This window comes from Myotis myotis, unplaced genomic scaffold (assembly GCF_014108235.1).
Source record: "Myotis myotis isolate mMyoMyo1 unplaced genomic scaffold, mMyoMyo1.p scaffold_m19_p_1, whole genome shotgun sequence".
In the NCBI taxonomy this organism is placed as follows: Eukaryota; Metazoa; Chordata; class Mammalia; order Chiroptera; family Vespertilionidae; genus Myotis; species Myotis myotis.
Genome location: NW_023416313.1, coordinates 7,664,333 through 7,724,279, shown reverse-complemented (window position 1 = coordinate 7,724,279; position 59,947 = coordinate 7,664,333). Strand labels below are relative to the sequence as shown.

The 59,947-nt window shown below is 42.7% G+C and overlaps 2 protein-coding genes and 1 pseudogene across 3 annotated transcripts; all 3 read right to left on the bottom strand.

Annotated features, from left to right (window-relative positions):
• Window positions 1-19,594: 19,594 nt before the first annotated feature.
• Window positions 19,595-20,121, bottom strand: LOC118650300 (39S ribosomal protein L33, mitochondrial-like; the record flags this gene model as incomplete). The annotated part of the gene is made up of 1 exon (XM_036298667.1): window positions 19,595-20,121. A coding segment is annotated over one exon (258 nt), but the record flags the coding sequence as incomplete, so codon positions are not given.
• An 8,834-nt stretch (window positions 20,122-28,955) lies between these two features.
• BST1 (bone marrow stromal cell antigen 1) lies at window positions 28,956-49,464 on the bottom strand. 2 transcript variants are annotated; one of them, XR_004971104.1, is made up of 10 exons: window positions 49,231-49,464; window positions 48,771-48,897; window positions 43,924-44,059; window positions 39,110-39,192; window positions 37,577-37,653; window positions 37,156-37,248; window positions 33,704-33,790; window positions 30,919-30,978; window positions 30,245-30,307; window positions 28,956-29,525 (listed from the first exon to the last, which is right to left on the bottom strand). XR_004971104.1 is itself a non-coding variant. In XM_036329257.1 (9 exons), exons 1-9 carry the CDS (start codon window positions 49,428-49,430, stop codon window positions 29,510-29,512), a joined length of 879 nt encoding a protein of 292 aa, XP_036185150.1. In that variant the 5' UTR covers window positions 49,431-49,463; the 3' UTR covers window positions 28,956-29,509. The 2 variants fall into 2 exon arrangements, 1 of the variants encoding a protein (XP_036185150.1); XM_036329257.1 differs by lacking the exon at window positions 30,245-30,307 and having other exon boundaries at window positions 49,231-49,463.
• LOC118651078 lies at window positions 47,010-47,904 on the bottom strand (annotated as a pseudogene).
• Window positions 49,465-59,947: the final 10,483 nt, after the last annotated feature.

The following is a 59,947-nucleotide window of genomic DNA, read 5'->3' as shown; positions in this document are numbered from 1 at the left end:
GAAACACCACACATGCAGGCACATTTTATCCAGCCACCCACCTCTACTTAGAAGAAAAGGCAAAAGTAGGCAGACAGTTGGGGGCTGTCATAACAAAGCCACAGAGTCTGTTGTGGCTTAAAGAACAGAAATGTATTGTCCCACAGCCCTGGAGGCCAGAAATCTGAGTTCAAGATGTCAGCAGGGTTGATTTCCTCTGAGGCCTCTCCCCTTGGCTTAGAGATGGCTGCCTTCTTGCTGTGTCTTTACAGGTCTTTTTCCTGTGTGTCCACACATCTGTGTTTCAATTTCCTCTTCTTAGAGGGACGCCAGTTACATTGGTTAGGACCCACCCTATATGGACCTCATTTGAACTCAGTTACCTCTTTAGAGGTCCTGTCTCCAAATCCTGTCACATTCTGAGGCCCTGGGGGTTAGAACTCCAACATATGAATTTGGGCTGGGGATACCATTCAGCCCACCACACCAGGTAAGAACAATGCAGTAAGAGAAAGGCAAGCAGGCTGAAAGTTTCAGCAAAGGTGGAACTTTAATAATGGGACATAGCACCTAAGTCCCACAGAAACCTAAGTGAGGACAGAAGGAAGGTAAGAGACAGTGAAGATGAGCAACCCCATGGCTGGGAGGGCCTTATGGGGCCAAAGAATTGATAGAAGAGGGAACACATCCCCTTGCAAATCACTCCATCCAAAACTGAACTATTGATCTTTCTCCTTCAAACCAGATCTTTCCTGGTCTTTCAAATTTCATTAAAAGGACCCCCATCTCCCAGTTGCTCAGGCTGGAAACTTCTAAGTCTTTGAACCCTTTCTTCTCCCTCCTTCCACACATCTATCCAGAAGTTGGTTCCTTCTGCCTGATATTAATGATAGTTGATATTTAATATAACTTATAATTAATGATATTTAATATTCATTTAAATATCTACTCTACTCACCTCCACTGCCACCAACTAGTCCAAGAAGAAGTTGGCCTCTTTCTCACCTAGGCAGGGCTCACCTGGGTCTGAACTTTCTTCCATATTGAATAATGTGCAGGGTCCCAAACCAGTTCCTGTGTAACAGAGCTTTTCACCTGCTCCTAACTGTACTGAGCCATCTGACAGCAATAGTGTTCTGGCTTGTAGAATGAAGCATTTAAGACCTGCCACAAAAACAACTCCTTTAAAAAGGATATTTGGTTTTGATAATAAAAGAGTAAATGTCAAATACAACTAAATGAATATGTAGAGCATCATTCTTTCTCCTGCCCCTGACTCCCCTCTTACCATATTAATGAACAGGCAGCCTTCATACATGTACATATATACAGAGAGCTAAGCCTTCATTATTTTATAAAAACCATGGCATATTGCACACCCCATTGTTCACCTGTCTTTATTCACATAGTATATATTTGGAAGACATGACCCGTCAGCATATATTGCTCTAATTCCTCTAATGACCCCTGGTACTCCAATATACCATGGTTTATTTAACTAGACCATATAAATCAGCACCCACGTTTTCCACTCCTTGGTTACTACATTAAATTTTGGAATAAATATTGTTGTGTCCACATATTTTTCTACACGTCCAAGAACATACACTCCTCAAAGTAGACTTCCTGGGTCAAAGGAACAAACATTTAAAATTTAGCAAGATAAGAACAACCAAAGAGGTTGCACCAATCGACACTCAAGCTCACATGGTTACACTTTGGTATTTGTTTTGCTTTCATTTCTGGTTATGAATCAGCACTTCAGCTTTTAGTCTCTCCTTTTGTTCAGCGTAATGGACACTTGAGAAAATAAAATCTTGAGGACCCGGTAATCCTTTGCTTGCCCAAGTCACTTGGTCAGTGAACCCTCCCTCTCACTGCGTTCTATCCTCCTGCATGTAAGGCGCTCAGCTATCATGTCAAGCATCCTGGTATGCTCTTGGCAAAGAAGATTGCATATGTGCAAAGAAATACCCACCTCCCTGCACTCCCTCTGGTTGTGGCATGATTTGGGGAAAGTTACATTTTTAAATATTTTCTCATTTATCTAATGGATACAGTACAATGCTTCCTCAACAGGGGATTGATTGGGATACTATACACACTAGGAAAGGTTAGGCACTGGGCAACATGGTAATTTTGTCAATGTGAACTTATTTGCACATAGTTACAATACACTGAGATGCTAAAAAAATGGTAAATTCTGGTACGCATTCACTCAACACAACTTAAAGCCCCACCACATGCCAGGCACTGTGGTAGCTTGCTGAGGACACACAAGTAAACTGGCCTTGAGGGAGACTGTGTAGAGAAGTTAAGTACACGGGCTTTCTGGTCAGGTGGACCTGAGTGGGCTCTGTCACTCGGGCAAGGAACAAATCTTCTCTGAAGGTCAAGTGTCTCTTCTGTAGAGTGGGCTTAACCATTTTTGTGGGCATCACTGAATTACTTTGAGGATTGAGTTAGGTAATATAGAGAGAATTCAGCTGGGTGTCTGACCACTGGCAAGAATCCAACAACTACGCACCAGTATTGGGACAGCTGTATTTGGGCAGGAGCGATGGAATACGTCATAGTGGGTTTCAGGAAGTCTGGGAAAGATGGAGACATTAGGTCAGGCTGACGGGCAAGCAAGAATTGCAAAAAGTGGGAAAGGCATTGACACTGAACAGTAGGGAGAATTTCAGGGTGGATGTTGGGACATCTGGGGCACCAGAGATGTGACTTCCTCCCAGACACACAGCTGGTGAGTAGAAGCTCTGGTTCTAGAATGACCTTTCTTTGGTCAACTTCATTAGTCATTTCAAATCATTCAAGTAAGATAATCACATTTTAAAATCTGAAAGTAGAGAAAAGAAGAAAAATGTCCCCTCTGTTCCAAAACCCAAACCCAACTGCCACTAACATTTTGGTATCTATCCCTACAGTTTTTGCTAATCTTTGACAGCTTTAAAAGCAGTTACAACATATACTATTTGGTAACATGTACATATTTCACATATATATGTATATGTAAATATGCAAATTATGCTGTTTCCACTTCACTGTGCATACATGATCCCTGGCTGGCCATGTCTCCTCTCTCAGACCCTGAGCCCAGGCCCAGATCCCAACCCAGCTCTTTTGAGCCTGAGCATCTTATCCTGTGATCTCCCAGGGTCTCAGGTTTTCTGTGAGTACCTGTGAGTGAATGTATGAAACAAAGAGCCACCAACTTCACTGATAAAGCCCTGGAGGTGGGGGCTCCTCCTGTCCTCACATCTCCCACTAGAAAGTGAGCTTCATGAGAATAAGGCTGCTGCCTGTCTTTGTCCACCATTGAGCCCTTGGTATGCAGTTAGTGCTCAAGCAACACCCGCAGAGTGAACAACTCCCTCTCCCACAGTTCAACCCCAGCGACTATAGACTGGTCATCTACCAGGGATGGAGAAACTAATAGGTCCAGGATCTTCATCAGTTTCAGCAGCCATCAGCAAGCATCTGCTGATCATCTGCTGAGTAGTGAATCACAGTGTTGAAGGGAGAAGAGGAGAGAGGGTACAATTAATTACATGATTCTTCTTTTTCCTCCTTCTGCAATAGTTGCTAGCATCATTGAGTGTCAAATACTTTGTAGGCTACAATATCCTACAACATTGCCATCATGTAACACTTTCTTATTTCCGTATTACAGATGAGGAACCAGAGGCTTAGGTTGGCTAGAGTTAGTTCATCAAGCGGGGTTTAAACCCAGACAATCTTATTTCAAACCTGCGCAACTAAATCTACCTCTATCCATTAGGCAACAGATAGTTAATGGGCACCCTCTAGCTGCTGGCCCAGAAGTGAGCAACTTAACCTGTTTTTGCAGAGGATTTATAGTCCAAAGTGGAAATGTATTCTTTGGCATGAGCCCATTGCAGCCTTGAGGTTCCAAGCATCACCGAGAAGCTTGGGGTGGACCTTTTTTCCTAGAGATGTGTTTGTCTCCTCAGCATGCTTTGTACCTGCTCACATCAGAGCACCATCGCCAGAAGAAGGGTGAATAGATGTCCAGTATAAAAACCACAGACAGTGTACTCACTGATGTCAAACATACAGCCTGTGATCTGGTTTTCTCCTAGCAGTCTTATGGAAATGAAAGTGGCATGATTTCTCCTCCCACATCCTGAAACTGTGCAAGGCTGTACCTTGTGTTCATTCACTCTTTAGTCTGTATTTTCAATGAAATAAGGATTGATTGGACTTGCCTTGAAGTGTTTTAATTCATTTGGGCTTCCTGCTCTTCCTTGGAGTGCACTGTTTGCTTGTTCATTCAGTCTGAGGAGAGATGTGAGAACTCAACTCCTCAACCACATCCTCAGTGATGGCTAACCTCAACCGAACACATTTGTGACTACTTAGGTCTTCCTAGTCTTCACCCCCTTCATCTAGTTCAGTGATGGCGAACCTTCTGAGCTTGGCGTGTCAGCATTTTGAAAACCCCTAACTTAACTCTGGTGCTGTGTCACATATAGAAATTTTTTGATATTTGCAACCATAGTAAAACAAAGACTTATATTTTTGATATTTATTTTATATATTTAAGTGCCATTTAACAAAGAAAAAATCAACCAAAAAAATGAGTTCGTGTGTCACCTCTAACATGCATGTCATAGGTTCGCCATCACTGATCTAGTTACTTGCTTTTCCTCAACTTTCAGGTGAGATCTGAGACACCCTAAATTTGGGACCTCTTTTATAAGCATTTATGTGTGAATGATCCCACGTCCCGCTTGGTTCAGGGTTCAGGATCTGGAAGAGGGGCTGCATGCAAATGAAAGAGAAGAGATAAGAAATAATAATTTGGAAATATTGGGGGCCAGGCGGACAAGCCCAATGAAAGAGAAAGGACTTCCACTGGTGCCCACGCCTCACCAACCTTTTATTCAATTTTGGATACACATCTAGCTCTTAGGCAGGTAATTGTGGTAACAGACAGACTATCTTAAAGGTCAGTAAATATTAGAAGGATTTACTCTGAGACTATTTGATCAAGAAATATCTTGAGCCCCCATTGTCTGGACTAAACTCTGGCCCTTGCCATGGGTTCAAGGTTCACCAGCGTTCCGGGATCCTTGTTTACACTTCTCTGATAGTGAAGACAGTGGGTGGCTTCCTGCATTCATGTCTCAGTTACAAGCACCTACATTGAACCCCATGTGTACCTTCTACTTTTTGATTTGGGGAAGGGCAGTTTCTTTATTCCCCTGTGCCCCACACTAGACTGTAAATGGACACCGGAAACTGTTTGTTGATGACTATCATACTTTAATGCAAATCTTTTCCTTTCATTCGTTTATCCATCCATTCATGCATTAAATATTTACTGAGCACTTACTCTGTTCTATGCACTGTTTTAGGTACTGGATACACAGTTGTTAAAAAAAATCAGTTTTTATGGAGCTTATATTCTAATGGGGATAGACATACACTAGACAAGACAAGTACACCATAACATGTGTGAGGCAATGGAGACATCTAAGAAACAAAATAAGCAGAAAATGGGATAAAGGCTGGGGAAAGGGTTACAATGTTGGAATGAGATCAAGGAAGGCCTCACTGAGAAGGTGGCATTTCAGTAAGAATCTGAGGAAGGTAAGGTAGCCACATCTGGGAAGACAGGTTTCAGGAGAGGGAAGAAAAGAGGATGTGTTGAACATTTGGTGTGTTGAAAGAGGAGCAGAGGCCAAATCAAAGGTGCCTGATGCAAAAGGAGCAAGGAGGAAGGAAACTGAAGAGACTAACTCACAGATGTGTTCAGCTGAGTTTAGCCATCACTGAAGTCCTATTGCAGAAGAGTGAACTTTTCTGGCTTTGTTTCATCAGGCTTACGCTGGCTGCTTGTTGAGAATCAACTGAAGTGATTTGAGGACAGGGGCAAGGAAACCACTTAGGAGGCTATGAGCCGTATTCCAGGCAAGAGAGGATGGTACTTGAACCAGGTTGGCATCAGCAGATGTTGGTTGAATTCTGGACATATTTTGAAGGTAGAACTGACAGAATTTGTGTATAAGGTAAAGAGGCAAAGAGAAACATCCAAGACAAACCTAAGGATTTGGGCTTGAGCAACTGAAAAGATGGAGATGTCATTGATTGAGCTGACAAAGACTATGAAAGGAGACTTCATTTGAAGTACAGTAAATTTGAGATACTCATTACATACCATAATGAAAACACCAAGGAGACAAACACCATACCCGTCTTCTCAAATATGAACTCCTTCAATGCCCACAACAACCCCAGGAGGTAGGGAATATTCTTGCCCCATTTTACAGGGAGAGATTGAGATCCAGGGAGGATGAGTGACTTGTCCAAGGTCCAATTAACTAGCACATGGTGGAACTGGGGAACTGAGATTCAAACCCAAGCATTGGGCTCCAGAATACATGGTTTTCTAAACCTCGCTGGCCCCTTACTTAGCGCGCGCGCACGCGAGCGCACACACACACACACACCACTGAATATAGTCACTTAAGAAAATCTTTCCCATTAGCTCTGAGGTTGGGTCTGATTAGATTAGGCCTCAGTCTCCTGCTTCCTGAAGTGGGCGGTGGAGACCCACATGGGCTTAGAGTGATACAGGGGAAGTTTTCTGGAGAAAAAAATCAGGATATTGTCACCCAAAGAAGGGTAAATAGATATTGACTTTCAAAAACAACAGAAAAGCTCTCTCTTGATGTCAAATTTAGCCCACTCCTAGCAACTTGGGCAAAGTTTATATATTAGTCATTTTATATATACATTTCAAACCACCCAGAACACCCCAAAATTCATGCCAAGATGTTCTCAACAGCTCTTCCTATGAGGTGTTTATTTGATTCCCTTGGACCCTTGTGCTTTCCATTCTTATATTCCAACATGAAGAGGCTGAAGGTCAAATATTTCAGCTGCGGGGAGGAACACATACTTGAGTATCTATGAGGCAGCTGTTCAATGTGTTCCCAACTTAGCATTCTTCAGAGCAGGCTAGCAACAAAACAAACACAAGACTCAAAAAAGAAAGCCCCAAAGAATTCATTGAAAGTAAGGATACTGAATATCATTCACTGATTTTATTTTGATTTTTTGTTTTAAATAAACTTAAGTTTTCAGGGCAGTTTGAAGCTCACAGCAAAACTGAGCACAAAGTAGAGAGTTTCCTTGTCCCAGTCCCCTGCGCCACATGCACTGCCTCCCTCACTATTGCCATCCCAAACACAGCAGTACATTTAATGCGATCAATGAACCTATATTGACACATCATAGTCAACCAAAGTCCAGAGTTTCCATTAAGACTCACCCTTGGTATTGTACATTGTATAGGCTATGACAAATGTATAATGACATGTATCCACCATTGTAGTATTATACAGAATAGTTTCACTGCTCTAAATATCCTCTTGCTTTACCTATTCATCACTCCTTTCCCCTGAACACCTGGCAACCACTGATCTATTTACTACCTACCTGGGTTTGCTTTTCCAGAATGTCATATAGAATCATATAGTATGTAGCCTTCTCAGATTGGCTTCTTTCACTTAGTCATACGCATTTGTTTCCTCCATATCTTTTCATGGCTTGATAGCTCATTTTAGCACTGAAAATATTCCCGTGTCTGAATGTACCACCTTTTATTTTTCCACTCACTTACTGAAGGACATTTTGACTATTCTGTTTCTGAGATTAAATTTCTTTCAACCTAATAAACGCCAAAATTCTACTTATTTTGCTAATTAATTAGTAATCAAAGCAAAGTTCAAACTTATATTGAAAAAAGATATCCCTTTTTCAAAGTAACAGCTCTACAAATAATTTTTCAAGTTATAATAGCAATTTTGTGCTCACATGTAATTTTGAAAATTAAGAAGAGTGCAAAGAAGAAAATAAAATTACTCATAATTCCATCACTCAGAAATAAATGTCATAGATATTAATAATCATATATATACATATATAACATATAGTTATACATATAATTTTCCCAGAATTTATATCCTAGTATTCCCACTTCACATTACATGATAGATATTTTACCTGCCTTGAAAATATTCTTCATATATAGTATTTCTAATAATGCATAATCTTTTAGTGTATCATTATACCACAATTTATTTTCCATCTTTTCCTATAACATCCTAAAAAAATCTGCTGGGCACATTTCTTATGATATTCTTACAATGAATTTCTGCAATTTGAATGAAAATGTTATTATTGATGTTAAAAGAAAAAGAACAAAAGAAACTGGAAATTAAAACATATTCTAAAGCTATAATCATAAAACTCAATCAGAACAAAAGTAGCTCAGTCCTCCAAGTTACATAAATTACTGACAACATTATCAAGAATATAGAAATAAGTTATTACTTTTTCTTTTTAGAAAAATATTTATTGCATTATTTTTTCTGATCAAAAGTGTAATATGTTAAGCCAAACCAATAGACATGGACAACAGGGGGATGAGAGCATGAGTGTGTGTGTGTGTCGGGGGGCGAGGGGGGAGGGAAAGGATGGGGGTTAATAGGGGGGATGATGACACATTTGTATTTCTTAACTAATAAAGAATTTAAAGATAAAAAAGTGTAATATGTGCCTTTTGCAAAATAACTTGAAAATATACACAATTTATAAATTTGTATTTATATTTATCCTTTTGATCACAAGTTATATATACACATAGCTATATACATACAATATACAGTTACATATATTAATACACAGTTTAGATTTAAGTTCTTAAAAAATGATCCACATAAAAGAAAATGGCCTATAAGCATCAAAATAATGTCACAAAAGTTCACTCATTCATTCATATACACATTTCAAAACTGTGCATTGAACCTGTGCTATGTGACTGGATATGGGCTAGATTAACATAAAAGACCTTTAAGACAAGGTGTCTGCCCTGTGCAGGCCTAGAGTCTATTCTGGAGAAGGAATTCTTATTAACTAAGGATAATTGATTGTTATGCATGCCATGATACAGCTCAAAATGTTTCTCCATTTTTCTTAACCTATTCAACACATTCTCACCATGTCTCCACTCAGCTCAAGAAAATGGTTGAGTGTCACTTCCTGGGTATGGCTTGTACTAAAAATATAAAATAGATACCTTTTGTTGAATGTATCCCAACCCAAGCCCTGCTTTGTGATGCAAACTGTTAGCCACAGACCAAAATGGCTAAAACCAAAAAATTGGATATTAATAAAGAAAAGCCCTCAGCGAGTTGTTTCTGAGAGTGAGGCCATTCTTCTGAGGGTCTTTAATAGCTAAGTTTCACTGCACAGCCTGCTTTCACAGCCCTGTACAAGGCCACGTCCTCTAGTGTTGTCATCAGTGTTGTTTATGAGCAACCCACCCTGCTGTGTATTAGCAAAAACACTGGAAAGTGGTTTTTTCATGTTTGTTTGACTGTTGTTGTTGTTATTAGTGTGTTTGGTTTGGTGCATTTGGTTTTTCCCAAGTCCATGGTTATTTTTAAAAACAAAGATATATTTTAGCCCTAGCTGGTTTGGTTCAGTGGATAGAGCGTTGGCCTGTGGACTGAAGGGTCCTAGGTTCAATTCCAGTCAAGGGCACATGCTTGGGTTGTGGGCTGGATCCCCAGTAGGGGGCATGCAGGAGGCAGCCAATCAATGATTCTCATCATTGATGTTTCTACCTATCTCTCCCTCTCCCTCCCTCTCTGAAATCAATAAAAATATTTTTAAACATATATTTTATTGTATAATTTTGAAGCTTATGCTTCTTTTGCAAGGAATGAAAGGACTTTTTAGACACTGCCTTTGGAACCCTGGAGTCATCTATCATTTGGCACAGTACTTGCCCTGGTGGAAGAATTCAAAGCTGGAATCCTTGAAATAATTAAGAAACTTGTTTATTTGGAAGTGGGGTGGGGTATATATCTGTAGGTAACCAGATGGCTATATTTTTTCAAATTGCTTCTCAGAGTGTAGCTCAAGGCATACACAAACGCTCAGAGATTCATCATTAGTGTGAACTGTCACTCTAAGTTACTGAAGGTTCTATCTGGACTCCACATTTATTTTCCTCTTTGGAGCTTTTTACTTGGAATTAATATATACTGTTCAATTCATAACTAGACTATAGCGATCCAGCAAAGAATTAATCTATCAGTCTTATAAATGCATTGGCTATTTGACCCACTGGTTCCATTGTTAGGAATTTATCCTATAAATCCCCGCCCATGTAAAAATGATGGCTATACAGTGGGGCCTTGACTTACGAGTTTAATTCGTTCCAAGACCGAGCTCGTTAAGGAGCTCTTTAAGGCGCTCGTTAACTCAAATTACTCTGTCAACTCAAAGCAAAAAATCCGCCGAGAGACAGCTGGTATCTCAAAAAACTCACTAGTCTGGACACTCGTAAGTCAAGGCCCCACTGTATCAGATTACTCATTGCAACATTATTTATAAGAGAAAAAATGATTTCAAACCAACCAAATGATGTTCCCAACAGGGGATGGGTTAAATAAATGGTGAAACATCTTTTCTGTGGAATATTATGACGTTGTAAAAAAGAAAAAGTAAAGAATCTCTGTAGGATATATTAGTATGAAGGAAAAGGCAACATAAACAGTATTGTGTATTATGTTCCCATTTGTGTAAGGAAAGGTAGGGAATAATAATATTTATTCATGAATGCTTGTATTACCACAAAGAAAAGAGTGAAGGGTAGGAGACAGGAAGGTTGACAGGGCTGGAGTGACTTTTCATATTGTTTTTATTTTTGACCCATGTGTATGTATTGCCTTTTCAGAAATAACATAAAAAATCATCAAATATAGTCTAAACCAAAAATAAGTACTCATATGTGTTGGGGACAACACATGTTTTGCATTGCATCAGGCACACTTATCAAATCACCCTCCAGTTGAGAAATAACAAAATTAAGTGCGTGTTCAGCTGCATCCTTTGTTGTCTCTTCACATGGTTTAAAACCACCCAGAATGAAGATAACATCCTTCCTCTGGGGATTGGCCTTTCTGCCGCCACTCCGGTCCTGAGAACAGAGCCAGCAGGCAGGAAGTGCAAATATTTATCATATGACCCTTCGTAGGAGCACCCGTAGATATGTGCATGCCTGAGAGAAGATCATTGGAAACTCAGAAATATTTACAAGATGAACATACTTGAATCCCTAGGTCCTTTTAGGCCAGAGTTCACAATTGGGGTCATAGTAACCCCAGCAACCTCGATGTAGTGGCTTTTGAAGCCTTCCCATTTTGCTGTGGGTCCTCACAGGGAGTATGTCATCTCTGGCCACAAAGCCCCGTGGCTTCTATCGGGATTTTTCTTTCTTGCTCACTCCCCATGGGTGACGTAACTGATGAGGCTGCAGGCTGCACATGAGCCTCCAGATGAGCCTCCAGATTTTCCACTCTTTGACATTTGGTTCTCTGCCCAGATCCTGCCCCAGCAGGCTCTCCCAGAGGGAGGGAGGAGAGTTCAGTTTGGTTATTTATTTCCTGTCTTAACCATTGGGGCTGCTATTACAAAATACCACAGACTGGGGAGCTTACAAATAACAGAAATTTAATTCTCACAGCTCTGGAGGCTGGAAGTCCTTGATCAGGGCACCAGCATGGTCATGTTTTGGTGAGGGCCCTCTTCCCAGTTTATAGCCGGCACCTTCTTGCTGTGTGTTCATGGTACAGGGATGAGGGAGCTCTGTGAGACCTCTTTTATAAGGACACTAATCCCATCCATGAGGGCTCCATCCTCATGACCTAATCACCCCCAAAGGCCCCAACTCCAAATACCACTATCTTTGGGAGTGAGGATTTCAACTTATGAACTCAGGGAGGTGCACAAACATTCAGACAATAGCTTTTCCCCAGCTGTCCCCCTCCTGTCAGGGTTGCCTCATGCTCATTGATTCATCGACAGATGGTCACTGCTTCTCTCAAAGTGGCCTTCCCATTAGATTCTTTCCTTCCAGAGTCCTGTAACCACTCATCTGTTTGACTTTTCAGGTCTTGGTACATTCCAGCACATTATCACTTTGTTAAACCCTCCTCTAATGATCCTAATTTGAGTGTGTCAACTAGACCTGCCTACAAGGCTGTTTGATTTTGTTCTCTTCTCTGAAAATAAAGGTGAATCTCATTTAAATGGAGTCAGGATGCCCTGAAGGGGGAGCGCTTACATACCACCTCTCCTCACAACTTACTTTACAAAGGCTGGCCAGAAGATTACTTTACATATCCTAGCAGGAGGAAGATTTTCTCCTTGCCCAGCAACAAACCAGCCAATGAGAAACTGCTACATCTCAGCCAGTGAGAAGTCACCACAACTCTGAACTCTACTCACTTCTAATGGACTTTCACTTAAGACAGCCTCTCCCAAAATAATATTGGGTGTCAACTGTAATTGAAAAATAAAAAACCCAACTTCCTCCTCTCCTCTGTAAAAGAATGTTCCATTTCTTTGTTCTCCAGACTTCTTATGGTTCACCATTTGCATGACCTGATTTTCAATTCTTCTGCTATTCCAGAATAAATTCACTTTGCTGGCAAAATAACTGGCTATTTCATTTTTAAGGTTGCCATCTCATCCTTGCCTTCAGTGATCACCTTTGCTGGGACTCTTTGGCTGTGCTGTGGCTGGGTCACTCTTTGATTGCTGGGCACCCCCACAATGCTATTTATGGCTCTGTTTCTCACCGTGCTCCTTCTCCCTAAAGCTTCCCTTAGCAGACAAAGATGCTGCTAATAATTACACTGGGACAAAGGACACCAACTGGCACTGTCATGTGCCAACCAAGATGTTAGGTCTTTACACATGAACATGTGTGTATGTCCATGACCAGTCTCCACTACATAAATGACAATGACCATCAAATTTGTCTCCACTTTCTGGAACCCTTTTGCTATCTACCAATTTCTTCTACAAATGGAATTCTGCAAGCCCCAGACTTATCTGAACCCTAAAGACAGATACAGCTTTGATGAAAGCTGGACATATGTAACCTGACATTTTAGAGGAGTACAGTGTGATTTATTTTGGATATGACATCATATTAAAGACATAGAGGTGGAAGTTAACACATTGATGGAAGGAAACTCTAGCAGGTTAGCACATTACCTTCTTAGTGATTTATATTTGGTTTATATCCTGAACCAGAGTTTGGGGGCATCTATATGCTGTGGCCAGAAAGCTCTTTCCAATGGGCCTCTAATGGATTTTCATCTCATTCAGAGAAAAGTCTGTGAAATGGCTTGCAAGACCCAACCTGATCTGGCCTCTTCCCTTCCCTTATAGTGAAGCCATTCCAGGTGTCCCTATTTAAACCATAGCCCCCAGCCCAGTATTCTATATCCCTTCCCTGCTATATTTTTCTTATAACTTGTATCACTTGGCTCAGTGGTGGACAAGGAGGTTGAGAGTTCTTTCTCAAGTGCCTTTAAGGCTCTGAGCTCATTGACATTTCAGCCATAGGACCCAGAAGAAACCATGGTTCTGGCAGAAAGGCCACCTACCTAATTTGTGCAAATGCAAAATGTACAAATAGCAGGGGCAAAAGTGCACCTAAAGTTACTAAGTTATAAAGATTTTTCCTTTGAAAATATTCTATTACTAAGAATTGTGACAATAAGTAACAACACAAAACTTACAAATTGCAAGAATATAATAGTTTGATATATTTCTATATATTTTCTTTAATACTATCCTATATAATAAAAGGCCAATATGCAAATTGACCGAATGGTGGAACGATGGGTCGCTATGATGCACAGTGACCACCACGGGGCAGACACTCAAGGCAGGAGCTGCACCCCTGGTGTCAGTGTGCTTCCACAGGGAGAGCACTGCTCAGGCAGAAGCTGGGCTCATGGCTAGCGAGAGCAGCAGTGGCAGCACTAAGGATGTCTGACTCTGGGGAGCAGACCTAAGCCATCATTCAGACATCCCCCAAGGGCTCCTGGATTGGGAGAGGGTGCAGGCTAGGCTGAGGCCCTCCTCCCGAGTGCATGAATTTCGTGCATTGGACCTCTAGTATATAATACTTTTTTTAAAAAAATCCTCACCCGAGGATATTTTTTCCATTGATTTTTAGAGAGAGTGAAGAGAGAGGGAGAGACAGAGAGAAACACCAATGTGAGAGAGACACATCAATTTGTTGCCTCCCACGTGCTCCTGACCAGAGACAAGAGGCTGCAACTAACGGACATGCTCTTGACTGGAATCAAACCTGGGACCCTTCAGTTCACAGGCTGATGCTCTATCCACTGAGCCAAACCAGTTAAGGCTAAAATACATAATTTATATGATACAATAAATAATATTTTATCAATATGCTATCTAGACTGATCATAAGAGTTTGCTGTTCACTTTCCTGGAAATTCATTTTCTAGGTCATCAAAATACACACTTGTGGCAACTTCATTTTCACAAGTGCAAGTTTGCCAATCACTCTTGGCAAGCTCAAGATTGCAAATAATGTTTGATAATTTATGTTTTGAGAAGGATTTTCTACTGGTGTAACTGTTACTAGAGTTATGAAATACATTTTGTAGACATTGACAGCAATGAAATAAATATGATAAATGATTTCCTAATATAAATTATAATATATATAGAACTGATGACTACCAGAACAATTTTTCTAAAAAGACAACTATTCATGCAGGTCAAGTCTGAATTTGGTTTTAAATGTAAAGTTGTCCGTGGCATTTTGATGTTGCCTCTGACATTATCTGTAACGTGTGTATGTCATGCAACAAACCAGAAGTGGCTTCATTTTTTCTTTATAATTCAAAATGTTTCTTTAAACATTCTTTCAAGGTGCCAACTATTTCAAGGGAACTTAATGTTAAAGTTGTCTTCCTTGTTAATAATTGGATCATCCAAAACTTCATATAAAAATATTTGTTTTCTGTCCATTGTACCAATCTTTAAATTTAGTTTTAGTTCTAATCCTGGGGATATTTTCTTTTCAATGTGGCAGCATTTTTCAAAAACCAGAGTCTCTGGCTGCCTGGTATGGTACCATGGTTGAGCTTCAACCCATGAACCAATAAGTCACTAGTTCAATTCCAAGTCAGGGCACATGCCCGGGTTGCACCTTGATTCCCAGTAGGGAGCATGCAGGAGACAGCCAATTCATGATGTTTCTCATCAATGTTTTTCTTTCTCCCTCTCCCTTCCTCTCTCTCTAAATATCAATAAGAACATATTTTAAACACACACAGAGAGATTTTGAACTCTGAAAATTTTCAGTAACCTCTCCCCCCTACCCCCAACATACTTTGTTGCAATGTCTATGTGTATGTTTTGGTTCTGTAATAATTTACTGACAAAATTCACTGCCTGAGTGCTGGCAATTTCTGGCACAGATCTCAGGCCAGAGTTCATATTTATTCAGATGTCATTGGCACAGGCTTGGGGATAATAGGATACGTGATGTCATATTGCTGCCATCATCATCCCATCTCTACTGCTGCTGTCAGTAGCCACTACAGTGTAGACCAGATGTCCTTAGGGGAGCAGTCCTCAATCCATGACTAATGGGTAGTAAATGCATCACCCTCCTCCCACCTCAGGTGCAACAACTCTGAAGGATGTTCTCTACTGTCTGCAGGATTAAGTAGTGGTTGTCTTCACGTAATACCCCTAGATTGGCTTGCTACTCTATGGGTCTCATTTCCCACTTCCTCACAAGTGTTTCCTGGGATTACCTCCTAAATCCACTGCCTAGATTTATTCTCTATGTTGGGGCACAGTCAGAACAACTTCTAACTTGTTAAGTCAATCAGCAATGTAATCTGACCATTGTGTACAACAGTTTGTTGTACAAAAGAAATGCAGTTCCTTGACTCTCAACTTCCCAAGGGAAAAGAGCTCAATAAAAACCTGAGGGAAATACTGCCTCCTCCTTCTCCCTGAGAAACTGCTTCTCACAGGCTTTTCAAGGCTGGGACCGCAGAGCTGAGGATGTTGGGAGAAAATGTGATATGATTTCCTTGTACTGCATCATGAGGCACCCAGCAGATTGTCCATTATTCTCCCAGTGTAGCCACTGACGGTGGACTTTGAGTCAGAGCTCAGAAGACACTTTCTGTACAGGGCCAGGTCATAAACACTTGCAGCTTTGCCCGACATACAGTCTCTGCCACAGCTGATCACCTGTGCCCTAGTAGATCAAAAGCAGCCTCAGATAAATCAATGAGCCTGGCTAAGTTTCCATAAAGCTCTAATTATAGACACTGAGCTTTGAATTCCCAGGCTCTCTGCCTAGATGTTTCTCTTTCCATCTCCCAGTGCCCCATCACCCCCTGTCTGGAAGGCAGGGCTCCTGATACGGTTGCTGTACTTACGCATCTGGATGTGATGGCCTCGGGGACCCATCCACCTCGACTTGGACAGGTAGGCCTTGAGTGGGAAGCCTGGCAACCTAAAAGTTAAATAATGATGGTGATTTCCAATCTGTGCCATGCTTATCTAGAGCAGCTTGTTCGGCAACTACCTTAGAGAAGGGCACAGCTGCAGGGCCAAGTTCAGTCTTGTGTCCTTAGGTGTAATTCATTGAACAGTCACCACCTCTCCTAGAACTCCTGAGCAAGATAATCAATGACTATATAAATGTGTCAAATAAGCAAAGTGCAAGCATTTAAGACAACCTTGGTAGCTGAGAACATAAATGTTGTACATACTGGCTGGTCTCCTTGCCTGGAAATACTTTCAACCCACCCCCTCCTGTTCCTGCCTCTCCTCTGGCTAAATAGCCCTTATCTGTTTGGTCTCCACTTTTTGGTACCCTGAGGCTACCAAACTGCATTAGACTCCCCACTCTGTAATCCCAAAGCACCCTGTGTCTCCATCACACACAAACAGAGGACCATTACTGGTTTAAGTACCAGTCAATGAGGGTCAGAAGTGACTCTCTCCCTCCCTCCTTTACATTCTCTTAACAACAGCCAGTGGAAACAAAACCTTCATTCTGATTATAATTCTGTGCACATCTCTGTGTCACACAGAATCCAGATACATTTAATGTGTTCTTCTGAGAGCTTTTAACCATGTGCTTGCTATTCCCAAATGGTAAAATCTTACAAGAACCGTCTTAGAGTTATGTCACAGTTCTATATCAAAATCCTGCAGGTGCAGCTGGTTCAAGCCAAACTAACCCCTGCTGCTTCTGCACAGCATGGAAACACACACACTTACACTGGCTTGTCAACATGCCTTTTCTTCAAATTGAAATTTCAGGGAACAGTTTGGGTAATTTCCACAGCACTGCAATCCTTAATAGCTACATAACAACAGGACTTCCAAAGGACCCAAACAGCACAACAACAAATAAATATGCTTTGGGGAACCTAGTGCAAGCCACACCTTTTTGAGGGTGGGGAGAGAAACACAACTAATTCCTAAAATGCTAAGTAAAGTCATTTAATACATAGACATGTCTTATTTTCGGTACACATCTTAAATAGTCTCTACCAAGACGACACAAAAACAAACTAGGTAAGGCTGTAAGTACTGAACAACGGCATTGGTATTAGCATAGTTCAGATTCTACAGCTTGCATCGCTGGTTGCTAATGTGGACATTCAGAACCCTCTCCAGGTCTTAAAATAGCAGCTTCCACTTCTCAGCGATACTCGTGCCCTGCTGGCCGGGACTGTGTTCCAGCTTGCTCTCTTCCTTGGTGACAAAGGTCTCCAGTGAAGTACAAAGCTGAGCACTGTGTCTCAAAAGCCTGTTAAGTTCCAGCAACTGCAAAGTCTTCCATGAGGAATCATTTTCATGAGTTCCACTCTCCTGCACTGAGGAATTTCTGAAAGACTCAGTAATTGGAGGAATAGGAACCAGGAGCGGAATCAGCACTGCTTGGACTGTGGAGTGGGTTTGGGTACTCCTCACTGTGATGCTGGTCAGTCACTCACATCTACTCAGCACCCTGGGCAAATACCAGTTTTATTGTCTCATGGAAGAAGAAATCAAGAAAACTGCTTTCCTGCTTTTTGAAAGGGGACATAAGGAAGGCCAAGAGACATAAGAAAGCATGCTCAAAGTCACTAATCATCTGAGAGATGCAAATCAAAACGATAATGAGGTACCATCTCACACCTGTCAGAATGGCTATCATCAACAAATCAACAAACAACAAGTGCTGGCAAGGATGTGGAGAAAAAGGAACCCTCCTGCACTGCTGGTGGGAATGCATACTGGTGCAGCCACTGTGGAGAACAGTATGCAGTTTCCTCAAAATATTAAAAATGGAACTCCCATTTGACCCAGTGATCCCACTTATAGGAATATATCCCAAGAAATTAGAAACACCAATTAGAAAGGATATATGCACACCTATGTTCACAGCAGCACAATTTACAATAGCTAACATTTGGAAACAGCCTAAATGCCCATCAGCAGATGAGCGGATTAAAAAACTGTGGTACATCTACACAATGGAATACTATGCTGCTGTAAAAAGGAAGGAACTCCTACCATTTGCAACAGCATGGATGGATCTGGAGAGCATTATACTAAGCGAAATTAGTCAGTTGGAGAAAAATAAATATCACATGATCTCACTCATTTGTGGAATATAATGAACAACATAAACCGATGAACAAAAACAGATCCAGAGACAGAGAAGCATCAATAAGATGTCAAACCTCTGAGGGAAGGAAGGGAAGGGTAGGGGTAAGAGGGAGAGTTCATGCATATAAGCATAACCAATGGACACAGACACCAGGGGGGTGAGGGCATGAGCGGGGGAAGGGGGTAAGGGAGGATAAGGACACATATATAATACCTTAATCAATAAAGAAAATAGCCCTAGCTGGTTTGGCTCACTGAATAGAGCATCAGCCTGGGGACTGAAAGGTCCCAGGTTTGATTCCAGTCAAGGGCATGTACCTTGGTTGCAGGCACATCCCCAGTAGGGGGTGTGCAGGAGGCAGTTGATCAATGCTTCTCTCTCATCGATGTTTCTAACTCTCTATCCCTCTCCCTTCCTCTCTGTAAAAAATCAATAAAATATATATATTTAAAAAATAAAGAAAATAAAAATATAAAATAAAATAAAATAGAAAGCTGTTTTTTCACTTCCACATGTCTGCTTCTGTACCTTACCTTTGAAATATTCATTGGTTTGCTAGGGCTGCCCTAACAAGATGTAAACTTTGGGGAGAAGAGACATGATTCAGTCCATAACAACTGTTTTCAAGGTGTGTTTCAGATGTGATCTACCAGGCAGACAGGATGTGGTCCTTACCTCATGTCCTTGCACCAACAGAAAAAAGTCTCCATGTTTTTTTTTAGCAAAGTCCTGGGCCTTCCAAAATATATTTTATTTTTAATTATTTTTTTATTGATTTCAGAGAGGAAGGAAGAGGAAGAGAGAGATAGAAACATCAATGATAAGAGAGAATCATTGATCAGCTGCCTTCTGTACGCCCCACATTGGGGATCGTGCCTGCAACACAGCATGTGCCCCTACCAGGAATTGAATTGGTGATGACTTCCTGGTTCATAGGTTGACGCTCAACCACTGAACCACATAGGCCGGGCCCAATATATACTTTCAATCAATCAATAATCAGGAATATTTTCAGGATTTTTTTTTCTCTCATTCTTTTTTTCTCCTTTTTTTATTTTATTTTTTTTATTTTAATATGCTTTATTACGGGCTATAAAAATATCCAGAAAGATAAAGAAATGGGATGCAATGATTTATGTCCTAATATGAAGAACTTTCTTTCACTGCATTGTTTTCTTCACAATGGCCTTCAAATCACAGGAGGCAGAGATGCCGTGTCATTTCCTCTTCTTTTATTACATGCTGCAGAATTTCTGAATCAGTACCCCGCCCTCAGTCTTCTCATTTATAAACCAAATGCATTTTCAATCCATTGTTCAGAGGGAGCGTATTTTTTTCTTTTCCACAAAGAGGACTCCTGCTCTCACAAATGGATCATAATGGAGTAGAGTCGGTTTCTCCCATAGGCGGCTTCTCTTAGTGTTGAAGGAGAAACCTGTCCCAGCTTGGCTTACCATTCTCACCAGAATGTTCTTTGATTTGCTCTTGGCAAAGGAGACAGCCGACAGAAACGTGGTGACGGCACCACCACAGCCTCCTTCCGCGGCCCAAGGTCCCTCAGCAAACTCTCTCCTTTTTTATTTACCAGCGTTTTCAGATGCCTCAGAATCCAGACCCTCACATGTCCTCATACTCTGATCTTTGTGTGTGTCTTGCCTCCCTCACATACGCACCAGGCACATCAGATATCTCTGCAAGAAAGGTCTCACAGACATTATTAGCCTTTTTCTCAAGGCTCTGAAATTCCTTCTCCAATGGAGCTTCTGTTTTACCCTATTCCACTGAAGCTTTGGGGGATATTGACAAGGTTAAACGGAGCCAGGCGGGCCTGAGATCATGCCAGAGCCACGGGGATTTCGGCCTTCTCTCCGTGGGAATCAGGGACACTCATGTCTTTCAACTTGCTGAGCTGTCAGTATCTTTACCATCATGGTGTCCACTTCCTCTTCAGGGCTGAAAGTCCCCTGGCCCCAAGTCTGTGGTGCTAGAGGGAAAATGATCAACTCCTCAGGTGGCTGCTGCTGAGACCCGGAACAGAACAGGGAAGACGAGAAGTCATGTGCCCACATGCCTACCCAGCTCTCTCTCTTGTGCTCTGGAACCTTCCCTGAGCATTTCTTTTGTGGTCACATGCCTGACATTGAGTCGCTTGTTCAGCAGCTATGCAGCTATTTTGCACTGATGATTTTGTCCTGGGTGGTAGGGAGGGTTGTTGCAATCAGGATCTTAGCTTTGGATGATTGCTGGGACAGTGTCATAGATGTTAGGTTGGAGGAAAAATGGATCAGAAGCAGGAGACCAGTTAGGAGGAACCCCCTGTGTGCCAGGCACGATGTTAGCACTGAACATGTCAACTGATGAAGAAACAGAGCTGGTGTGTCACTGCTTCTGCTAAGGCCCTCTGCCACCCTCACTGCCCTGATCAGGAAACTCTCAGGGACACCAAAGTCGCATGATCTTGGCCAAGTAAGGAAAGCTCTCTACTCTGACATTTTCCTCTGAAACAGAAGTTGGGTGAAGATTAAAAAGGGCCTGTGTGAAAGTACTAAGCACAGCCCTGGCCAGTGTGGCTCAGTTGGTTGGGCGTCATCCCAGGCACCGAAAGGTTGCCAGTTGGTTCCATTCCCAGTCAGGGCACATACCTGGGTTGTGGGCTTGATCTCCCATAGGAGGCATGTGGGAGGCAGCTGATCTGTGTTTCTCTCTCACACCGAGGTTTCTCTCTCTCCCTTCTCTTCCTCTCTCTCTAAAAATCAATAAAAATATTTTAAAAGGATGAAAGAAAGTACTAAGCATAGTGCCTACTGCACAGTAGTCTCTTGATCTGTGTTAGAAGTACTGTACTGGTAGATAGTGCTTTGATGATTATCAAACAACCCCAGCAGCAATAACAAGGCTAGGAAGTAACACCTACACAGGGCTCCCTGGCAACGAGCCTGACACTGTTCTGGGTTCTTCATGCCCATGAACTCACTTCCTTAGATGCCAATTCAGTGTTGGTTCCTTCATGTATCAAATGTTTACTGGGTCACGGTTGGTCAGGGTGAAGCACTGTGACAAACATAAGGACACTGTCCTCAAGAGAGACCTAAAAACAGATGCACCTGAAACTAGGACAACGTGGGTTTTCCAGGAGGAAGTGAGCAAAGGTACCGAATGCAGAGGCTTCTGCGGAGAATGGGGAACTGAGAGAAGCACCTGGAGAGCATGAGGGTCCCTGGGGACCTGAGACTAGGAAGGCAGTTGGGGGCCAGTGGAGAGATCCTGGATGCTAGATTGTATTTTGCACTGATGATTTTGATCTGGGGGGTGGAGAAGTTTGTTGTAATCAGGATCCTAGCTTAGGATGATTGAAGGGATAGTGTCCTAGATGTTAGGCTGGAGGGGAAATGGATCAGAAGCAGGAGACCAGTTAGGAGGCAACCTTATGTTTGAAATCAGCATTTTTAACATGTAAAAAAGCCTAGAACCTTCTCTTCAATGATTCTGTTCTCATTGCATTCTTGATGTCGAGCATAGCCTCATGTGTTTAAAATTATAAATGTGGCCCTGGCTGGCATGGCTCAGGTGGTTGGGTGTCATCCTGTGCACCAAAGTTGCTGGTTTGATTCCCTGTCAGGGCACATGCCCCAGTTGTGGGTTTGATCTCGGTAGGGGGTGTGCAGGAAGCGGCCGATTAATGTTCCTCTCTCTCTAAACCTTAATTTTAAAAAATTGGTGTGTGTGTATGTCTGTCTGTGTGTGTGTGTGTGAATAGACATGGAGAAAAATCTGCTTTGCACGTAGTACGACAGGAATTTTTTTTTTTTTTTTGTATTGTTAAAACTCTTTCAAGGGAGCCGGTGTTATTACTTTTATGTTCAGATAAAAGTAAACTATTTTATTCATTAAAAAATAAAGTATTTTGTTTTCCATGGAACTTAAAATGGCAGCATCTAGTTAATTCACAGGCCAGTGCTGTGAGTGCTGAAGTGGATGGTAACCCGGCAACCCAAAGGTGGTGGACACAGTGTTCTCCAAGCCTGGCCCGAGAGACAACCTTGGCCAGAGCTTCCGTGGGACCCGCCCAAGAGGCTGCCTGCCCTGAGACAAACTGCGCATTGGAAATCAGTTGGGACCTTTCCTCTTCCTTTTGGGGTATCCCAAGATCTCATGCCACTTGTTACCCTCTCTCCTCACCCACACAAGTAATATGTCACCCATTTCTCATGTTTGATTGAAAAACAGCATAAATACAGAAAAGTATGACACTGGATGCTTTTAATCTTCTCTCATACCATCCCCGACCTCCTCTAACAAAACTTACATGAAAGAACATTAAAATATTACCCACCCTGTGCTTTCTTCTCTGAAGTTCATTCACATATCCTTTCTCTCATTAAAACCACATGTGGGATGTCCACTTTCTCCAGGCATGGCCAGGCCAAGGGTGCAAAGATGGGTAAGTCTTCAAAGAAGCCATAGTCCCAAACCATGACCAGAGATTGGAGATGGACCATGTTAGGGGAATTCACAGACAGCTGGGGAAGCAAAGGAGCAAAGGACGGCCAAGGTGCTAGTGGGGATGGGAGCCATAGGACTCAGGGAGGAGGTGATGCTGAAGGTGGGCCGTAGAGTCTGCCAAATGGATTGCAGAACAGGAAGAGAAAACAACCCAGAGAGACCAGCATGTTCAAGACCCCAAAGAGTGAGAAAATTGGGCGCCCGTGGGTGACGGCAAGCTACAGGATTTGATGGTGCCCAGCTGGGCAGAGTTTCTCTGAGAAATTGATCCCACTCTTACAATTAACATCAGTAGTCACACCAGTGAACACCCTGCAACATGCCAGATCCTCTTAGATTTTGTTCCTTTACAGCAAACATGTCAAACTCAAAGGCTAACACGGGCCAAATAAACAAGGTTTAAGTTTATGTGGGCCACAAAAACAAAAGCTTCAATTTTCGTAGATGTGTAGATTTATTTTGATAGAGACATGCTGAATATGAAGTGTAGAGAGCACCTGGAAAGGCACATGAGCATTTCTTTAATTATTCTCAGCTGAGTCCAGTGGCATTGGCAGAGCCACCTCCTAGAGACATACCGTGCCAGAGGCAGGTACGTCATCAGCCTGACCCTTGGCTCAGGTGCCAGGGGGTGGGTTTCATTATCTAAGTTCAGCCAGGCGCAAGGAACAGACGCAATTATCCGAGCTTAGCCAGGAGTGACATTACAAAGAAGCCACCAAGAATGAAAAATTACAGCTTAATCTTTAACCATGATTATAGCTTGATCTTTAAGCATGATTTCACATAATTTCCTTGGTTTTAAACTCTAGTAAAACTTCCTGGAATTATAGTGTATATAATAAATGCGCTGCACCAGCTCTGGGTCACTGTCTCTCCATCCGAGGGCCAGCTGTCCCACCCGGTCCCAGCTTTTCCCCTCTGTCTCTGTGTCTGTCTCTCTCTTTCATTTTCTCAATCCCCAGCTGCCCCTACTCAGGACTCCTGTCCGGTCTCTAGCCACGCTGGTCGCGGTAGAAGAGAGAAGTACTTAATAACAAAGGACTGAAATAAAAGAGTAATTGCTAACATAAAATAATAGAACATTTTAATAACAATTAATATTTTTATTGAACATTGACTTTCCAGACACTGAAATAACTGCACAAATTAATAAGCATAACGCAAATAAACCGATTTTTCTTGTTCTCAACCTTCCTAATGCTGTGACCCTTTAATACAGTTCCTCATGTTGTGGTGACCCCCAACCATAAAATTATTTTCGTTGCTACTTCATAACTGTAATTTTGCTACTGTTATGAATCGTAATGTAAATATCTGATATGCAGGATGTATTTTCATTGTTACAAATTGAACATAATTAAAGCATAGTGATTAATCACAAAAACAATATGTAATTATATATGTGTTTTCTGATGGTCTTAGGCAACCCCTGTGAAAGGGTCATTCGACCCCCAAAGGGGTTGCGACCCACAGGTTGAGAACCGCTATGCTAAAGGAATCCCCAGACTACAAACTTGTACCAGGGCTCCACCTGCTGGACATTTTCTACAATTGCACTTGTGATTCAGTTAATGTCCCAAACTTGATTCATTCAATATTGATTACATTATTTTTGCTTTTAGGCAATTAACTAATATATAAAAGGATAAATTTAATTTTTTAATAAAATGAGTAATACCAAACTAAACACAGTAGTAATGAGAGTCTCCTTTTACCTTTTCCAGTTCTCCCTTCCCTAGAAGTTAGCAATTTGGAGTTTATCTTCTCTGACCTTTTTCTATCATTTACACCCATTATTATGCACAGATAGAAACATGGTTTTGTCTTTGTTTGTTTTATATGCCTGGGTCCATGTTCTCTGAGCCTCAGCATCATTGGGGGTCAAATTGCCCACCTGGCAAGAACTTGTGGTAGAAATGAAACAGGTGAAGACTCCTGAGTGCTGGGCTGGAAGCCTGACATGTCCAAAGCACTCGGAAAGCCCTGAGGGCAGTGAGAAAAGCCACCCTCATTCCCCTTACACATCCTGCAGCAGGGGAGGTAAACTGAGGCACTTCTGCCAGAGTGGCACCAGTTTCCTATTTCAGGAGCAGCAGTGTACAGTGCAATGGGTGTTGCAAAGAGGAGTTTTGCATGATCTGTATCCATATAAAGTCCACAGTCTTCAGGTTGTAATTTTAGATACTGAAGTCAAGGTAATCTCATAGAGGAGAGGCATGAACGAATACAGAAGTGAGGCAGCCACATGGAGAGCTTGGGAAGGACTTCTAGGGAGAGGACACAGCGAGGGCTAAGCCCTGAGGTGGGGATGTGCCTGGCATGTTCCAGGAGTCCACTGTGGCTGGGGCTCAGTGAGAGCAGGGGGAGTAAGGAGAGAAATCAGAGAAGTGAGGCGGGGGAGGGGGGGAGTGGAGAAGGGCTGTTTGGCTCTCACTCTGAGGGACATGAGAGCCATGGCAGGATTGTGAGCACATTGCATGAGATGACTGACTTTTAAAAGGACTATTCTCTATGTTTCATGTATGTTTGAAAATTTCCCTATTGAAAACTAAAAAGTTAATTCTAGTATCTAGGTTTCAAAGAGGCCAGTGTTCATGGCCATAATCCAGGTGACAGATGACAGCCACTCAAAAGAGGCTGGTCACAGTAGATGACTGCGTACTTCAGCAATTTCGTAAATTGGACCTGCAGGATTTTCTGGAGAGGGGTGAGAGAAGAAAAGGAGTGAAGGGTGGTTCAAGGTTTTTGGAAGGGGCATTTGGAGGTTTTTGGAAGGGTGGGCATTATTATCAATTGAGACAGGAAGACTATGGGTAGACCAAGTTTAGGGGTCTTAGTTTCCTATTGTTGCCCTAATAAATTTAGTGGCTCAAAACAACACAAATTTCCTCTCCTATAGCTCTGGAGGCCAGAAGTCAGGAACCAGTTTCACCCAGTGTCAGTGGGGCTGGCTCCTTCCCAGGGACCTCCTGAGGGAAGAATCTGAGTCCTTGATTTTTATCTTCAAAGTGCATCACTTAATCTCTCTTCCACTATCACCCAGCTTTCTCCTCTTCCAGGTCAATGTCCCTCTGCCTCCATCTTAAAAGGAAACTTATAATTACATTTAGGGCTCACCTGGGTAATACAGGATAAGCCCTGATCTCAAGACACTTAATCCCATCGGCAAAGCCTCATCTATAAATAGAAGGTAAAATTCACTGGTTTCAGGAATTGGGCACTGATATCTTTGGATGTCATGGCTCAGCCTATCACTGTGGGTATATTCAGGAGTTCAGTTTGGGTTGTGTTGAGTTTGAAGTATCTATGCAGCATCCAAGGGGAACTATTGAGTAGACCGTTGAATATACAAGTATGGAGTTCAGTGGAAGTCCTGAACTACATGTATTCATTTTGGAGTCACCAGCATATTGATGAAATTGAAAGCCATAGACTGAATTTAACACAGATACTCAATTTCCCAAACTCCTTTGCAGGTAAGAGCCAAAACATGTGACCAAAACTCTAATGACCAGATATACCCACTTCTGGGTACATCTGTATATATGTGAACACAGTGGATTAAAACAACAGGTGCCACTCGGGGTCCATTCTAGCCTCAGCAGTACCCAAGGCAATAGCTTTCCAAGGCAGAAATTCTAGAAGAAGCACCCAGATGTGAGCAACACAAGTACTCTGAGAACTCACACAGGCTGCAGTGAGGTCTTCCCTGGGGCAGTTCTGGGTGAAACTTTGGTTGACCTCCAGTCCTGCCTCTCTGGCTCTCTCGAAAGATTCTGTGAGTGACCTAAAACCCTTTACTATATATATCCCATCTCCCCCTGAACTACCTGGGACTGATGTGTGATACCTGCAACTCAGAATTTCGACCAATGAGCTCCCTACTTGAACTTTAAGAACTAGAATGCTGCACCCATCCCAGGCTCAGCGAGTCTTGCTAGTGTCCTGTCTAGAAAGGACGTTGAGAGCTTCTATACACATTGATTTATTCAATCTTCACAATGACTCAGAGATGTTTTCCACTAATTTTAGTTTTGTGGGTGAGATCACCAGATTCCTACTGCAGTGCTTTTACTCTACCTGAAGGGTCAGTGTGCCCAGATGTGCAGAAAGATGTCTTTAGGGAAGTGGATCAAAGCCATCCTACAATGGAGCACCTGGAAGGCCAGGCTAGCAGTTTGCTGGTAGGGGACTTTGGTGGTCTTGGAGCAGTGGGAATGAGACGGTGGGTTTCTTTATCAGGTGAAGAAAGTCAGGTCCATCTCCTATGAGTAGACTCCAAAATTATGCATGTCAAATTCATAGGACTTCAGCTCACCAGCCATCCCTGGTACATATGCCAGAGTGGGCTCTGGAAACCTCAGACTTGCTTCAGACCAGCGGTCACCATCCGTGGTCCGTGAGGTCCGAAAAGTTGGTGACCACTGCTTCAGGCTCACTCGCTGCTGGGTGGTCTTGAGGGAGTGCTTCAGTAGCTTCTCTGAACCAGAGATTCTCCATTTCTGACAGAAGCATATCAGAAACTACCCTCACTGGTTCATATTCAGGTTTGGTTACTGTGGAAATGACCCCAAATCTCCATGGCTTAGACAACAGATGTTCATTTCTCTCTCAGTAACTGTCCGGGTGTGCCGGGGTCCAACCCCAGCGGGTCCAGGGGTCCCCAAAGGTGTAGACGGAGTCGGCGAAGAAGGAAGGACATGGAGACAGTGTTCAGTTGATCAGCAGCCTAGCCAGGATCTCCAGCCAGGATCTCCAGCCAAGTTCTGGTCTGGATCTCCAGTGAAGTTCTGCTGTTTATTGTCTTGTTACATCCGTATTTATCCCAGTTGATTTTAATCCTGTCAATTTCTATTACAAAGGTTAGGGCGTTTCTTATCTCCATTCCAGGGAATAAAGATTATGTAGCTTAAGCATGATTGTTTGTAGTGATTAACTACCCGCCTGGCACTTAGTTAAGGAGTTTCATCCCCTCCCTGACTTCAGGAAAAAATTCCTACCTGGGGAAACAACCTTTCTCGGAGAGGTCATGACCTTGGTTAAAACACACAGCGCTAAGGGGAGAAAACATATTAAGAACAGTATGCTATATACGCCAGGTCCCTTGAAACATATGCTGTGCAGATGTTTCTTTCCTGCAGCGACTGTGTCAAGCAGCAAGGATGGACTGGCTTCCGGCACGGGTGGCTCCAGCCCCATCCAGGGCACACGCCCCTTTGGAGATGGCTCAGCACCACATCTTCTGGGTCCATACACCTACCAGGAGGAAAGGGCTCCCTTTCCCTTCCTTTCCAGTGCTTCACCCAGGAGCTGCACACATCACGCAGCCACAGTGAAAGGGAGGCTAGGAAGGACACTCGTTTTTCTTGGCAGCCATGAACCTGATCAAAAATGCAAAAGTTCTGCTACAAAATGAAGGGGAGAAGAGCTGTATGGGGCTGATGAGCAGTTTCTATCTTTCTGTCTGATGGGCCAATTAAAAGGCTGAAGGAAACATTCTATGCAAGGCACATAGCACAATGCCTGGCACACCGCTGATGTCCAGCCCTGATTAGTTCTCTTCCCCTTGTGGATGGACAAATGGATCCAGCAGACATTCATGGAGCACCTACTATGTGCAACTGTTATGAGACACACAGAGAGGACGTTGATGCGATATCCAAGTCAAGAAAAGCAGACAGATGGTGTGGAGTGTAATGTAACGGGGCTAGAAAGCGGAAGTACTGTCTTCAAGCTAAGTACAAAGTCCTTGGAGTACAGAGAAGGGAGCTCTTCCATCCACCTGTAGACTCAGGAAAGCCCTGTAGAGAGGGGCATTTGGAGTTGGGTCCTCAAAGGTAAGTATGATTTTAGCAGATGGAAAGAAATGAAAGGGATATCTTCCTGCCAACACAAATGAAAATGACAATAAAGCACTGTTTTACCTGTAAGTCTACCTAGAATTAGGTACAGGTACAGATTCAGACATAGATAATCCCCATGTTTTGTGCCAGCCTCAGCTTCCCAATATCCAGCACTGTGGCTGTGCCAACCCTTGTGGTTCTGCTCATGGTTGCAAAATGCCCTTAAGCAATAACCATCACAGAACTTTGAGGGGGGAAAGCTTATTACTTACAGGACCTGGAAATTACCCAGCGTACCTGGGACACACAGTGAAGTTGTGGGTAGAGTAAGAACACACACAGGTCTGGGGTTCTGTTTTACTCGGGTCATGGGTGAAGGCCTAGGGTTTTGGGGACTCGGTCTTTACTGGTGAATTTAAAACTTAAGAGAGGGGATTTAAAGCGAGAGCAAGTAGGGAAAACAGCGGCCTGAATGAGCAGTTATTGAATCAGCCAAGATCTCTAAAACTCAGGAAACTCAAAGGGGGCTGGGCGCTGGCTCTTCAGTCCTGTGGCTGGTGGCTTGTTCACTGGAAACAGCCATTGTGGAAGTGGATGTTTCCGCAATCAAAGCTTAATCAGGCACTGAGCTACAAAAAAAGAAAAAAGAAAAAAAACTGTCAGGATTCACATTTGGCAACGGGGGTGGGGGGCGGGGGGAAGGGGCACCCACCTTATACTTTGGTGGGTGTGTACGCATGTGCATCCTCTCAGAAACATCAGCATTCAAACTACACACACGTGCATTGCGGGCGATCTGTTCTACGCAAATGCTTTCACGAGAGCTCAGAGCGTACACTCAAGGGTTGCACCTCAGCATTGTTTATAGCGACAAAACAACTACCACCTACAAATGAGTCCGCCTATGACTAGACAGCGATTAATGGCGGAGTGGCCCTCCTACAGACCACTCTGTAGCCACTGAAAAACCGAGTCGGAGAGCGTGACCAGACGTGGAAGGACCCCCTTCCACTGCTGAGTGAAAAAAGCCCACAGAATAGTATGTCTGGAATGATTGCTTTTTGTACAGAAACAAAGGCAAAAAAAGGAAATAAGACCAAACCAAAACCAAAGAAGCAAACTTACATCTGCATCTGTAACACATGTGTAGGCCTGAGCATTGAGGACATACGGCAAGAGATGAACCAAAAATGCTAAAGGAAATTACTCTGAGGAAATGGAGCAGAGGGAAAAGACATCCTCTTCTTCATGGTTGGTGACAACTAAATATGGGGAACAATCTAAATGCTCACCTATGGGTAAGGGGTTAGTAAGTCGTGATACATACGTACCACAAAACACCACAGACCTGTTCAAAAGGGTGGGGCAGGTTCATCCATAGACATGAAAGCAGCACCAGATACACTATTATCTGGAAAAGGAAAGTTGTAGAATCCCATGTGTACTATCATTTATATGCACAGTATAAGAGAAATATGCGTGTGTTTGTGTGTGTGTGTGTGTGTGTGTGTGTGTGTGTGTGTGTGTGTGTGTTGTTACAGGCACAGAATATTTTAGGATACACAAAAAATTAGAACTAGTGGCAAAATAGTCTTGAATGTGAACTTTAATTGAAAAAAATTAAAAAAGAAGTAGTGGCTGCCTCTGGGTAAGGGAATTGGATGGCTAGGAATAGAGGAAGGAAAATTGCTCTCTTTCTCAACTTTTTTATACTATGAATTTCATCCCATGCATATGCGTTACCTTTCCCAAAAAAAGTATGTAATTTTATAACATATTAGGAATAAGAAATCATTTTAAAAGGTCCTCCTAGAATTTCTGCTGCACCGGGGCAGGCTCAGCTCTGCAGTGCATGGTGGGAGTTAGGTTCAGCCGGGTCATGCCCGCACCAGGCCAAAGAAGTGCAAACCTGACTCTGCAGTCGGCATTTAGCAAGTCATATTGCAATTCATCCATGTTCTATAGAGTAAGGACTGGGTATCCCTGGGGAAGCAATGAGGTCAGGTTAGGACATTTACTTACGAAGTTAAGGCACAGTCAGGATGCGTGCTGTGGTCCACACACATTAAGAGCTTCACTGGCCTATAGAATGAAAAGATTTAAGGGTTCATTTTTGTTTGTTTAATTCCTTTTATTGTTTGAAGTATTACATGAGTCTCCTTTTCCCCCCATTGACCTCTCCCTGGCAAGGGATTGTTTAAATGGCTTTCAATCATCAAATGTTTGTGGTGTTCCTGCAAAATCCTAGAGACATAAAGTCTCTGACCTGTGAAGAACACAGGTTCTTTTAAAAAATATTAGCCAGCATTATGTACTGAGAATTACATATATATCATTGAATCCTCACAACAATGACATAGAACTGGTACTATTTTCATCTCCAGTTTACAGTGGAGAAAGCTGTCCACAGGCCTTGCCCACATGCTCACAGTAGCAAGCTGGGGAGCTGAACTTGAACCTTGCAGGCTCACTCTGGGGCCCAAGCATGGATTCACTTCTGCATGGATGTGCTATTTTACTGGGGGAAAACGGTCAATGAGGGCAGAAGGTTGGACTTGAAGCACATGGATGATGGCTGTTGTCCAGGCTTCAGCAAAGCAAGCTAAACTACTCTGTACCATGGAAGGGGAAGATGTGGGGTCCCCGAGCAGCTGGGAGGGGAGGGAAACAGCAGACAACAGAGGAGCAAGGCAGAGGTGGCACACTGGACATTAGATATGAGGCAGCCCCAAGTGAGGCTCTCTCATGGCAGGGTGACTGGAGGGGACTTCGGGTGAACAGGAAATACATTGTTCACTCTATGACATGCTACACGACCCCTCCGGAGGACATGCCCTCTTTTCAGTACAGTCTATACAACACAGCTATTTTTTATAAAGTAGTTATTGTGTTGTGCCCTCCAAAACTCATGGAGTTGTACTAAGTCTGGTTCAGTACAGTGCTAAGCAGAAACCAACCAGGAGGCAAGACGGGGTATGCAAAGATAGGACCTCGCCAAAATTTGCAAGAGGCTACGTCACCCACATTTTGAGGGGCAGGAGTTCTCACTTACAAGAAGCTTAGAGTTTGATTTGTTAATCTCTGTCATTTAAATTTTCTGTTAACTCCTCTATGCTCCCAGGAGCAACACAAAGACCACCTGAACACTGACGGAGCTCATGGGCAGTAAAGAAATGGGAGCTGGGCCAGGCTTCAAGGCTACAGCCCTGAGGCCAGCTTAGGTGGGGACCTAAAAGGGGAAATAAAAACAGGCTGAGACCCTGAGGGCAGTTGTGAGCCAGGAAGGAGAACTTGGACTCTGGCTGGGCCTCCCACCTGGATCAATGACTTAAAATAAGACAGCCTCCTCTGACGTTCCTGAACCAAAGCAAAGTGGCCATGAATGTGAAATTTTTAGCCACAATTTTCTCCACCCTTGAGCTGTTTTAAAATAAGAAATAACTTGTACAAAATTTACTAAAATTTGGTGCATGAAGAAAGAAGAGTCCTACAGTAGGAAGAAAGGAAGAGCACACTTCAAGGCCACACAATGCTGGGTTCAAAACTCAGGTCTGCCTGCCACTGAACGGTGACCTTGGGAAACTTAACCTCTCTGATCCTTACTCTGCACATCCATAAAATGGGGCTATTTGTATAAAGCTTTAAAACAGCCAAAATCAACCCATGACCTTGCTCGTTTAGAGAGATACTGAAAGGGAAGCCAGGGAAGGCACTGGGGTCCCAGTTTCATTCTGTTTCTTGGTCTGAGTGCTGGTTACACGTGTATGTTGAACTTGTGAAAATTCATTCAACTGGATGTCTATGGTTTGTGCATTTTTCTGTATATATGTTATATTTTTTTAAAAAAAGATTATTAGCTTTCACATGCCTTTGGGTGGTAACAACAGCTGACTGTTGAGCTTACTGAAAGCATTAACAACAATAGATGAATAAAATGGACAACTTCGAGCTGTGGGTTTAAGAGAACAGCTTTGGGGGACTCATTTTCCTGGGGAGGCAGGGGTTGGGAGAGATCCACACTTCCAGGGGCTTCGCTCGAATGGGAAGATTACCCAGCCCCTGGCGTCCTTGAGAAGGCGGAGGGTGGCAGAGCCAGCTGGACGGCTGTGGGCACTAGAGGAGATGCAGAGGTAACTGGCACCCTGCCACACCCTCAGACGTTGGGGAGAGCCACTAAGCCTTGAAGTGCTGGACTCCAGTCTCCAGGAACCAAGCAGGGAGCAGACATAGGTGAGAAATTCCCAGTTGAAGGCAGGGCTTCCCACTCTCCCAGGCTTTGAGCCAAACTCATCTACATTTCCAAGAATCAGGAATGCCCGCAAACAATATCTGATTTTAAGTACATAAAGTTTCTGGCCCACAATGCGCTCACTCAACGGTAGCTAGTACTATTTTCCTATTGGCCTACAGTCAAGATGTACCTGCCTGCAAGTATCTCAGACACACTCCACCTTAGCACCTCTCATGGGGAAGGACCCCACAGGTGTGTGGCACTTAAAGGTATAGGCACCATGCTTCCTGTTCACAGGTTACTCACTGTGCCTTCACAGGTGAAGGGCAAACTGGATATGTGCAAATGAGAAAGGGCTGTTCCCTCTGTCCTTCCATAATTAAAAAGGGCTCTGGACCGAAGTGGGTGGAGCCAGGCAGAACCCTGGCCAGAAGGCACCTACCTTCCCCCCACCCAGTGACAACCCAGAAGGCACGGTCCCTTGGTCTTCAGAGCTGATGCCTTTCAACAACCCCCTACCCTCCAAAACCTGTTATCTCCACCGATTATCTGCACCGATGATAATATGACACGTACAGGTGATTATTAGTACAGCTGTACTGAAAACCCATCCCCTTCAGTCTGTCTTCCAGGATTTTCACACTGCCTTCTCCACAGGATTCCCTAAAACACAAACACAGAAATACAAAATAAGAGGATGGAAGGTGTCTTTTCTAGGTTAATTAAAATGTATTTTGGCCATGTGCTTCTGGGATAGTCTCCTCTTCTGGAGAAATATTTGGACCCAAAAGTGCTGCTTGCAGTAACCCCTCAGTACCCCAAAGGGGCTGCTCTGAGCACCCAACACCCAGTCCAAAGGTTGCATGTCAAGTGCCCCACGAGGGCCTTGCAGGCTCATGCGCAGGTGCCAGGTGCGTCACAGGGTTTCTTGGCCCCACCCACCAACAGTCCTCTGTGAAGTGCCCCTGACCAGTGCCAACTGCCAATTGTCCTACCTACAGTGTATTAAGTTAAGCTTTATATGGCAACAAAACATGCAATTCAAAAAACATTAGAAAGTGCAGGAGAACCAAGATGGCGGCATAGGTAACGCCGGAGTTTGCTGCTTTGAACAACTACTTCAAAAGTGAAACCAAAAAACGGAAGGGACATCACCCAGAACCACAGGAACGCTGGCTGAGTGGAAGTCCTACAACTAGGAGGAAAGAGAAACGCATACGGACACTCAGAGGAGGCGCAGTGCTGAAGTCAAATTCTGAGGTGCGGAGTGTGCGGAGCGGGCTGGCGGCGGAGGGCGCGGTTGGCGTTTTCAATCGGGAGGGAGTCGCAGACTCTGAGCTCCAGATCCGGGCGAGTCTTTAGCGACCCAGACTCAAACGGGAGAAGCGGGACTGTCTGGCTTCGGTCAGAGCGAGTGCAGCTTTCTCTCTGAGCTTTGCAGCGGGTGCTGGGACTCGGAGAGGCAGAGCCCCTGGGGACAGGACTGAGAGCCGCCATAACTGCTCTCTCCGGCCCGCCCTGTTGATCCTGTTCGACCCGCCCCGCCCAAGCCCTGCACTGAGGCATTTGCCGGATAGCCTCAGGCAAAGGCTAGATTAGCACCTCCCTAGAGGACAGAAGTTCTCTCATTGCAGACACAGCTGATTCTCATAGCCACTTGGCCTGGAGGTCAAACCCTCCCTGGAATTAGCTGCAACAATCAAGATTTAACTATAAGACTGCGAACAAAGACCACTAGGGGGTGCACCAAGGAAGCATAACAAAATGCGGAGACAAAGAAACAGGACAAAATTGTCAATGGAAGATATAGAGTTCAGAACCACACTTTTAAGGTCTCTCAAGAACTGTTTAGAAGCCGCCGATAAACTTAATGAGATCTACAAGAAAACTAATGAGACCCTCGATCTTATATTGGGGAACCAACTAGAAATTAAGCATACATGGACTGAAATAACGAATATTATACAGACTCCCGACAGCAGACCAGAGGAGCGCAAGAATCAAGTCAATGATTTGAAATGCGAGGAAGCAAAAAACACCCAACCGGAAAAGCAAAATGAAAAAAGAATCCAAAAATGCGAGGATAGTGTAAGGAGCCTCTGGGACAGCTTCAAGCGCACCAACATCAGAATTATAGGGGTGCCAGAGGATGAGAGAGAGCAAGATATTGAAAACCTATTTGAAGAAATAATGACAGAAAACTTCCCCCACCTGGTGAAAGAAATGGACTTACAGGTCCAAGAAGCGCGGAGAACCCCAAACAAAAGGAATCCAAAGAGGACCACACCAAGACACATCATAATTAAAATGCCAAGAGCAAAAGATAAAGAGAGAATCTTAAAAACAGCAAGAGAAAGAAACTCAGTTACCTACAAGGGAATACCCATACGACTGTCAGCTGATTTCTCAACAGAAACTTTGCAGGCCAGAAGGGAGTGGCAAGAAATATTCAAAGTGATGAATACCAAGAACCTACAACCAAGATTACTTTATCCAGCAAAGCTATCATTCAGAATTGAAGGTCAGATAAAGAGCTTCACAGATAAGGAAAAGCTAAAGGAGTTCATCACCACCAAACCAGGATTATATGAAATGCTGAAAGGTATCCTTTAAGAAGAGGAAGAGGAAGAAAAAGGTAAAGATACAAATTATGAACAACAAATATGCATCTATCAACAAGTGAATCTAAGAATCAAGTGAATAAATAATCTGATGAACAGAATGAACTGTTGATTATAATAGAATCAGGGACATAGAAAGGGAATGGACTGACTATTCCTGGGGGGGGGAAAGGGGTGTGGGAGATGCGGGAAGAGACTGGACAAAAATCGTGCACCTATGGATGAGGACAGTGGGTGGGGAGTGAGGGCGGAGGGTGGGGTGGGAACTGGGAGGAGGGGAGTTAAGGGGGGGAAAAAAAGAGGAACAAATGTAATAATCTGAACAATAAAGATTTAATTTAAAAAAAAAAAAAAGAAAGTGCAAATAAACAAAAGGGAAGAAAAAAGAAATCTTACATCACCAGAGGTAACTGCTGCTAATATTTTGATGAATGTCATTCTAGACCTTTTAAATATACTTATTCCCATGAGATTTGAAATATAACAGTGGAGTTCTGCTGTCCGTGCATTTCGTTTTCTGCATTTGCCCTTGTCTGTGGACATACATACATGCCTGCCCTTGTTTTTAATTCCTATGTCCTCTCCCTTCCATAATTGGAACATAATCCCTGAAACCAGACACCTCTTAAAGATCAAGTTCATTCATATATTTCAATCTCATGCACACTACAACAAACCTTGATAAAGTTTAATTTTTATACACATCCTTCATTATTTGTTTCTTACGCATAAAGTGCTAAAAGTAGGTTTTCTGGTACCAAGCTTTTGAATGCATTTTAAGGCTCTTGATAGGCACCACCACAGTGAACCCCAAGCTAATCACCCCAGCAGAGTATGAGGTGTCCACTTCCCCACTTTTTCATCAACAGGGGTTCTTGCTGGCCCGCTTTGTGATTAAGCAGGGGGTGGGGTGTATCAAGGCAAACAGGTGTGCTCAACAGGCATGGTATTCATATTCATATCAAAGGCAGGGCCCTGCCTCACTTTACTGGGCGCACAGTAGCTCAGTTGCTTAGAGCATCATCCTGATACACCAAGGCTGCAGGTTTGATCCCTGGTCAGGGTACATGTAAGAATTAACCGATGAATGCCTAAGTGCAACAGGTCTCTTTCTCTTCTCTCTCTCTCTCTCTCTCTCTCTCTCTCTCTCTCTCTCTCTCTCTCCTCCCTCCTCTCTCTAAAAGAGACTATTGTTTTCCCAAAAATGAAAATGCAAAACAGACAAGAATATCCCCTCCGGGGCTAGGGGACTGTCAAGGGTGGGGGGAAAAAAGGGACACATATGTAATACCCTTTGTAATACTTTAAGCAATAAAAAATAAAAATAAAAAAATAAAAAAAAAAGAATATCCCCTCTGGGAAAAGCAGGTTTGCAGGATTACCCTCCCCAAGAGCACCATAGCTTACAGGTTGGGTCCCCCGATTTCATGCATAACCCAGATCTCAATTCGTGTGATTTTATCCTTCTGGAGGTAGGGAATTTCAAAATCTGCAAAAAACCTGAAAAACAGGAAAGACATTTCTCAAAGTCCTTAAGCAATATGATACTTTTGCCATTTCAATGTTAGCTGAGTTACACAATACTTTTTTTTTTCAAGTCTTTGGGGGCTATTTTTTAGCTTTAACTTTTTAGGTTACTTATTTCATTCATGCATTCATCATCTGTTAATGGTGTAACTGGATAAACATACTAGTATATCTGATCTCCAGGTCTTTCAATGGTTTTGCTTAGGTTGGGGATTAGGACCATTCTCATAAGCCTCCTTCCAAATCAACTGGATAAACATTTTGGCATCTCTGCTGTATTGGTTGGTGCTGGCGTTCTTACCCTTCTACGGGATAGGCTCCTGTTGGCTCTGAACCATTCAGCATGACGTGGATCACCCCAGAACTGTCCTGTGCATACTGCAAGAAGAAATGAGTCTTTTTTCAGCTATGAAATGGACAGATTATATATATGTTTTTAGAGAAAGAGAGAGACATCGATATGTTGTTCCACTTATACATGCATTTCCTGGTTGATTCTTGCATGTGCCCTGAGTTGCCCTTATGATCCACGTCCAGGTGACAACGCATCCATAGCAAACTGCCTGGAGCCTGTACTCAAAGCAGAGCTTATGGGGAGTGGCTATTTCAACACATTTCATTTCAAACACAGGGCTCCCATTGGAGCTGCCTGGAGAGCACTGGATGAATATATAATGCATTTGTCCAGAGCAGGCCCTCTGCTTAGCTCCCAATGGCACCTGTGGTGGAGGATTTGACCAAAGTCCCTCTTACCCTGATTAACAATGGACCTGGTGGACACCTGGGAATGCAGAGCAGGAAATGGGACCCAAAGAGACACAGATAGCCCTGAAAGGGGGTTGGTTGGCAGCGATGGGTCAGGGGACCCTGAAGTCCGTGGGCCAACTAGTCAATACAGGGAACATTTAATATTAGACGGCTCTTTGCCATGCACAGAGCTAAAGACTTAACCCTCATTAATTTCTAATATTTGTTCCAACCTGGTGGGAGAACATGTGAACTGTACTCACTGGCATTTAATAGCTACTGATGACGACCATCACCCCTGGTGACACATTCTCTGAGGAATAGACTTCCCTCAAGGAGACCATTTCTGGATCTCCAGTTTGCCCTCAGTCCTCTCTCACCTCCTCTCCCACGGGCATCAGTCTTAGAGACATTTCTGACTCCCACATCTAGATATCAGGTGTCCCAGGGCCTCCCAGAAAGTAGGGGCCACTCTATTTTATATATCAATCAAAATCACAATTATTCGAGCCCAGCTGGAGTGGCTCAGTGGTTGAGCATCAACCTATGAACCAGGAGGTCACAATTTGATTCCCGGTCAGGGTACATGACCAGGTTGAGGGCTCAATCCCCAATAGGAGACATGCAGGAGGCAGCCGATCAATAATTCTCTCTCATTATTGATGTTTCTATCTCTCGCTCCCTCTCTCTTCCTCCCTGAAATATATATATTAATCACATTGATTTGAAATCCTAACAACCACCACCACCTGACAGCAATAACGACTATTTGATTGTCAAGGGCGGGGGGGGGAAAAAGGAGACATATGTAATACTCTTTGTAATACTTTAAGCAATAAAAAAAATATATATATATCCTCATCTCTGATGAACACTAATTGAACATCTCTGTGCTATGTTAAGCTCAAGTCCACACAACTTTATGGAGAAAAGAGACTAAATCAGAGTCCTGAAAAGGTGGAAAGTGAGGCTCTAAGAAGGTACGTGATGACCCGATGGCCCAGTCTCGGAACGTCTCTGACCTCCTCTGTCCCATGCTCGGGGGTCCCTGCTGTGCCCAGCCCCTAGCCGTGCACCCCAGGATTACCTGCATGGATGCCCTTTTCCAGAAAGAATCCACAGCATTGTCTTCACAACCCTCTGAGTCAGGGCATGATTGGTAATCGAGTCCTAGGAGGAAAACAAACACATTTCATTTCAAAGAGGATATTGGGAAGAATTAACTAAAGGTATTTTCTGGCTCTGAAAAATATTTTTATCCTGTGTTCTGCACAATGTGCTCGAGCTGAGCAGTCACAGTTCTGCCCACCCAATCCACAGGAGCCTGGTGAGTGTCCTCCCAATGCGTGATATGGAGACACATCATCTTGCTCGGCGCAGATGCGAGGAAGGCGAAGAGCTGAGCAGCTGGCTAATGAGTGAGCCTGACCAGCCGCCAGCATGTGAGCTGGGTTATTCTCTACTGGAATGCTAGTAAAGGGATTTAAAAAACCCACATACAACTTTGCTTCACTGGAAGAAGTACCTTCTCCAATTAGCCCTTGTTTGGAAGTAAATACAAGAAAAACAGAAAGTGATAGTCTTAGCCAGAAAATAGACATTTCATAACATGTTCAAATATATTAAATTGTATTAACTTTAAGGACATAATTCAGTAGATATATATATGATATTTGTTCACTATATACTCTATTAAAAAACAAACAAATAAAAAAAAAGGAACATGCTAATTGACAAGTTGTTCCAGGGAGAACCAAGCAGGACACAATGTGTCGCTGAAGGCAGGCGATGTGTTCAGGGAGGTGCAAACGTGATCACCTGTAATGTTGTTAAGGTGCAAGGCCCATTGCTTAACTCAAGAGAGGATCAGTATAAGAAAGTGGTAATTACTTATGTAAATTACACACTCTAGTCTTGAACATAGTTCTGGTTATCATGGGGGCAGGTCAGAGACTAAATTTCTCAGAGATCTCTGAGCCTCAGAGAGGTCCCAGGGATGGTACATGGCACGGAGGATCGGAATCAAACTCTCTGGCTTGCCACTGCTCCTCCCACCATTTCTGACAGCCACGGCTTTAGGTGGTATTTGTCCCAAAAGTAATTTCTGTATTTTCCTGTTTTATACTTTCTTGCTCTTAAACTATGGACAACTGGTGAGTATTATTAATGATAATTTATCTAGTTGAAGAATTCTCTTCATTAAAAATAGTTTATTCTAGCCTGGCCAATATGACTTAGTGGTTGAGCACTGACCCAGGAACCAAGAGGTTGGCGATTCGATTCCCGGTCAGTGCATATGCCCAGCTTGCAGGCTCAATCCCCAGTAGGGGTGCAAGCAGGAGGCAGCTGATCAATGATGTTTCTCTCTCATTGATGTTTCTAACTCTCTACTCCTCTCCCTTCCTCTCTCTCTAAAAATCAATAAAAACATATTTTAAAAAATAGTTTATTATCTAAACTAAAAAAACAAAAACTGAAGTAAATATGGATAAGAAAAAAATGTATGACTTCAGCCCAACCAGCGTGGCTCAGTGGGTTGAGCATTGACTTATGAACTAGAAGGTTACAGTTCGATTCCTGGTTGGGGCACATGTCCAGTTGCACGGTCAATCCCTAGTAGGTGACATGCAAGAGGCAGCTGATCAATGATTCTCTCTCATTATTGATGTTTCTCTCTCTCCCTCTCCCTTCCTCCCTGAAATCAATAAAAATAAATACTAAAAAATAAAAAATGTATGACTTCAAATTCCTAGCAAGAACAGTTTGGGTTTGATATCTTCTTGAGTTTTTTTCATGTGTATAATTTCATATGTATTTGTGTGTATATTTTTTATTTGAATTAACTTGATTTTTTTCACTTAAAAATATATCACAAACACCTCACCAGATCAACAGACACAAAGCCAGACCATCATTGTTCATAGCTCCACGAGATACCATGACATGAACGTAGCATTATTTTTCTGATCCTAAACTCTGGGCTTCACTTCCTTTTTAAACAAAGACCCCTTAGAAGATGGCATCGATCGAATCAGAGAGGTGGGGAATAACCTGTGATTTTTCTGGGACACTTTCTCTGAGCTGCTTTCCTCTCAACACTTCTGACAACAATCACTTCTCCAAACTCTCCAGGCTGGGGGTCCCACAATTCAATTTAGTTCAGACACTAACCATGCAGAGTTAGCATAGACACCACGGGTTAAGGGCTCGGTCCCACAAGACTGCCCCACTTCACTCTTTACTTACTGTCCTCCTTGCTATGCTTAAATATGCCAGACACACCCCCAACTCAGGGCCTTTGCACCTGCTGTTCACTCTGTCATGAATGCTCTTCCTCATCTCCTTTATTAAAGGCTTTGCTCAAATATCAGCTTCTCGTGAGGGGTGAGGCTTTCCCTGGGCCTATGTGACACTGAGACACTTTCCTCTCCCCTCATCCCCCTGCCCAGCACTTCCATCCTCTTCCCTTGTTTTGTTTTTCTCTGTAGTCCTTATAATCTTATGCAAGGCTATATATTTTACTTGCCTGTCTATTGTCTTATTGCCCCTCTATAATTTAAGAATGGGTTTTATCACAGCTGGCATGGCTCAGTGGTTGAGTGTCGACCTATGAACTAGGACAGTGACGGCGAACCTATGACACGCGTGTCAGAGGTGATACGCGAACTCATTTTTTTGGTTGATTTTTCTTTGTTAAATGGCATTTGAATATATAAAATAAATATCAAAAATATAAGTCTTTGTTTTACTATGGTTGAAAATATCAAAAATTTATGTAAGTGACACGGCACCAGTGTTAAGTTAGGGTTTTTCAAAATGCTGACATGCCAAGCTCAAAAGGTTCGCCATCACTGAACTAGGAAGTCACAGTTTGATTCCTGATCAGGGAATATGCCTGGGTTGTGGGCTTGATCCCTAGTGTAGGGCATGCAGGAGGCAGCCGATCAATGATTCTCATGATTGATGTTCTATCTCTCTCTCCCTCTCCTTCAGTGGATAGAGCATCGGCCTGCGGAGTAAAGGGTCCCAGGTTTGATTCTGGTCAAGGGCATGTACCTTGGTTGCAGGCACATCTCCAGCAGGGGGTATGCAGGAGGCAGCTGATCAATGTTTCTCTCATCGATGTTTCTAACTCTCTATCTCTTTCCCTTCCTCTCTGTAAAAAATAAAAAAAAAGTGGGAGGTATTATTTTTCTGTTTGATTCTGTGCTATATTCCCAGGTCCTGGCACAGAGTAGGCACTCTATGGCTTCTAGTTGGATGGATGAATGAAAGAATGAATGGAGAAAAATAAGCAGAACTGTGCTTAGGTTAACATTTAAAACATATCTAATACCCAGGGAGGAAGAATCTCTAGCCTTCTGAGAGGAAACACCTTCCCCCACCTCCTTTCCCTGCTGGCCTTGCTCCTGCTTGTCCTTTGAGACTCACCCAGAGCCAAGAGCCTCCTGGAAGCTTCCTGGACACCCTGGTCTGGCTGGTGTCTCACTCTGCTCCTCCCTGGAGCCCAGCCCTGCCTGTGTCCTAGCACTCGATAATGAGTAAAGTTCCCTCTCAAGGCTATAAGCTCCCTGAGGGTCGGGAGGCTTTATGCTGCCAGCTCCTAGCAGGGGAGCTGGATGGAGGAGGAGAGCTGTCCCTACTCGCAGGTCAGTCCTCCTGACCTTAACTTTCACTGTGATTTTAATCTGGAAATACCTGCTGGAGGCCTGGAGAGGCATTTCAGAGCCCAGGCCTCAGATCTTTCAGAAAGGGTTGAATCCTGATCTCTCCCTCTTCGAGTGATTTAACCTCCCTAAGCCTCAGCTTTCCCCTCTGGAAAATGAGGAGAGTGAGACTCAGTTGTGCAGGGTGGGGAGCACGTGCTCTGGAGTCAGGCTGTCCGACTCTGCTGCTTCCTAGCTGTGCACCCCTGAGCAAGTTCCTTAACCTTGCTGTGCCTCAATTTCCTTATTTGTCAAAATATGAATTAGGATTGGTCCTGTCCCATGGGGATTAAACTAGTTAATTGCCGGGGTTCATGTCCCAGCATCAAGAAGGGTTCAGGAATCTGGAAAGGGGGCTGCACGTAGATGACATAGAAATCCAGAGACTAATAAAGAGTCCAGAGACGAGTTATAATTTTGAAAGGCATTGGGGGTCAGAGGACCTTCAGCTAAAGGAACTGAAGAGAGCCTCCTTGTCTAGGACCCTTGCTTTTATTAACACAATTTGTCCTAAGGCAAGGTGGAGATAATACACTTCAAAGGGTAAGGTTTCAAAAGGTACAGAGGCATTGTCAGTTTGGGGAATAGCCTACAGCTGTTTTGGGGAAATGTCTTTAGCCATTCCCAACAGATGACTACATCTGTGACTCAACCCTGTTGAGTCCCCAAGTTTCATCAACCTTTTGATGAAATTCTTGTATGACATGCTGGAATTGGTCTACGGCAAGTTAATATACATAAAGTGCTTAGGACATACCCATCAAAAGATAGATGCTATCTGCTATGGTGATTGTTATTATTGCCACCTACTTCAGAGGATTGGTGGTGGGGGGGGAAGGAAATGAGGTAAATGCATATGAAAGCATTTAGCACAAATGGCAAGTGCCTAGTAAGCAAGAACTCTTATTTTTCTTTTTCTTTTTCTTTTTTTTAAGAAAGAAACAACTATTCCATTTTATTATTTCAGAGAGGAAGGGAGAGGGGGAGAGAGATAGAAACAGCAATGATGAGAGAGAATCATTGATCTGCTGCCTACTGCACGCCCCACACTAGGGATTGAGCCCACAACCCAGTTATGGGCCCCGACCAGGAATCCAACAGTGACCTCCTGGTTCATAGGTTGACCCCCAACCACTGAGCCACACTGGCTAGGCAAGAACTCTTATTTGTCTTGTGTGTTGTGCAGGAGTCTTACCAGAGGCATTTTCCTGCCGACACCAGATCAGAAAATCCACAATCCTGCCGTACAGAACATCGCCCAAAGGCATGAAGCGACGGGTCTTCTCCGAGTAGCTGGCTACAAGGAGCTGGTTATTTTCCCAGAACAGGGACTACGAAAAAACAAACGCAACACTCAAATATAAAATGAAACCTAAACAAACTTTTTTCAGGCACAATGCCATCAAGCTCAGTCAGGCAACCCATTTCTTATTCAACTCTGACCTGCCTCACAGCAAATGCACTTTCCTTTCTTGGTCTTAATTTCTTCCTGTTAGTCCAAGGGTATCCTGCAAATGTTAGTGAAATATTTTCCCAGTAGTACAATACAGTGTGTGTGTGCCCATGTGTGTATGAAGACCCCTGGATTTAAAAGAAGATCAAGGGACCTGGGTTTGTGATAAATTAGATATGTGATTTTGACCAAGGCATTCTCTCCCTGTGCCTCAGCTTCCACATCTGGAAAACGGAGAGCGTGAGCCCCGCCTCTTCTTCCACAGCTGTGTTTAGGATGCTATGCAATATATTCCTTTTATAGTATACTTTATAGTTCCTGTCGCTGAACCCCAGGTGATTTTAGTGCCCCTCATTTCGGGGGCAGTTAGAATTAATTAATTTAATTCCTGGTTAGGCCTTTGTTCACATTAACTGCTCTTCTCTTCTTACGAATGTGTCCTAAGTTGCTGGGGTGGGGTTTCGTTGTCAAGCAGGAGATGATGACTTCAGGGTCCTGTTGGAAATTTATGAGTTTGCCTTGCAGAAGGAAAGAATGCCTCCAAGCAGTGATGATGAGTTGCTGCCACCCAGGAGTCTGGCTGCACAAAATGTTATCTGTGACTAAAGAAACAGACTTCTCTCTCAGTTCCCCGGAACTACCCATCCCCTACTCCCGAGCTGCAGAAAAACTTCACGCTGTGCTTTTGGGGAGAGATGGGTTTGCGAGATCTTGCTCTCTTGGACACCCTCGAAAAATCGAATAAACCTTTCTCTGTCTCCACGCACCAGTGTTTCAATGTTTGTGTTACTAGAGCAGCGGGTATAAAACCTGAATTTTGGAAGATGATTCTGCAATATTCTCACTATAAAGTTATAGTAGTTTTACCCAGCAATTCCACTTCTGGAAAAGTATCTGAAGAAACACAAAACACTAATTCAAAAAGATATATGCACTCTTATGTTCACTGCAATGTTATTTCACAACTGTGAAGATTTGGAAGCAGCCCAAGTGCCCATCAGTAGATAAGTGGATAAAGAAGAGGTGGTACCTATAACAATTTATAAAATATTTGCGACAACATGGATTGACCAAGAGGGTGTTATGCTAAGTGAAATAAGTCAGACAGAGAAAGATAATGCCATATGAATTTACTTATATGTGGAATCTAAAGAATAATACAAATGAGCAAACAAAACAGAAGCAGACTCATAGATACAGAGAACAGACAGATGGGAGGGGTGCTGGGGAACTAGGCGAAAAAGATAAATGGATTAAGAAGTACAAATTGGTGGTTACAAATAGTCACAGGGCTGTAAAGTATAGCAAAAGAAATATAGTCAATAATATTGTAATATCTATGTATGGTACAATATCTATCTATGTGGGTACTTGAGGGATCACTCTATAAAATACATGATTGTCTAACCACTATGCTGTACACCTGAAACTAATATAAAATATTATGTCAACTGTAATTGAAAAATAAAATTTAAAAAAGAAAACAAAGTTATACTGTTTTCACATAAAAATAAGATAAAAGGCAACACCCTGCTCACTCATTATCTCATCAGATCCTCAGTAGTCCAACTGGTCTCTGCCTAGACAGGAAGCTCCCTGAGGGCAGGGCTGTTTTGTTCTCTGATGCATCCGAAACCCTTAGCACAATGCCCAGCACATGGAAGTAGCTCAGTAAATACTTACTGAGTTCATCAACTAGAACCAAAATCGACAAGAGAGGAGAACAAAATTTATGGCTCCTCTCCTTACTGTCAGGGAAGCAGCAAGGTTCAACATATACTTAAAAATCATGGTTTTGGTCTATTATATCTCTGAACCTCCTGGCTCCATTTACCTCTTTTACAGAGGGAAAAATTAGTGTTAAGATTTTTTTCATTTGTAACCATCAATGTTAACTGACTTACAATTAAAAATCAAGTTAAGAATTATTATGTCGGCCCTAACCGGTTTGGCTCAATGGATAGAGCATCGGCCTGCGGACTCAAGGGTCCCGGGTTCGATTCCAGTCAAGGGCATGTACCTTGGTTGCGGGCACATATCCAGTAGGGAGTGTGCAGGAGGCAGCTGATTGATGTTTCTCTCTCATCAATGTTTCTTACTCTCTATCCCACTCCCTTCCTCTCTGTAAAAAATCAATAAAATAGACATTTTTAAAAAAGAATTATTATTATGTCAGAGAAATAAAAATGCTCTCTAACAGTCCTTAAACTCAAGGCACTGTTCAAGGAAAACATTTTAGGCCACTTTTCTTAATTATTATTTTTTTAAATATACACATTTAACTTTATCATTGTCATTTAAAGCCTGATTTTATAAATCACAAAAAAGGCATTTTTAAGAGTTTTGTACTACGGGAATTTAAAGAGTAGAAATAGCGATAGCTTTGTAAGTATAAATTATATACACTAAAATCAAATAATTGGAGATTTTTTCAATATGGAAACCATTCAAATGAAACAAATGGCAAAAAGGACCTAGTAGGAATGTTTTGTGATTGCGGATTGTCAGTTACTTTAGGACCTAAATAAAGATTCTGAATATTCAGACATCTTTTGCTGTGTTTCATATTTACCTGTATTCTGAGTCAAGCTACATGACCAAAAGATCTAATTTAGGCAGGCATTTAGCTTTATAGCAAGTTTTCCATCTACAGTTACTATCTTCAAAGGAATCGACATTACAGTGCTGATGTAACCTGCTGATTCCCTTTAGAACAGTGGCCAAAAATATTATTTCAACCTGATGGAAAGTCAAACAGGTACCAAAAAAAGGCACAATTATGCACAGTTCAGTAAAATATAATGTAGTTTTCCCCATCTCAAAGTTAATCAATGAAATAAAACATGAACGATAGTTGGCTTGGTTTCAGGAAACACACATTTGAGAATTCCATCATTGTTCTTGAATTCCATTACTGTTCTTGTCCCATCTCCAGTCATGGACAGGATTTTGTCAGGCACCGAGCTGCTTACTTTATGGGTTATAGAACAGAAGGAAGGCAGAGGGACTTGCTCAGAATTGGTTATAAACTGTGGTCCCAACTCTTCCCACTTTGCAGGTACAGCCAAGACTTTGCCTGTGGAGATCAGGAAGCTCCCAGCAGTGGCAGACATGCCACTGTAGTTGTGTTCTGTGTGAGTGCCAAGCGGACTTCACCTTGGAGAGCTTGTCTCTGGGTGTATTGTCATCTTTGGCAGTCTTGTACCCTCAGTATCAAACTGCCATCTTTCAAGGACTTCACTACTTAAATATTTGAGATGACTACCACACGTTTCTGAACTGAACACTTGCCTAACAGGTCTTTTAATTATTCCATCATATGATTTAGGTATTTCATGGACTCAGTATCAGTGGTACAAACAAGGATGAGTCCCTATTTCTGAGCTCAAGTAAAGGTTTCAGCTGGATAAATGTCACTCTGATATAAAGTGATGTTGATGCCAAGTGAAAAAAACGATTTCAGGCCCTGTGAAGGGTGATGTCCTGCTCCAGAGAGAGCTGCCGTACCATGGCCATGCCCACAGCCTGGCCCACCCACAGCTCAGAGCACCCACCATACACCACGGCTACCACACTCGCTGACTGCAGGGGCTCCCCGCCACTGATTTCAAAAGTAACTCCCGCCATAGCCGGTATGGTTCAGTGGATAGAGCATCAGCCTGCAGACTGAAGGGTCCTGGGTCCGATTCCGGTCAAGGCACATACCTTGGTTGCAGGTTCCCGGCCCTGGTCGGGCTGCGTGCAGGAGGCAACCAATTAATGTGTCTCTCTCACATCAATGTTTCTTTCTGTCTCTCCTCTCCCACTCTCTCTAAAAATCAATGGAAAAATATCCTCAGGTGGGATTAACCAGAATAAATAAATACATTACTTCATTCATTTATTATATTAGAATGTACAGATATGTGGTTTTCTTAAACTGGAACTGAAGAGATATAACCTTAAGGCCCATTAAAAGGAGAAATGGGTTTTCTGGGAGGCTACTTGATGTTGAGCACTTTCTGAATTACTCAAGGTCAGGCCCTTAGGGTCAGTGAGGACAGAGGTCACCCAGAATCCGCCCTGGCCCTAGCCGGTTTGGATCAGTGGATAGAGCGTTGGACTGTGGACCAGAGGGTCCTGGGCTTGATTCTGGTCAAGGGCATGTACTTTGGTTGCAACCTCCTCCCCAGCCCAGACCCTGGTTGGGACTTGTGCAGGAGGCAACCTATCAATGTATTTCTCTCACATTAATGTTTCTCTCTGTCTTTCCCTCTCTCTTCCACTCTCCCTAAAAAATCAATGGAAAAATATCCTCAGGTGGGTGAGGATTAACAAAAAACAAAAACAGGAAGCCCAGGGCGGGAGTGTGGCAACATCCAGATGTCCTTGTGACTCCTGCACTGACTTGTTGACTCAGGAAATCTCCTTCTGCCCAGGCAGGCAGGAGGCCGGGATCACTGGTGAAGATCAAGCCACCTTCCCACCCAGAGCCCCACAGGGCAAGCGCTCTGGGAGGTTGTGGCTGATGTTTCAGCCACACTGGAGACCGGGAATCTCACGCCTCTGGCCTCTGTAAAGACAGAGCCACGCGTGAGCGCCTTAGTTACCTTGTCTCTGGGAATGGAGTGCCTGGAGAGGTTTATGAAAAGGTCGTAGTCGGAGGGCAGCACGGAGCAGGGGTCCTTGGCCAGCACCGCTTGAAAGGCCTCCCAGATGTCTGTGCAGTTCTTGTCCCTGTGCAGGAACACACGTTTATAAAAGAAAAAGCCACATCGCAATGTGACAGATCTCCACTTCTGTCACCCCCAGACTCTCCTAACCTTGGCTCCCCTGATCTTCAGAAGCCGGACCCTCCCCACACAACCACCCTCCCGTCAGGACCCCTTACTTCCCGCACGCCCCTGGTTTAGAGCGCAGTCCTCCCTCCCCACAACCTCCTGGCCTCCAGAGAGCCCACTTCCTCCTCCTCCCCCCGCACACTTCTGCCCCTTCTGCCCACCTAGTCCGCTCCCTTTCTGCGCCCCCAGGTCCGCCCGCTGCTGCCTGCTGCCTGCCTGCCAAGCTCACCGCAGCTGGGGGTTCAGCAGCGCGAGGTACTCGGTGCAGCGGCCCAGGAAGATGCTTTGCAGGTGCGGGGTGGTACCCTCCCCGCTCCACCGCGCGCCTGAGGCTCCCGCAAAGCCGGGCGCCAGCAGCAGCAGAAGCAGCAGCAGCAGCGCCGGGAGCCTGAGCGACATCCAGGACAGTGCGCAGCCCTGGGCAGCCATCGCGGGGACTTTGGAGAGCCTGCTGGACTGGCTTCTCCTTTTTACCATAAGCTGCCCCACCCACCCCAGCTGACCTGGGCAGGACTGGAATGCGTTAAACCACTAGTGGTTTTGTCTGAGTTGCTGCCTAGGCATTTCACAGTTTGTCGCAGGACCCAGAGTCTGGACATCTAGATAAGGACTTGAGTTGAGGATTACCGCCCTAAATTCCCGCTTTGCTTTTCTGGGACACTGTTTAAAAGTAACCACCAAGAGTTCAGCCCTGGGAAAGTTAGTGATCTCCGCCCCAAGTATAGAATAGGTGTTTGCTACCCTGTTCTTCTCCACTTCCAGCTGGCTGTTGGTGGGGAGAGGACTCCTTCCCTAGGCATTGCACCGGGAAGACTCAGCCCACACCCACATTAGCATCTGTAAGCAAAAGCCTTCCTTTGTGTTTGTGTGGGTGTGTGAAACAGCAACTTCAATCAAGTGGCAGCTAGATGCAGAGATCTACCCCTGGGTCATGTTGATCCCGTAAGTAGGTAGTGCCTCCTCCTTCAGCAGGTCATAATCTGCAACATCTGAGCTCGATACACCACCTGCTAGCCTCAGCGTAACACCTAGCTCCTTGTCCGCCCCACTTCCTGCGTCAATTCCAGAGCTGAGTTGGGACATCACCCAGGAAGGGACACAGCTCTTGGCGAATCTTGGCCTGAGCCAAGGAGGAGGGAGCCCCGAAGCAGGGAGGTAGGAGAACAGGAGAGGAGGGTGCAGTCAGCCCAAGGAAGACTTTTCTGGCCCCAAATGATGCCCACTTTGGCAGACACCCTCTTTTCCACCTGTTAGTGATGAATGGGTTGTTTGTTTTCAGGAAATAATAATTACCCAAACTAATGTTATTGAGCTATTCTGTGTGCCCAGAACTCTGCATCGTTTTCATTATTTTTCACAACATCCTCTGAGCCAGGTTTATCATCCCCATTTAACAGATGAAGAAACCCAGGGAAGTTAAGGAACTTGTTGAGGTCACCATCTCCCTCCCTGACTGATGTGCAATCCTGGAGACAATCAGTGTAGAGAGCTAGGATGCCAGGATTAACAGAATTCCACGTGGAGGGCCAACCTCTCAATTTTCCCAGCGATGATAGCTATGAACTCTGACTGTCTGGCAGGCATTTGATTACAGGGGAGGTGGCTGCAGGGTAGGTCTAGGGTTCTACAACATTTTATTTGAATCTCTTGTTTTCGGTTTTCTTTATTTTTATTGTTGACACAATTATAGATGTCCCCATTACCACCTCCTTTGCCCTCCTCTACCCAGCCCCACCCCTCTCCTCTTCCTTCTGGCCATCACCACACTGTTGTCTGTGTCTATGGGTTATGCATATATGCTCCTTGGGTAATCCCTTCATCGTCTTTCATCCAGAACCCACCTCCCCTCTGACAGCTGTCAGTCTGTCCCATGTATCCCCACATTCTGTCCAGCCCCTCCTCAAGTCCACATTCCAGGAATATGCATTTTTAATTCTTTCAACAGTTTTTTCCTGGTATTTACTTCCACATTTTCCTTTTTCTTTTTTTAAATATATATATATATATTTTTTATTTCAGAGAGGAAGGAAGAGGAAGAGAGATAAAAACATCAATGATGAGCCCTAACCGGTTTGGCTCAGTGGACAGATAGAGCGTTGGCCTACAGACTCAAGGGTTCCAGGTTCTATTCCGGTCAAGGGCATGTACCTTCCTTGCGGGCAAATACCCAGTAGGGAGTGTGCAGGAGGCAGCTGATCGATGTTTCTCTCTCATCGATGTTTCTGACTCTCTATCCCTCTCCCTTCCTCTCTGTAAAAAAATCAATAAAATATATTTTTTTAAAAAAACATCAATGATGAGAGAGAATCATTGATTGGCTACCTCCTGCATGCCCCATACTGGGGATCAAGCCAAACCTGGCATGTGCCCTGACCAGGAATTGAACTGTGACCTCCTGATTCCTGGGTCAGCCACTGAGCAATACCAGCTGGGCGTACTCCCACATTTCTAAATAGCATGCCCATACACTGTTTCCTGATGTTTCTACCTTGGATGCTATTCTAGTATGGAAAAGGAAATTTTATCTTTAACCCCACACATTCTCAAAAAGCATCCTTCTGTACCCTTCCTCTCAACACAGTTATATCACAACACAGTTATTTGATTAACATGGGAGGTGGCTGCAGGGTAGGTCTGGAGGGTTCTGTAACATTTTATTTGAATCTCTTGCTTTCTGTTTTTTCTTTATTTTTGTTGATACTATTATAGTTGTCCCCATATCACAAGCTTTAAATCAATAATCAGCATTTACACATTATCTTATGTATATTATTCATGACTGAGCTTATGTTATTCTATGATTTTGTTTTATTTCTTGTAAACGTCACGCTTATCCTAAGGATAGTAATTATCTCCCTTTCCCTACCTCTGGCTTGTTTGTTTGCTTGCTTTGGTGTTCTCTGTAATGATTATAGTCAAATTTTCTGTAAGACATGTAAACCTTTCAGTGCATTCAAAAGCATCAGTCAATATTTCAGGTAGTGTGTATCTATCTACTTATCTAGCTAGCTAGCTATCTAGCTAGCTATCATCTATCTTGCTAGAGCTGTCCAGTTTACTATCTCAATCTGAGCTGGTTCCTCTCTTGACTTGCTGCAGAGTTGTCATCCTGGTACCCCACTTCCCCTTACTCCTGGGTTGATTCCCTGTTTCCTAGATCCTATTTCTTCTTCCTTCTTGTTTTATGGAGCATACTTTGCAATAGCTCCTTGAGATGCCATAGGGGTTAATTTTTTTTTTAGACTTTTGCATAATAATGCAAACTGCTATTATTCTACCCTCATACTTGATTAAAAGTTTGGTTGGGGAGAATTTTAAGTTGGAAATCATTTCCCAGGTAATTTTGAAGGCAGTGCTCCTTTGTTTTTCTGCTGTCTGTGTTATTGTTGAAAAATCTGAAGCCATTTTCCAAATCCTGCTTATTTGATGTCTCCCCCACCTCAGGAAGTTTTCAGGATTTCTTTTTATCTTCAAGAGCATTACATTTCAGAGATGGAGTTGGGGGTGAGTATTTCCATTCATTGTGCTGACGGCTCTAGAAAGGGTGTTTCCAAGAAAAGAAAAGGGAGAATTATTACCTCTAAGGTAAGCAAGGAGTTTGAGAAACTTTCTGTAAACTCAGCCATGAGGAATATTCACAAGTCATAATACTGTAAGTACAGATTACTGATTTAATGCTTATTTCTGGGAATATGACCTCAAGTTACAGATGTTAGATACCAATTCATTTGCTCCTCAAATGTGTACTGAATACTCACTCTGCATCATACAAGATGGATAGGATCTCTTTTCATAAGGAGTATTCATTCCAGGGTGGTAGACTGACAGAACTAGTTAGTAATCAAGTAAGAAAAAATACCACAAATTATATACTACAGAGAAATAAAAGGGAGAATATGGACAATTTACCCAAACTAAGGTGGTTAGGAAAGCCCTCTTGAGGGAAGGAACATTTCATTCACTCTCAAAACAGCAGAGTGAGTCTTCTAAAACCTAATTCAGACCATGTCCCTCCTCTAGGTAATCCTTCAATTGCTCTCCATTCCACTTAAAAAAATCCCAGAGGCCCTATAATGGCAGAGCCCTTTATGATTTGGTCCCCAAATAGTTTCCTGACCCCCTTTTCTTATTATTCTTCCCATAGCACTTGTATCTTCTAAATATTATAAAGCCCATTTATATCTATTGTCTCTCTCCTTGCCAGAACATTAGCTCTACTGTATCCCAAATGTCTCTAGAATAGTTCCTGGCCTCTAATAGAAGTTCATTAAATGTTTGTTCAATGAATATAAAATTACATTATTTTATTAATATTTAAGCATAACAAAAATAGAAACATAACAAAGTTATCACATAAAATTATATATTAACATTTAAATACAACATGGAAAAATACAAAATGGGAAACACAGAACCCAAAACCAGGTGAGATTAATTCAATGTGATGGGTGTGCTTGTTTGTTCATTCCAGTCTGGAACACAGGAGGACAATGCTACCCGCATATCTGCTGCACCATTCAATCCATTTCTTTTCTTCATTTTTAACTGGGTTAAGACTGAAAACCCTAGTTCACATAAACTAGTTGTTGTGAATGGTAATAATAGTAGGGTACTCTTTCTACTGAGCACAGGGAAGTCTTCCTTTATTTTAATCCAAAATACTGATAAACTTAATGTTTCATAGTCATTCTTCAATGTATATGAGGAGCTGAGCTGCATTAATTCACTCTCTTCTTCAGGCAGTAAGTTTAACTCAACTATTGATTCTGGGTTTCGAAAAGCAAATGGATCTTTTACCCAACAGTTTTCTCTTAATGTTTCAAGTTTCTCTTCTGGAAATAAACGATTAAAAGTTTGAGATAAAGAGGCAAGATGTAACAATATTTCTAATTTTATTTCTTTAAAGTTGCTTTCATTAATAATATTCTTTTCAATATGTTGCAAAAATCTTGGAAACATGTAGTAGCTGGGCCGGTTGCTTTTAAGCCTTGCTTGCCATAACAATAATGTCTTTTGGAATCCTTGGATACCTTCAACATGTTGGGATATATCACTGTTTTTCCCCTGTAGTTTTAAACTTAGTTCATTAAGAATGCCAAGAATATCAGTAAAAATTTGCCAATTTCGTTACCCAAATGGCATCTTCAAAAATACTTGCCAAATAAGATTTTTTTTTTTCCAATGAGAAAAATGAGAATCTCATTCCTGAGTTCGTAAACCCTGCTTAGTATTTCCCCTTGAGAAAACCACCGAACTTCGGTGTGATACAGTAAGTGGGTAGGATTAGTTCAATCTCTGAACAAAATGTTTCAAGAAGTTGGCTATTTAGTGAGCTTCCTTTAATGAAATTAACAACTTTCACTGCACTTTCAATACTTCCATGAGATTCTGTGGAATTTCTCTGGATGCCAAAGCTTCACGGTGTATAAAACAATGATTCCACACAGCACCATTATTAGTAACTTCTAGCAATTTTTTAATGACTCTGTTTTCCAGTTATGTTTGCTGTTCATCCCTTATAATTCCTCTGCAGTTTTTCCAGTTTAATTTATATTGACCAACAATGCACTTTTCTAACTCTGTAAAAATGTCTAATCCACTTAGGTCTGAGGTAAAACGTAAACAACACAAAAAATCCTCCATGAAATCACCTTGACACTCGTATCTGGCATAAACTAAAAGTGTTATACAACTCCCAACGTCAGTGCTCTCACCAAGCTGGATGGCAAAATCTACACCAGACTGCAACCGAGACATAAGATTGTTTCTAAATGTTCCGCAATAGCACAAATTCGAAGAAATACTGTGTTATCACTAGGAATAGTTTTTAATTTATCAGCTGATTTATCATCAAAAATTGTACGTACCATATCCAAACATGCTGGAAGGATAATCTTTTCAGCAGCTGTGTGAACCATTTTCTCATTTGCCACATGATATGCAACCAAGTATGATGACAATAGGGCTTTCTCACTGACAGAAGTAGAACAACTGAGAAATTGTGTCGATAACTTTACATCTTTTTTCTTTCTTTGAAAATATTCAAGAGGTTTATCAGTAAGTTCAGCATTGCTGAGTTTCTAAGTGCCTTCTTAATTTGGGAGGTTTTAAGCTTTCATTTGCAAGACTATTGTTACAAATAACACACTGAGGTCTGTCATTTTCAAAGAGTTTTTCACATTTGATAAAACCATATTTTAAATCATCTTCATTATATTGTCTTGCACTTACTTTTTTCTTTTTGAAATGTGGCTCAAATGAAATTGAAGTTTTCAGATTAGAATCAACATTTTTCTCAATATTATCATTATTCACACTTCCAGATCCAACATTTGAACCTGAACATGCTTCTGCATATTTTGCTTCATTATTCCTCTTTCTTTTAAAAAAGAAATGAATCATTTTAAAAAGCAATTTTGATTAAAACATTGTAATTGTCACAAACTCAAAGATATATATGTATACATCTGTAGCCTAGATAACACCTGTAACAATGCAGTTTTCAACTGAATCTCAATGACTTCACATCTAGTTACAAGTCATGGTAATATAAAGCTAGACTGCACATCAACCTTATTATGAAAACCAAACAAGACACCAGTGGACTAATGACTGACAAAACCATTTTTTAGCCAATATACATTCTATTCATCATATCCCCTCCATCAAATATCTTTTCACATATTGAAATTGACCTTAGTATTTCTTGCAATGTGCACAATTCTCACAAAGGATTTATGGAAAGTACTCTGACAATTTATAATTTTTTTTGTCTTTAAGAAATATTCATCATGACTCACAGAATTGATTTCATGACCTTCTAATGCAGTGGTTCTCAACCTTCTGGCCCTTTAAATACAGTTCCTCATGTTGTGACCCCCAACCATAAAATTATTTTCGTTCCTACTTCATAACTGTAATTTTGCTACTGCTATGAATCGTAATGTAAATATCTGATATGCAGGATGGTCTTAGGCGACTCCTGTGAAAGGGTCGTTCGACCCCCAAAGGGGTCGCAACCCACAGGTTGAGAACCACTGTGAATCTAATGGGTCACACACATAATGTGCAAAACATTCATATAGAGACATTTTCCACTGTTGTGTTGGTAGCTTGAGCATATCTGCTTGATGACCAACGAAACTAGCTGATCTGTTAGACTGCTGACTGGTACAGGAGCTTTCTTGAAGTGGTAGATCTATATCTTAGATTGTCATTCCTGATACTTTTTGATGGGAGAGTTTTTAAGAGTGCCAGTTATGGTCTGATTTAGTGAGGCTCCAATGAGGTTTTCCGTGGCTAGGTCAACTATCAGGTGGGAGCAGGTGATATATTTTTCAGTACTTTCTTGGAATGCATCCTTGACCTAGGAATAAGAACAGAGACATGACATTAGAGCATTACAATACAGAGCAATATTATTGTCAGCTCTGGGGACCATTACAAAATCCAAGCTCGTGGGTGCTGAAGCTCCTCATCACTTTGTTATATAGGCTTAAGCCTATTTCTGTAAGGCAAACCTCCTCAGCACAGATTAGTAAATAGAAAAATTATGTCAGCCTGGCTGGTGTGGCTCAGTGGTTGAGCATCAACCTATGAACCAGGAGGTCAAGGTTCAATTCCTAGTTGGGACACATGCCTGGGTTGCAGGCTTGATCCCCAGCAGGGAGCGTGCAGGAGGCAGCTGATCAATGATTCTCTCTCATCATTGATGCTGCTATCTCTCTTTCCCTCTCCCTTCCTCTACCTGAAATCAATAAAAACAAATTTAAAAAGAAAAACTATGTCAATAAAACCTGCAAGTTGGCATCGGGAATTGCAAAGTACACTGATAAAGCTGAATACAGGAAGCCATGATGGAGTAGAACTCATTCACTACATAAAGTTGTCCTGCAGTATTCATGTGGGATTGGTTCTAGGTCCCCCCCAGACACCAAAATCTATGGATGCTCAAGTCCCTTAAATAAAATGGCATAGTATTTGCACATAACCTACATTTGCATTATAGGCTACAGCAGGATGTGCATATACATCACGTCATTCACATAAATTGAGTGTAATGCACTAATGCTTAAGATGTGTACATTGAGGTTGTATGGATATATAACCATACTTCAGAGCTATGATGCTGTGCATCTAGCTTAGGCATCCTTTAGGAAATAACTCTAATTCAGGTGACCGAATGCCTGCAGTTGAAAATTTCTTATTACTCAATAAATATATTTGAAAGAATGAGAGAATAAATTAACACCTGTACTAAGTCATACAATGTGCATTCTATTTTTTAAAAAATATATTTTATTGATTATTTTACAGAGAGGAAGGGAGAGGGATAGAGAGTAGAAACATCGATGAGAAAGAAACATCAAGCAGCTGCCTCCTGCACACCCGCTACTGGGGATGTGCCCACAACCAAGGTACATGCCCTTGACTGGAATCGAACCTGGGACCCTTCAGTCTGCAGACCGATGCTCTATCCACTGAGCCAAACCAGTTAGGGCTGTGCATTCTATTTTTATCAGTAAGTGAAAATTATGTTACTGAACATACAATTTGGTAACATGTAAGACAAAGGCTGATATATTATTTAAAATAGGAACATCAAACATCTATTTCAAAATAAACTACTTATAATGTTACATAGTAGAAACAATGATCTTATAAAAACATAAATATTAATTATATTTAGACTTAGCGTATAAAGCTCAATACCTAATCTACCTGAAAATAAGAAACTCACATAAAAAAACTAACATCTCATTTATATTACTATAGGTATGGGTTCTTTACATTTTTTAGACAAAACAATTGTCTTCTAATCATTCTGTTCTTTTATATTTTACTATTCCCATTTCAATCCAGTCATGTGAGTTTATAATTGGCTATGCTTCAGAATGTAGTATTAAAAAGTATTCTTAAAGGGCTTTCTCTCCTCAAACAACTTACTTACAGTAATAGCACAGGTAGTGTATTACGGTATAGACTTTGTAGATGTGAGGATGAAAGCATGGGAAAGTCCTTTTCTGGAATAGGATGTAAGGAATCAGAAAATGTTGCAAGTTTGATAGAAGGTATGAAATAGTTGTCTAGGGAAGGGATACCATGAACTAGGAAATTGTTTCAGAATTTTAAGTGAGTCTGCATGATTGACTTACATGTTTAAAGCAATGATCATTATTGTTATGAGGTCTTTAATTACCTGCCACTAATTTTTACCTCTTATCTTCATGTTGCTATATTATCCTCTAAAAATACAGCTCTGATCAGTTTCCTCATAATTCAAAAATGGCGGAGCTAGTGTAATCTCCTCAGATAATATTCTTTAAATCTAAGCTTCATCTTATCTTTCTAAGTTTCTCTTTCATCACATAACTCCATACAATTCTACATTTTAAGTTCTAAGACTATGGAAGTTCTTGAAATACCTCATGCACTTTCACATTTTTGCTTCTGTTCAGGTTAATGTTCCCTTTGCCTGGAATGTTTTTCTTGCCTTAGGTCATTTGGAGTCCTATTAATTATTTAGGATTTAGCTCAAATGCTACAGCATTCATCTATTCAACCAACAGTTAAGCACTTACAATGTGTCAGGTACTGGGGATGCAAAGCAAGAAAACAAATACTGATCCATTCATATAAGGGAATACCTGTGCCCAGCTGTAGCAATGAATGAAGGAAAGTTACATAACACTGACAAATCTTAAAAAGCATTAAGTAAAAGAAAGCTGTAAAAGGATATATACATTACTGACTGCTAAAAATATGCAAAACAACACTGCATGTGTAATTAAAAATTAAAACATACAGTTGCTTGGGAAAGTGGTCAGCTTGGGCAAGAGAGACTGGAATGTAATTGGTGGAGCAGACAAAGGACTTCAATTACTTAATATGATAATTGATTTCTCCAGTTGAGTGGCAAGTACACATGTAGTATAGTTTTATTTCTACCTGTGTCAATCTAAAATATTCTATTTTTTTTTTTTTTAAAGTATGTATAAGGCTTGATTCCCTCCGGAAGGCACTGCAAACCTTTCTCATAACCAATCACTGACAATTATTTCCATCCTTGTTCTCCCCTTTATTTCCCACCTTGTCATCGCGCACACATCAGTACACAAGCCTGCTGAGTGGGAGCTCCCAGGTATGAGCTGTAATAGATGAGAATGCAGCCCTCTCCCTGGGAGATCCCCGACTGTTCCCTCCAATCCTCTGGGGAGCCACAATGCCTTTTGAGACCTTCAGCCTGACTCTTCTGGCCGACCCTAGAATGTCTCCCTTCAGATCCTGTAATGCTGCCCCCCCCCTCCCCCCCGCAGATGTCAATTCATCCTTTGAGCAAAACCTAGAAGATGTGTCTCCCCCCAACGAACCCTGGAATGTCTCCCATTGGCGGACTCCGGTCCATGCCCATCAGAGGTTGCCTTTCTTCCTCCTCACTTCCAGCCCAGCTCCGCGGACCTGGCGTCTAGCCCTTGGATCCGCGATTCTGCTCGCCCCACATGCCCTAGGGCCTAGGGGGCAACTCCACTTCCGGCCTCACCTCCGCATCCTCAGATATCCCACTTGGAGCCGGAAGAGGGCTGTCTCGGTTTCTGCGCAGGCGCGGAACCTGGGGCCGGTGCCGCTTTCTCGCCTTCCCGACACTCTCCGTCCCCAGCGACATTTCCTACTCTCGCGTGAGGTCTTTGAACGCTCTGGCGGGAACCACAGCTGGCCGCCCCGAGTCGAAGTGTTGGGGACTCATTGTGTGGTCAGTGCGTCCGGCTGCAGCCGCGCGCAGACGGGCCTCGTCCCCGCGGGTGGCGCCACCACGGGGACGGAGAAGAGGCTGCGGCCCGTTCGGAAGCCCTTCGAGCTGGCGCAGCAGCCGCACCGGAACCCCGCGAGGCTGGCGGTGGCTGAGCCGCACCTAACGCAGTCCCCGCGCGGGGCACCGCCCATTCTGC

What these genes read in the sequence shown, in the direction of transcription:
- BST1 (XM_036329257.1), bottom strand. Translation starts at nt 49,430, where the DNA reads ATGGCTGCCCAGGGCTGCGCACTGTCCTGGATGTCGCTCAGGCTCCCG. An exon ending in GGAGCCTATCCCGTAGAAGG is followed by an intron (nt 37,249 to 37,576) that starts GTAAGAACGCCA and finishes CCTGTTTTTCAG; the next exon opens with GTTTTTTGCAGATTTTGAAA. An exon ending in AGCTGTACTAATAATCACCT is followed by an intron (nt 30,979 to 33,703) that starts GTACGTGTCATA and finishes TTCATTCTATAG; the next exon opens with GCCAGTGAAGCTCTTAATGT.